The sequence below is a fragment of the Crocodylus siamensis genome, chromosome 1 (assembly GCF_052110815.1).
Source record: "Crocodylus siamensis isolate JL-2025a chromosome 1, ASM5211081v1, whole genome shotgun sequence".
In the NCBI taxonomy this organism is placed as follows: Eukaryota; Metazoa; Chordata; order Crocodylia; family Crocodylidae; genus Crocodylus; species Crocodylus siamensis.
Genome location: NC_143395.1, coordinates 148,115,345 through 148,187,433, shown reverse-complemented (window position 1 = coordinate 148,187,433; position 72,089 = coordinate 148,115,345).

Sequence of the window (72,089 nt, the reverse complement as noted above, 5' to 3'; positions counted from 1 at the left end):
GTGCCTTTCTGTGATTTGGATTCTGCAAAAACTTAACACCAGTTCTTCAGTACATACCCAAAGATTTCTGAGTCTCCCATCCACAGATGGGAGCTACCCTGTGACACTGCTTTTTTTTTTTTTTTTTTTTTTAGGATCCACCTTCTGGTGACAAATTCACAAAAGTCTGGAACAAAAGTGAGCCAGATGAAGAAGGGAAGAAATCAAAACATATATGATTCCTGAAGCTGTCTTGATTTATCCTTAACAGATGAGTTAAAAGAGGAAACACTTGTATAACACTGAGATTACGAATGGTCCCTGTGCACAGTCTGAGGGACAAGCAAGATGCTATCCCATATTCCATTGTCTGGCTGTGTAGAGGCACTCACCATAGTACTTCCACTACCCTCTACCCTGTGACAAAGAGTACATAGGGATGTCTGCTTCAACTTAGCACTCCAAGAATTAGTGAATAGGGGCAAGAAGGAGGCAAGATCTCTTAGTCCCCTTTCTGAATGTCAATTGTGCAGAGCAAGCTACTATAACCTACTAAACAGAAAGGATTGTTCTCCCCACTATTGACAAGTACCAATATTTCCCAGCCTCATGGGGCAGCTCTACATTGTCCCCTACACAGACAGGACAGCAAGAAAGAAAAAGCCATTTTAGGGCCTTGTTATATGTTGTACTTTGAGCCGCACAAATTTTAACCAACTTAGTGCTAGCTTGCAGTTTGGAGCAGTCACACCTTTGGTCTAGAAACCTTCTCTGACTTTCCCCTACCTGCACAACTGTGACTTCTCACTAGGGGCCCAGTGAGTAGGGATGACTTTTCCAGCTCTACTCCTCTGATTTTTTTTAAGAGTCTAAGACTGCAGCTCACTCCTTACCTCTACTGCTAGGCAAAGAGCTCCAACCCCATGGCTCAAGCAGTGCCCTGCTCCACATACCCAATCCACACACAACGTGACTGCTAGGGGGTGGGGGACAGCCTGGTGCCAGGGAAATTGCTGCTCTGAGCCAGGGCAGCTGTGGGTGAATCTGGGCTGTGGGTCTGAGGTAGGACCAGGAGCTGTAGATGGAAAGTGTCAAGGCTGTCCTGCTTCCATCAGCTAGCATGAATCTGGATTTCTCTCTCTCTCTCTCACACACACACACACACCAGGGATGGGGCAGGGCATGGGTTTCCTTCTCTTAGCAAATTGCAGTCTAGTGTTCTTGAGGGGCTTTCCTGAGCCCAGTTCGCTCCATAATAAATCCACAGTGTTGCTTGCCTGCTTCAACGAGGCACCTCAGCCTCCTGGCCAGGCTGGACATTCCTGATGCTCACCAAAGCTACCAGCCAAAAAGGGAAACTTGAGCAACAACAGTTGTCCCTGATCAGGGAATGAGGGGAGTTGGTGGTATGAGGGGGTTAGCTGGGCTCAGAAAAGGTTTGGGAAAGGTTGGATTGGCAGTTACCAAGTGTGTGTGTGTGTTTGTGTGTGTGTGTGTGGCTCAGATTTGCTCTCAGTAAAACCTCTGGTCTGCATGGCTTGGAGTCTCTGGCTAGGAGGAGGCTGGGTCAGCACTGAGAGAGGGAGGGAGAGAAACGGCTGTGGAGCACACTGAACAGATAGGAACTTTTATGGGAGCAGGGCATGCTGGGGGCCATGGGAAGTCTGGCAGGCCAAATGAAAAGCACTGAAGTCTCCTTTTGGCTGCTGCTAAGAGGGACCTTTAGGGAAGAAGATGATGGTAGGAGAAGAGAGTGGGAGACAGAGGGATCAACCCTACTACACAGCACCTGTGCAGCAGTGGGCTGAATGGGATGGCCCAATGCCCACACAGAACAGGAGGTGGAGGAGGGATCACTGAATCCTGGGATACTGAAGGACTTCACCTGCATGGCCATGTCACCACTTTCCATACAACATGGGGAGTGGCCACATGTTAATGGAACAGGGATGGAGTTGTATGGATCAGAAATAATCTTGTCCTACAATGCTGTAATTTTGAGCCATGTAACAAGAACTTTAAGTCATTAAGCATGTTATCATGTGGATATTCCATAGTTTCATAGTTTCTAGGGACCTGAGCAGATCATCAAGTCCGACTCCCTGCCATGGCAGGAAAGGGTACTGGGTCAAATGACCCCGGCCAGGTGTTCATCCAGCCTTCCTTTAAAGACCCCCAGGGTAGGAGCCAGCACCACTTCTCTGGGAAGTTTGTTCCAGATCCTAGCCGCCCTGACAGTGAAGTAGTGCCTCCTAATGTCTACCCTCCGCTAGCTTGTGTCCATTGTTTCTAGTCACTCCTAGTAGTGCTTGTGGGAACAGGGACTCCCCCAATGCCTGCTGGTCCCTGCTGATTAGTTTGTAAACTGCCACCAGATCCCCCCTCAGCCTTCTCTTGTGGAGGCTGAGCAGGTTCAGGTTCCATAGCATCTCCTCATAGGGCCTGCCCTGCTGACCCTGGATCATGCGGGTGGCCCTCCTCTGGACCCTCTCCATGTTGTCCACATCCCCCCTGAAGTGCAATGCCCAGAACTGGACACAGTACTCCAACTGTGGCCTGACCAGTGTCGCACAGAGGGGGAGAATCACCTCCTTGGACCTGCTTGAAATGCATATGTAGGTGCACAACAAGGTATGGTTGGCCTTCCTGACCTCATCCCCACATTGTCGGCCCATGTTCATTGTGGCGTCAATGATGACTCCTAGGTCCTTTTCTGCCTCAGCACTGATGAGACCGGAGTTCCCCATCCTGTAGGTATGCTGCTGGTTCTTCCTCCCCAGGTGCATTACCCTGCACTTGTCAGTGTTGAACGCCATCCTGTTCCCATTGGCCCATCCCTGTAACCCGTCTAGATCCGATTGCAGCCTATTCCTTCCTTCTAGAGTGCCCACTTCTCCCCACATCTTGGTGTCATCTGCGAATTTGAACAGGGTGCTTTTTACCCCCTCGTCCAAGTCGCTGATGAAGATGTTGAACAGTGCAGGCCTGAGGACCAAGCCCTGTGGAACCCCACTGCCCACATCCCTCCAGGTCAAATAACACCCGTTTACCACCACTCTCTGGGTGCAGCCCACCAGCCTGTTAGTGACCCATCTGACTGTGTAGGCATCAACACCACAATCTCCAAGTTTTTTTATGAGAATGGGGTGAGAGACCGTGTTGAAGGCCTTCCTGAAGTCCAGAAAGACAATATCCACTGTCACACCTGCATCTAAGGATTTTGTGACCTGGTCACCTGGTCATAAAAGGTCACCAGGTTGGTCTGACCCCATGTTGGTTGCCCCTCAGCATAGTCTCTCTTGCTGGCCCCTCGTGGACATGCGCCAGGATAATTCTCTCAAAAAGCTTCCCCAGGACTGAGGTAAGACTGATGGGCCTATAGTTACCTGGGTCCTCTTTCCTCCCTGTTTTGAAGATGGGGATGACATTGGCCCTTTTCCAGTCATCTGGCACATTGCCCGAGCACCACAAGTGCTCATAAAGCCGTGCCAGAGGTCCCACAATAACCTCCGCTAGTTTCCTCAGCACTCTGGGGTGAAGATCATCAGGACCTGCTGATTTAAATATGTCTAGTCCTTCCAGAAGTTCCCTGACTAGGTCCTCACTGACCCTAGGCTTGGGTGTGCTGCCTACAGGGCCTGAGGGGGTCCCAGTGAGGGAGATGATCAGGTCCCTCCTCAGAAATATGGGGGCAAAGAAATTGTTAAATAAGTCAGCTTTGCTATCCGGTGCGACAACCAGATTTCGTAGCATGTCCTGCAGCGGCCCCATGTTACCTGGTACTTTCTTTTTAGCCCCTATGTATTTAAAAAAGGACTTCTTGTTGCCCTTAATTCAGATTTCTAGTCCCAGTTCCATCTCTGCCTTGGCCTTCCTGACTGCCCCCCTACAATCCTGAGCAGCAGAGGTCTACTCCTCTCTGGTGATGGCCCCTCCCTTCCAATGGGTGTACACCTCCTTTTTAGCTTGGAGATGTTCCCGGATGCTTTTGGTGAGCCTTTGCACCCCCTTGCCCCTTTGATCTATGTAGGGATTACCTCCCTTTGGGCTTCGAGGATCGTCTCCTTAAGGAACGACCATTCTTCCTGGACACTCAACTCCCCCCTGCTTGGGGACCTCAGTGCCTTCCCCACTAATCTCCTCACCTTGTTGAAGTCTGCCCTCCTGAAGTGCAGGGCTGCTGTCTTGCTGCAGGCCTTTGCCACCTTGAGCTGGATGGTGAACTCCAGCAGGCAATGATCACTGTCGCCCAGGTGGTCGAGCACCCACAGTCCCCCCACCAGGTCATCGCCCATGGCCAAGACCAGATCCAACAAGGCATCTCCCTTGCGTGGCTGTGTACCTCCTGGGTTATACAGAGGTCCTGTATGTCAGCTAAGAACCTGCATGAGCGGTTAGACCTGGCTGTCTGCTCCTCCCAGCAGATGTCTGGGAAGTTTAGGTCACCCATGATGACCACATCCTTGGACCTAACTATCTCCATGAGCTGACCTAAGAATTCCTTGTCTAATTCTTCTCCTTGGTTGGGTGGTCTGTAGTAGACCCCCACCGTTAAGTCCCTTTCTCCCTGACCACCTTGTATTCTAACCCAGAGTACTTCAGTATGCCCCTCCTCTGATCCAGTGCTACTCACTGAGGAAGTTTTACTCACTAAGGATGTGTGTTGCTCCTTGACATACAGTGACACACTCCCACCTTTTCTCCCTGTCCTATCTCTCCTGTACAGCCTATAGCCCTTGATGTTCACTGCCCAGTCACGCGCTGGGTCCCACCACATTTGAGTGAGCCCCACTATGTCTGGGTTGGTGCTAGCTAGCAGGAGGACAAGTTCCTCCTGCTTGTTCCCCCTACTGTGAGCATTATTGTAGAGGCTTTTGAGGCCTCCTGAGGATGAATGCACTGCCCCCTTAATCCAAGTAGTACACAGACCCCTTTTACTTACTTGGTTTTCTGCTCCGTTCTTCATCGGTTTAGGATGGGCTGCTGCTGCAGGTGACACTTTGTTCGCTGGTCCATGGCTTCCTCTACCCTCATCTTCCCCTTCCCCCAAAAAGCCCAGTTTAAAGCCCACTGGAGAAGATCCGCCAACCTAGAAGAGAACACATGCTTACCTTCAGGGGAAAGGTGAAGCCCATCCCATCTGAGCATGTCCCTTGTTGTAATGTGCGGATCATTGTCCAGGAAGCCAAAGCCTGCCTCAAGACACCATTTCTGAAGTCAGAAGTTGACCTCACTGATGCAGGTCTCTTGTCACCTTCCATGTCCGCTCACTGGAAGGAAGGAGGAAAACACTACTTGCACCCCTATCTCCTTCAGCAGGCCCCCCATAGCCTGTTAGTCCGCCATCAGGTGATCAGGGCTTCTCCTGGCCGTATCATTAGTACCCACATGGATAAGGACCATGGGGTAGTAGGGGTTAAGAGGTCCAGGAGCTGCCTAATAGTAACGTATAACAACTCCCTTACAAAAATGCCATTCACATCCTAGGGTACTTAAACATGTGCTCTGGAAGGCACGGGGGTCACTTTAATTAGTGCAGCTTCAAGAGCCACACTAATTAAAAGTGCCCGGAGCATCACCTGTATCAGGATCCCTGCACTGAAAAATGTTGGCAATTTTCTTTCAACTGAAACTCATTGAATGAGCTTTAGTTTAAAGCATCCTGCTGCCATTTTTCAGTGCACAGATGCTGATACACGTGACACTGGAGGCTTCCATGTTTATTTCCATGCTCCAGCAAACTCAGTTAATTGAGTCTGTTCCAACACACTCGAATTACAGTGCATTGGAGCAGACTCCTTGCATGTGTATAGGAGACCCTAACTTCCAAATAAGTAATAGTATCAAATTCTACACAAAATGAAGAAGAACACTGTATTTTCCAAGATGAACCAAGTAATTCAAATGTGAATAGCTAACTCTCAGAACTTCAGTTCTTGATGTGGGTATGCATAAAAAAATTAAAATAAACAATAATACATTTTCCCCACATTCATTGTCTGCCACATTTCTTTGGATGATAGTATCTTTGGGGCAGGGAATGTGTGTTGTGATGTGTTTGTAGAGGGGTGTTGATCTTGACTGAAGCCTGTGGGCTCTAGCATAATCCAAGTTAACAACACTTGAAAGAACACTGAAAACAATTAACAATAATTAACAACAATAGAAAGAAATTCCTTTTCTCAAAGGACTGTAAATCCTCATTCCCACTCACATGATCCCTTGCAAAGAAGGCAAGTCTATGAAAGGTGCTACAGAATGACACATTTTTAGAAGCCACCAAAATGTGTCTAATTTTATATGTATAAATCCAGAATACTTTGTGTACAAATAGAACAGGTAAGGTCTGGCTACGTAATAGATATGGGTGAATGCAGTCTGAACACATTAAAGAAGTTGTCTCTGTCTGTTTAATCTGTACAGGGACAGATTAAAAAGTGGATTTAAGGCTGCTTTCAAAAGCTTTCCCATAGTCAATTACTGAATGAGGCTATTAAGGAGCTGATCGAGAGCCCATTGAATTAAATGGAACAGACTCTTATGACTTCAACAGACTTCAGATCAGGCTCTAGATGGGCAGGTAGCTAGTCAACTATATCTGTGTGATAAAGATCATCAGGGCAGAATGAGAAAATGAATGCATTTTTGTGGAAATACAATGTATAAAAATCCAAAAGATTGTGCCAGTTAATAAAATGGCCCATGCTCTAAATGCATCACATTCCTTTTGTTATCTTTGGCAGCACAGTTCTGTGATATATCAGACAACCACTCAACAGTGATGACTCAACTACGTATTTTGGCTTCTGTACCAATTTATATATCATTGTGTGGTACAATCCAGTTCTGTAAAAATGTGTTGACCTATTTCAGGTGCTCAGTACCCAGATTTCCATTTACTTAAATAACTGGTGAAGGCAATTTGGATTTTGCAGAAATAGCTTCTGGGTTTTAGTCCCTTTACTTAAAAATGTAAATGATGCAAAAATAAAACAGAATTTTATTTTATTATTAATAATAATCCACTGGATTTTGCATGTTATGTGCAATCTGAAATCAAGATTAATGTGGAAATAATCACATCTTCTAAATGAAAAAGGCTGTCTGTCTGTCTTTCTCTGCTTGCTTTCAAATATATAGTTGCAATGGGCTATAGTTTTGCATCACTTCTGTCCTCAAGAGCATACTTACTGCATGCAACTAAGAGATCATATTAAAGCATTTCTGTTTAGTATTCCTAGGATTAATGCCCATCAGTATTTACTATTTCAGGGACCACATTTCTTCTTTCGATAAGACGTGAGCATAAGGCATGAGCCAGCTGGAATTCCATACATGTAGCAGAAAGAAGAATCTGACTCAGTTTTTTGTGGTAATTCTAAATTCTCTATCATATAATGGTCCATAACCATCAATATTCAGAGTTAATGCCCTTTTGCCTGTCAACTTGACAGTGGTAAGCACTCATATTCTGCAAAACACAGGGATTTCACTTCACTTCATTGCACTAGGTATATAAAACTGTAAATCATGATTTTCTGCAAAATTCTTATTCTCCAGTTAAGTTAGTAAGGGCAGAGATTTCCTTAAAGCACAACCAGGAGTTAATCACTCAATTTCCACTTACTTTTAGAAGAAGTGGATTAGCTAACTGCTTTTTGTTCCTTTTAACAATTCTCTGAGGTTTCTAACACTTTTTAACTATATCAGCCGTAATAATAACAATAACATTAAGAACAGGGGCCAAATCACAGAAAAATAGGCTGGGAAGGAACCTCAGGGGTCATCTAATTTAGGACTGTCCACCTTCTAAGTGTCCAGGGGCCACACCCCATGGGCTGCATGAGCAGGGACAGCACCAGTAAAAGCCACAGGCCCTGCTGTGCACCCTGCAAGAAGGTACCCCCAGGTTGCACTTGACATGCAGGCACCTCAGCCTCATCCACAGTTCCCTGGTCCTGGGCTTCCCAAGCTCTACGGCCTGTGCCGTTATGTGCTACACTCTACCACCTCACCCCCTGGGCCAGGGCAAAAATAGAGGAGGGAACGGGAATCCAGAGACCCAGGCTACTGTTGCAGCTGGAGTGAGGTGGGGGATGGCAGTCAAGAAGTAGCCCAGGGACTGCAAATTAACCCCTTTCAGGCCACATGTGGCCCCCAAACTGCCAGTTGGAAAGCCCTGATATAGTTCAACCCTGTGCTCAAGGCAAGATTCCAATTTAAAACCTCCCAGTCAAGTGTTCACCTAACCTGATCTTAAAAGCTTCCAAGGATGGAGACTCTACAACCTGTCTAGGTATCTATTCCAAAGCTTAACTTCCCTCATAGTTAGCAAGTTCTTCCCAATATCTAATCTAAATTTCCCATGTTGCAATTTACAACCGTTACTTCTTCACCTGCCTCTGTAGCCATAGAGAATAGTTTTTCACCATCACCCACATAACCAAGCTTCACATATTTGTTACCAAAGTCCTTCAATTTTCTCTCCTCCAGACCTTTGCACATAAACATAAGGGGAGGAAGACCGGGGCTAACAGGGTTCCCACCACCAGGCAGGTGGTACAGCCAGCATGCAGGAGGCACGTGGCATCATGCCACTCCTGGGGCACCAGCAGCAGGGTGCAAATCCAGCCTGTAGCGGCAGCTGCCTGCACCCCGTACGCAGAGCAAGGGGTAATATCCCAGGGTGCGCACCCCAGGGCCATGCGCAGTGGCTTGAGTTCCCCTGCACCCCTGGACAAGCCGCCTGAGCTCCAACCTGCCCCGGCCCTGGGGCCCCATTCACCCTAGCCCCTGTCTACCCCACTCCCTCCCTCACTGTGTGGGCTTTGATCTGGCTCCCCCATGCCCCTTCCCCATGATAGACTTATTTGTTGGGTGGGGTGGTGCATGTGTGCATGCTTGCACACTCAGCCCACCCAAATCATATTTTTTCTTTTGCCTGTATTCATAAGCCATGTTTGATAGATCTCTAGGTGTTTTTGTTAATCTCTGTTGGAATCCTTCCAGTTTGTCTACATCTTTCTTGAAGTATGGTACCTGAAATTGGACACGATACTCTAGATGAGGCCTCACCAGTATCGAACAGAGAGGAAGAATGACTTACTTTGAAATATTGATGTGCAGGTGACATTCCTTGTAATACAACCCAATATGGCATTGGCTTTTGGCAACAAGATTACATTGTTAACTCGTATTCAATTTATTCCATCTCCTTTTCTGCTGTAGCATAATCAGTCATGACCTAGTCTGTATTCGTGCAGAACTTTGCATCTGTCTTTACTGAGTTTAATTTGATTAATCCTGGATAATTTCTGAGTCTTAAACCTAATCTCCAAAATGTCTGAAACTCTACCCCAGTTTAGTGTCATCTGCAAATTTGCTAGTCCTACATTTAGCCCTCTCCTCCAAGCCATTAATAAAGATTTAAACAGTACTGGACCAAGAACAGTTCCCTAGGGAACTCCATTTGAAACTTCCTCCCAATTAAACAATGAGCCATGCATGACTACTCTTTGACTACTAATAATAACATTAATAACAACATTTCTTATAATAGTTATGGAGTTCAATTTATTCTTCTTTCCATCATTAACATTTTGTTACATAACAATAAAAGTTTCAACATTAGTCAACTATATAACTAAGACCCCTGCCACATGTTATACTCAAGATGTGATTAACCACTTCATTACACATTAAGTTGTAGCACAATCACACATTAAAGCAGTTAACGGCATCATAAGACAAGGAAGAAGCCAGAAAGTTATTCCATAAAAAATGTGTAATAACATTATGGCTGGTTTCCTATTGTGTTTTAAATTGTATGTGCAGTGAGGTGTGCCCCCATGGCTAGGAGCCTGGGTCAGCTGATGAGAGTTATGAAAAGGCTATGACTTTGAAACGTGACCAGTGATTTGGGGCAAGTCATTTTTTTTTTCCATGTCTAACATGAGCTACTTTAAAAAGACAGTTTTAAAAATTTCTGAGTACCCACTTTCTGGAAAACAGATCTCTTGAGGATGTCACAACTTGACCACTCAACATTGAGGAACCCAACATGAATAAATCACTTTGGAACAGTTTTTCCAAAAACAGTTGATGTGAAAAAGAAACAAGAAACACGTGTTCATAAATAAGAATGAGCCTGTGAAAGCAGGAGTTAAGATTGAAAAATATATATCCAAACCTGTTTCCAGTGAAAAATGGCATTTTTACTAAATGACAATTTTCATGGAAAATTAACTTTCATTTCATACAAAATGTTCCATTTGTGCAAAATTCCGTATAAAAACTGAAAAAATAAGAGCTGAAAAATTTAGGGTTGCCTTTCAAATGATCTTTGGCAGGCAGCAGAGTGGGAATGTTGGTTCTGGGGATTCTCTCTTTTTGTAGAATATCATTTTGGTGGAAAATTTCCAAAGATTTATTTTTGAGAACTTTCCAAAGAAAATCAGTGTTATATTTTGACTATCTCTAGCTGAGAAAAGTGTGTTTTTAGGCCACATGACAGGAATTAATGAGATAAATACTAAAATATTGTAGAATGAACATGATTCTCCCATTGAATTCAGTGGATGTGATGGGGACTGCAGGGATTCAGCACGTTTCAAGGGAAGAGGTTTTTTCCAAGTCAGACTGTCAGGGATCTTTTTTTTTGGAGGGGGTGAAGGGGGGGGTTGGGTTTCCTTGTTTTTCTCTTGTCTTGTTTTTGCTGTCTTCTGCAACATGAGGTGTGGCTTGTTTCATTGAATCACCTGGGATTATTTTTCCTAACACGTTCCCTGCCTTTGGATGGGCCCTAGGCACTAGTAGAACACTTTGTCTCTTTTATTTTCTTTCCGAGGCATGGTTATTGAGGCTTCCATAGACTTTCCTAATGATAACACTGGTACATATTGTTACAGGATGTTTCAGGGTGCATTCTGCCTTTTGATTTGCAGTGTAGGGTGGGGCAAAATGGAGTTAAAATTCATTACATAGTTATCAGCAATTGTAGAGGACCAGACTTGATGACCCAGATGGCTCCTATGTTCTTAAGTTCCTACGAATCATCATCATACAGATTGTAGCTGAACTTGTGTTTGTATATGGGTCAACGTAGAGCTAGAGAGTGGATGGAAGAAAGAAAGTGGCCAAGGTGACTTGTAGCCCCCCACCCCCGATCATAAGCTGTCCTCTAAATGACACCCTAGCCTAAAGGGACAGCTAGAGAGACAGGATGAGAATCAGAAGAGTAAAAAAAGTCAGACACCGAGGAGGACAATGTTCTGCAAAAAAAGAAAGTGTGAGCAACTGACTGTATTATAGATGGTATAATAGTCAAGGATGAGAATGTTGTACTGGTTCTGATATTTGGCTGAAAGAGATTTGGTTGAGAGCAGGTTCGGTTCAATATAAGCTGCAGAAACAAAACTGGAGAGGGGCTAGGTTGAAACCAAAGGAAAAAAACTCCAAACAATGTTTGTAAGCAGCATGTTAAATCAACTTAAAGATAAGAAAGAGAAAGATGCTGTTGGGGAGCCAAATTAAGTCAAAAGCATTTTTTTAAGATGGGAGAAACCAAAGCATACTTGCACTGTGAAGGGAAAGACCTATGGTCTCTGAGACTGGCTAGATACTTTCCTCCTGGGAAGAAATGAAGTGTTGCAAGATCAGCCATTCCTATTGAGGAAAATGCCCATGTCTGGCGTAGTACAAGAAATGTTTACGGCATAAAAGAAAGCTGGGAGGGTGGAGCTCATGTCTAGTACATTGCTGTTTCAGCATGAAAACCTGGCTTGAGTGCATCTCAGTGATTTAAAATTGCATAGTGAAGAAGAGAGAAAGCTGTTCTTCAGGACACCGGGGTGAAGTGGAAGGGTTTCTGCTTAATATGTAATTTCATGGGGTCAGGAACTCAGATATTGCCTCAGGGCACAAGTGGATTAGCCAATTCTCTCAGAAAGTTCAACATAGGATTGCCTGATAGAATTGTCTGTAGTAGCTCTAACACAAAAAAACCCCACTTTTGGCAAACCGTTGACTATAGTAGGGAAACAATTTTTTGTTTTGTCACTTCTCTTTCTTCCGATTGACTATTATTATTGTAAATATTCACAGCACTTTACAGACAGACAACAACAGAGAGATAGAGAACTGCTTCAGGGATCTTATTATCCTAATCTGAGACAAGACATCAAGGAAAGAAAACTGAGTGAAGGGGGGGAAAAATGGGGGAAATAGTAAAACATTGTGAAGAGCCTTTTTCTGTTAAATATAAATGGCGTTGTTTCCTGGTTTTGGTACTTTGTGTTTGTTTTCATATGTGTGTGTTGACTATATCAATACATACATTAATAACATCTGTAATAACATCATTTTATCCAATAGACCTACTGGAAACTCAGCTGGCATGATTCCATTGAAAGCAGTAGAACTTTATTTAAGCACATTCAGAATTATACTCATTATACCCATTATATCCATGGGCCTGCCTCACTGAATCCAAAGGAAGCTGGTTGATTAAGGTTGTAGGAAGAGCTAGGCCTAAACCAGGAAAACTGTTTTGTTTTGTTTTTTACTTTTACTCCAGTTAGCACTGGAGAGCCAACACAGATTAGAAAAGTGAAATGAATTCTTTGCTTGCTACTTCGTAATACATTTTTTTTTAAGTTATACTCATCTTCATTGTGGGTAAGCCAAAGCCAGAATGCACCCAGTTTAATTTTAGGAATCCAAGTTTGCTGTTCTTGCATTTAGGAAAAAACATCATTTTTGCTCCCAAATTAAGTAGTTTGTTATTAAACCAATTAAACAGTGAATATGGGACCTTGAAATGGAATTTTGACAAGGTACTTTTCAGACCTGATGCTCATGGTCAGGTCCTAGGAGAGGGGCAGTCAAACCCTGGCCTGTGGGCCAGATCCAGCCCACTGCATTGTGTCATCCATCCCATTGGTCTCCTCATGGGTTCATGGGGAATCCCGCAGTCCATGCCTCTGCACTCTAGATGTGGCACATGGAGCCCAATCCCAGCACATAGGGCCAGGCAGGGGTAGCATAGGGCCCCAGAGTCTGATCCTAGCATGCGGGGCCACGCAGAGGTGGAGCAGGACTCCAGGGCCTGATGCCAGCATGCCGGAGTGGCACATGGCTCAATTCCAGATCATGGGGGCCTACTGAGGCTATACAAGCCCAATCCAGATGTGTAGACCTGATCTTGGCATGCAGGGTCCAATCCAGCCCTGAACCAGCCACATCCCATTTATCTAGCCTGCAGAGCTCAAACATTGAGCACCACTGTCCTAGAAGAATTTGAAATCCATACCTAACCTGGAAACCTATTAAAATGATAACATGTGGAACCTGCGCTGAGTTTTCCTTTCTTACTACTTGCAAAACGGTTTAGTCTGAACCTTTCTTCAACATCACTAACATTTAACTTTCTTTTACTTACTACACAACTTTCTGTTAACTCTGACATATCCACAATCTTATCTCTAGATGCTACTATTTCTGTTAACTTTCCTTGCTAAATTATCTATTTCATTACTATTCTGCTCTTCATTCTCCCCTCAATATGCCCTTGATTATTCTTCATCCAGTTGGGCTGTCTGCCTCTGGAATGGGTATTTGCATCCTGCCAGGACAAAAGTCCCTTCTTCAGTGATTAATTAGTCTGTCAATTTTTTCATCTAGTTCCTTCAAGGTATGTGAAATGGAAAATAGAACCTCTGACTATCAGTCTGTCCCAGGTAAATTTTAGAATGACAGTTCAAAAAGTGTCTCCAGCACTCGTACCTAGGATGTGCAACTCTTCCAATTCACACTTCTATCCTTCTATACCTCCAAGTCCATTTGCCCTATGGGATGCATGGTGTCTTTGTTCAAAAAGATGTATAGGTGAACCACATTAACCTGAAGCCAAAAAGAAGGCAAGGTAAATTTGTACCTTATATATTAACAAATTACAGAAATAAATAGCACGAGCTTCATAGCATGAGCTTTCAATAGCTGAAGCTCACTTCATCAGATGCTATGAAAGGATGTGCCTGGTACAATCTATAAAATGGAGAAAGTGATGTGAATACAAAAGTCAGGGTGAGTGGGGGACAGGAAGGAGGGTCAGGGAAAAGAAGCAGTGCTGGAAGAGGTAAACAGGCAAAGAACCCGTAGAAACAAAGGAGTCACAAAAGCTAATCCAGGTAACAGGATAAGAATCTGTAAAACACCTAACACAGTCCATCTGTGGATGATTTCAGGAAGCCTTTGAACAGGAAATTGAACAAAAACAAGTCATTCACAGACTGGATTACTAAGTATGGTTTAAAAAGGGACTATGAATTCTTATTCCATTACCATTGAGTACACTCCATTGAGGGTACTCAAATCACTCTCTCCACTCTATATACTGCTCTGTGCATGTCCTTTCACACCATATGGTAAAGAAGCTACAACTCACAAAAGTTCATTAGATTTATAGATAGACAGGCAGACACATTATGTTTTTTGTGTGTATATGTATAGAATTTCATTAGTCTACAACAGGGGTTGTCAACCTGGGGTATGCATACCCCTGGGGGTACTTGGGAAGGCCCCAGGAGGTATGCAGCGGCGGCATGGAGAAGCAGGGGTATTTGGGAAGCACCACCGCCACACACCTGCCTGCTGCACTGCCACTGCCACTGCTTCACCATCTCTTTGACACCACCGCCACACAACCCCTGTCCACTCAGTGACTGGCCGCCAGGGGCCTCACCCTCTGCTCCACATCCAGAAGACGGTACACATCAGGAGGAGTACCCACCAGAAGGTGTACTCTCTTTAAAAAAGGTTGAAAACCCCTAATCTACAAGATGCAGATCTACTTGCCTTCTGGTTTCTTTGCTGTTTTACAACATTCTAATATAATGAAAGCCTTACCACTTCCGTCTGTCTGTCCGTAATGCTCCAAGCCAACTGTGCATGCATTAGGACAGATAGACTGACAGGTGGAGGCAGAGGTGGGGGCCGAGGCTAGTGGAGCCAGGCTGTGCTCCCCTCTGTGGAGACCAGACATGTGGGGGCATGGCTTATGACCATGGAAGAATGTGGCTTGCGACCATGCAGGGGCTTGCTGTGCAGTCATGGGGGGTGGGGGGTGTTGCACATAGCTGCAGCGTGCCGCAAGGGGAGTGGGCAGGGGGCCATGGGCAGCACCCACTAAATGCAGCACATGGTCATGGGGCGGGGCATGTCCCCCATGCAGGCTCCCTGTACAGCACCCTGCAGCCACGTACCATGCCCCTCCCTGTGCCAGGAGCACCAAAACATGGGAGGGGCATGGTATATGGCTGCATGGTTCTGCATGGGGGACTGGTCCTGCCTTGCAACCGTGTGCTGCAACCGGCAGGCACTGCCCACATCCCCCTGTCCACTCCTGTTAGGGCAGCCTCTGGCCACTCATCCCTGCCCCCCCACAGCTTGCAGCCAATGGGCACGGGGGGGCACAGGGTGCATGGCCACAGAGTCCTGGGGGCCCAGGCATGGGGGGCATGCCCCACCCTGTGTGCTACAAGTGGCAGGTGCTGCCCACGCCTCGCATACCCCTTCCCCGCACGGCACTTTGCGGATGCACTCCCCATTCCCCCACTACATGCCCTGCTGCCCACAACCAACCAACCAACCAACAGGTACTCCCGGTGTGGGGGAGGGGGGTGTGGGGGGGTGTGACGCATGGCTGCAGGGTACTGCAAAGGGAACGGGCAGGGGGAGCACAGGCAGTGCTCGCCGGCTGCAGCACAAGGCCATGGGGTGGGTGCACCCACCTGCCAGTTCCTTGCGTGGCACCCTGCAACCATGCCCTCCCCATGCAGTGAGTGCGCCCTGTGGGAGGGGCATGACTGTGGGGTGCCACAAGGGCACCAGGCAGGGGGGCATGGGCAGTACCCATTGAATGCAGCATGTGGCCATGGGGCAGGATGCAGCACCCTGCAGCCAAGCACCACACCCCACCATGCCTGGAGCGCCTGCCAGCTGCATCAGCAAGGCACATGGGGGGTGGAGCATGTAAGTGGGTGGGCAGGTGTATTTGTGGCGTGTAGCATGTGGCTAGGTGCGTGTGTGGCATGTGCCTGGGTGAGCGTGTGCATGTGGCTGGGTGAGTGTGGCATGTGGCCAGGTGTGTGTGATGTGTGACTGGGTGGGTGTGTGTATGTGGTATGTTGTTGGGTGTGTGTGTGGCATGTGGGTGGGTGTGTGTGTGTCTGAAGTGGGGGGGGCTCATGGGGCCTGACACAGAGTGGGGGGAGGGTTGCGTGCAGCTGGATGCAGAGCAGCGGCAACTCTGGGCAGTGGGTGATGGTGCTCCATCCCTGCTGCCCCTCCCTCCCCCGTCATTCTTGACAGGCATTTTGCTAGTTCACTGTTAAAATCCCCTTAGAAAACATTGCACTTCCTCATTCTCATGGAGTCCACAACGCTTTTACCTATTGAAATATATGAGAATTATGAGGGCAAAAGATTTCACAATAGTCATGCATCAATTTGGATTTGCTTCAAAGATAACTGCTTGTAAAGTTTCCTGTTTCTCTCTCATCAAGGCAATCACTGGAGTCATTTATGCAACCTTGGGAACTTAAGGCCAAAACTCCTAAAAGTGAACTTTAGGGTCATGTTGACCCCCAGAGAGGTTCTGCAGACCAAGAAAGGTTCAAGAGGCCTGCTCCAGTAAAATTCACACTCAGGCCACATCTACATGAGATGCTCACTCCGCAGTCTTTGCTGTGTAGACGGTAGCCAGCATTACCATGCAGCAGTGTCACCGAATGGCTTTTTTGTGATGCCGACTGCACAGTAAATTGAGACTACTGCACAGTAGCATTGCATCGTGCTTTCTACCATGCAATGCTACTGTACAGTAGTTATAGGCTACTGCAGAGTCAGCATCTCATGTAGACGCAGCCTCAGAAAAATAGAATCAATTGAATTTGAACAGCAGTTCTGAAACTGAAGTCCAAACAGCAGATAAATGATAAGACCATAAAAATAAAGCATATTAAGCTAATGATTACAAAGAGGGAACCCAAAGGAATAACAGAATCATTTGTACAGAAAGAAATCAATCTTAAAGCCACTGAGTCTTAAGCTCTTAAGAACCTGTAGCAGGTGGTCAGCCTGTCAAAGAAAACAATTTCTTACCTAGTTCCCAGGGACTAAGTTTCAAAGAAGCATTGATCTGGCAAGTGACGAACTGAGGAAGAACCAAGGTTCCTGGCTGGGGAGTGAATTTCTGAGACAAAGCTGGCAAGGATCTTTGGGTAGATGTGATATCTTTTATTAGATCAACGAAATAGCTGGAAAAAATTGTTCTTTGCAAGCTTTCAAGCACAAATGCCTTTCTTCGGGCATAGGGTGCATCAGGGCATTTAGTGCACTGTATAAGGAATATTACATTTCTGGAGGTACAAGTGTAAGGAATGGTGATGGTTCTGTTGTGGGGTGTAGTTACTGTGGGAGTGGTGATGTGTTGGCCAATTGGTGGAAATTGTTTGTCCAAGCATAGTCTGGATCCATTTGGTGAGCTCTGGGCCATAGGAAGCAACCTCCTATGGCCCAAAGCACACCGAATGGATCCAGACCATGCCTGGACAAAAAGTGCAGCTTCCTATGACCCAAAGCACAACTTCCTACAGAAATACCAACAGACTCTTCCAATGCCTGAAGAAGGGCATTTGTGCTTGAAAACTTGCAAAGAACAGTTTTCCAACTGTTCGGTTGGTCTGATAGAAGATACCACATCTACCCAAAGAACCTTGTCTGCCTATGTCCTTAGACCAACATGGCTACAACCAACATCCCTGAGACAAAGCTGGGGGGTTTTATCCCCAATTTTTAGCCACACTTAAAAAGCTTATTAAATAAAGATATTTCAAATAAGACTAGCAGATATAGAAATACAATTACTATGCCATTTAATCATTAATATCTTACAATACAATAATCAAATATATGTTATCTGTTACCCAGGGAAGAAATCTATTTCAGTCAGCATACAACTATTTCTGCTGCCAAACCAGATATAGCCAGTACCAAGCCAAAAGCCTAGTTCAATGTGTCCCCAGAACTGACCTACTTAATTTAACCTCTGTTTTAAAGCCTTCATTCTTAAGGGGTTCTTTAAGGCTAGGAACAGAAATTACACATAAACCTGTATAAGTGATTGGAAACCAGTTTAAATCTGTAACACAACAGAAGTTCAGTGCACATAAACTGCGTTCAAAATGGCCAAAACTGGTTTAAGATAAAGCTGGATGGATGTAGTATCAGACTTCTCTGAAGTAGGTTAAATCAGTTTATAGTACTTCAGGCCCAGATCCCCTTCAGATTCAAGTTAATTCACAGTCCCCCAGCATCCCAAGATGCTTTGTGCCTACCCCAAACAAATCCCTCCTCACAGTGTGGGTGGGCTAGCCTTGGCCCAAGCTGTGCACTCCAACCTAACAGGGAGGTGTGCTCTAATGCCCCATCAGTACTGTAGCAAGGACTTTTGGCACCCAGGGGAAGCCTGCAATGGCAGCCTGCCCTTGGCCCATGCACAGATCCAGAGGGCGCATACTCCCTATGCTGGGCCAAGGGTGCACGCAGTGGCAGAAACCACCCTCCCCCATCCCCGTGCCCCCCCAAATGAGGCACCCGCAGCTCCATCCCATGCCCCACCGAAGTTGGGCAGCTGTTCACTTGCTTACTGGTTCAAACTATGCAGCTTGGACTAACCTGCAAAGATTGAATCAATTTAGCCTCGGGCTTTATGACAGTCTGTACTTAGCCTCACTGATTAGCAGTTCTGTCACTTTTTCCTCTCATATATGGACTCCAAATAGATAACTGAAAATAAATATGATTAGATACTCCATTATTAAGCAACCCAAGGCTTCCTAAAGATACAGCAGATTTAAGTCCTGTACCACCTCCTAAGACCACTTGTTAATCTTGTAATAGAATACTACAGAGGTTCTTAAATTAGAAGGTTTAAAATAAAGTGCCCTCAGCCAAAATGATATTATTTTCTTTGAGACTTTACATAATAAAAAAGAGCTAACCCTACCATTCTCTGCTCAATGGACCCACATGGATTTACATCAGCTAAGAATTTAGTCCAGTATACCTCGTCCCTTCTTTCAACTGAAATGAGCTTTTTAAAGGGAACTGTTATGGAGGTTGGGGGGAAGGGAGAGAGAGAGAACCAGATTGTGATTCCCTTAAGTGGAATAATTAAAGAAAATAAGCTAAAATTCACAAAGAAAACTGAAGTTCAGGTTTAAATAAAGCAATAAAGCAAACAAGAAATATTAAGTCTCTCAAAAACAATGTAAAATTGCCTATGATTCTGTTAAACCAGAAACTTATTATCTGCCCTGAGCAGGAGATAGCACTGGAGCATCTCATGCTTCTTCATTTCCCCTGCTGCTCAGAGGAAAAAGCATTGGTTCTAACATTTGCAAGTATAATGATGACCATTTGAAACCAGACCTCTTTCATGGTCCTTGACTGGTTACTGACAACATGTTCTCATGTTTCCCACACTGAAAAGACCATGATCTACGGTATAGTGCTGACCTGAATTTCCTTGAAAGCTGAAGTAAACTGATGTGTTCAGCATATTTTGCTTGAAAATATCATAGCCACAACATAAGGAGTAGGCCTACGCAAAGCGGCTAGTATTCACTTCGGATTTGGATTCAGCTGATTCGGGAGACAGTGATTCGATTCAGTGATTCAGATCACTATCCTGAATCAATTCAGCTCAATTTGATTCAGAGATTTGGCCACAGCTGAATTGGCCAAATCTCCAAATCATCCCTATCCTTTGCCCACTCGCCCAGCCCCATCAATGGCTACCCTGCCTGGCCCCAGTGCCCAGCTCTTTGGAAAAAAAAGCCAACACTGACCGGCTGCTGCCAGGCAAGGTGGGGGTGGGGGGAAGAGATCTCTGCTGCACCCTGTTGCCCTGTGTTGCAAGGGGGCTCTGTCATGAGCCCCCATTGCCCGTCCACTCTCCCAGCCAAGCTCCCAGCTCTTTTTAAAAAAAAAGCCCCCCACTCACCGGCTGCTGCCAAGTGGAGGGGCTGCACCCTACTGCCCCACACTACGTGGGAGACTCTGCCATGTCTGGCCCCACCCACTCTCCCAGCCCACTGCCCATGGTTGCCCTGCCTGGCCCCAGCTCCTAGTTCTTAAAATAAATAAATTAGGCCCTGGCCTCACCAGCTCCTGCCAGCTGTGGGAGGCAATCTCCACTGCCCCTCACTGCCCCATGCTGCGAGAGTGGGCTCTGCCATGAGCCCCCAGAAGCTCCAATGGCTGCTGCAGCAGCTGGTGTGTGCAAGGTTTGGGGGTTTTTTAAGAAGCCAGGAACTGCGGCAGATGGGGCAGCAATGGTCGGGGCTGGGACAGTAGGTGGGGTCAGGGGCACTCAGGGGGGCTGGGGGAGCAAGAAGGGTATGGGGCCTGGTGGGAAACCCCCATGATCCCCCCCTCTTCCAGCCCCCCCCCCTTCCTTACTAGCACAGAGTCCAGCTCTAGCTCCCTGCAGCAGCAAGCTGGGACTGTCCAAATCTCCAAATCTCTCCAAATCTTTTCCACATTGATTCGGGGAGCTTTGAATCAATTCAGACCTTTTAATTTGTCTCCTGATTTAATTCAGATTTGGAGATTCAGCCACCAAATCAGGCCAAATCTCCTCTGAATCAAATCACCACCCAAAGCTCCGCACAGACCGAATAAGGAATTCCACTCTGCAATCATTACTCACAAGAAAGCTTCAATGAATTCAATGGATCTGTTTGCATTAGTAAATGCATCAGCCTACCTAAATCTGTACCTTTTCTACCATGAATTTCATGACATACTAAACACTTCCCTCAATATTTGTGCTTAGAACTGAACAGAGACTTTTCTCTAAAATAGTTGGTATGAAATTCCCAGGTAATAGGCTATGCATCAAGGGGCACACCTACACATTCACCAATACATCAATAACCAAGTACTAAGTCAATGAGCAATAATTTATGCTACTGCGCTACAGCACTGGCACACAAGTTTTTAGTGACACTTAACCACACAATAGCCAATACTAATGTGCAGTAGTGTATTAGCACATTTTTTGCCCAGCACAGTACTGCGCAGTGTTATTTGGCTACAGCACCATTAACATCTCATGTAAGCATGCCCAAGTATGCTTAATAAAGTCTCAGTCAAACCAGAGAAAAGCAGGTGGTAGAACTCTTAGAAGCTCTGATCACAAAGCAAACTCCACTCATCTGTGTAGTTGGTCACAGGTAGAGTGGTTGAAAATGTTCTGTCAGAACAATTTTCAACATAAATGTTTCTGCAATACTGGAATACTCCAAGACAGTTTTGAATTTGTCAAAAAAAAGAAGATTGCTTCAAACAGAAAACAAGAAACAAAATGTTTCTTTTATGGTCGTTTCCACCTGAATTGACATATAGCTAGTATTCTTGAACTCTACTGAAAAAAATCTTGCTTCAATTTATTTCAGTTTTAAATTATGATCAAAAAATAGCTTACCTTTCTAGGAAGAGCTTTCTTCTTCTTGATCTTCCTGGTCAGCCAATCAGTCAAAGAAAAATATTTACAAAGTTAGATGTCTTAATTTTCTTCCTATTCATAAATTAGGACCATTTAGAGGTTGGCAGCATAATAGGATTCATAACCTGTTTATGCAAGTTACATCTGCATTTCAACATACTAACATTTGATTAAGTGAACCATGTGGGGGAAAGTGTAATAATTTCTGTTTTCAATAACATAGTTATTGTCCTCTATCCTATCTGAAAGTCATCCCTCCTTCTCCACTTTGCCATTCAGCTCTGCAGATCAATTTTCTTGGGAGGGGGAAAAAAAACCAAAAAAGTTAATGTTCTTTGCCTTAAAACATCGAATTGGATGAGTGCTGATTTGTATGTCAGTTGTTGCTGGCTGAAGCGATAAGACTGAATCAACCTCCATCCATCTTTGAAGTGAGAGTACAGTATTATTCCAATTACAAATCAAACCATATTTTCAGTTTAATTTTAGGAAAATTATTTTTCCCTGAATATAAGTTAATAATTACAGGGAAAAAAAAACTAGAATTTGCTATTGCCCTTAAAAAATCCCTCAGGAGAATCAAATAACCAAGGAAGGGCCTAAAGGTTAAGTGCACTAAAGATGCTAAAATACTGCACTGAAAATAATTCTGACTCAATAGTTTTTATTATATGCAAGCAATAAAATACTGCAAGTACAGTTAAGACTAGAGGGAGCCTAATTATCAGTAGAGCCAGCCAGTAGTAGAGTGAGATTTTTTAAGGAGTTTTTTTGGAGGGAAAAAAAACATACTTTATATTAACTCAAGCAACCAATACATACATCCCTGGGTCACACATATGTAGGCTCTTCAGTAACAAGAAGCTGTCTGCAAGTGCCTGGCTTCAAATGGCCAGACACATTCCTCCTGGTTGCCCAAACATCTAGGCTAGGGACAGACATTCAAAAAGCTGGAGCCTGAAGTGATTCAATCTTTGCAGGTTAGTCTAACCTGCCTAGATTGAACCAGTTTGTAAATGAAAAAGCATTCCCTCTAGACTGAGGAAATGCAGGCACATGCCTGCAGTTACTCAGGCTAGGAGCCGGGGGATCTAGAGTGTGCCCTTGGCTATAGTGAAGCTGTGCTGGTGGGGTGTGGCCAGGGAAGGGGTTGAATTCCCCCCTCCCTGTCTCTCAGACCCGGGCTGTGGGTCTGCCTGGCACACCCCCACCCCACCCCACCCCCCGCTGCCACACCAGTGGGAACATGGACAGAGGCTGGCCACCTTAAGCCCCTGAGGCAGAGGGGGCAGGGAGGTGGAGCTATTCCCCCCTCCACCCTCTGTACCTCAGGGGGCCACAGCAGTGTCCAACTGCCACTGTCACCACTCACTTCCTGCATGAGGTGAACAGACACAGGAGAAAGTGGGGAAATAACCTACACTGCCCCTGCTGCTCACCACATACAGTCCATGGCAACTTTCCCTGCCCGTGCCCTTCCCCCCACAGCAGACCCCCCACCTCTGCTGGGAAGAAGCTTATGCTTGGGACACCATGACTGCAGCTGCTTCCCCCATCATGGTCACTTCCCCCTCGCCACTCTGGGGTTAGGGGTGCAGCCAAATGCTGGCCAGCATGGCCCCTTGTGGGGGGCAGAGGGGATGGTTATTCCCCGCTCTTCCCCTGGGGACCACAGTGGGGTCTGCCTACCCTGACCACCACCACTGTGGCTTGCTCCCTGCAGGGCGCAAGTGGTGGGATAAGCCCCATCCTGCCCCCTCCACCAGGTGCTGGAGGGAAGTGGGAATAACCCCCCTCCCTGCCCCCTTCAGCTAAGGGACCTTACTTGCTTGCCTCTGGCCCCACCCCAGCCTCTTCCCCAGGGGAAGCCATGCTGCAGGCAGTGTGGGGGGAAAGGGGGGACCATGCTGTAGGGAAGTCAGAGCTGCCAGCCTCCTGCTGACAAGACAGGGTGGGCAGCAGTGAAGGTGGAGGAGGTCAGCCCAGAACCAGTAAAGTCTGAAGGGTAATGCAATACCCCTGCATGCTACCCCAACTTTACTTCATAGGAATTTCAGGGCATAAATGCAGCACATGGGTGAGAGGCAGGGGAGGTTAACTTTGCATACCTTATTACCCAAGCTGGGGAGATGAAGTGATTTTAATTACCCGGACATCTGCTGGGAGGCACAGTCAGCCAGAACGGACCGTTCCAGGAGGTTCCTGGCTGAGATACAGGACCTCCACTTAATTCAGGAGGTGCACGGTCCCACCAGAGGAAATGCCCTGTTGGACCTGGTCCTGGCCACAGGCGATGACCTCGTAAGGGGCCTCCAGGTTCTTGACCACCTGGGCGATAGCAATCATCACTTGCTGGAACTCACCATCCAGCGCAGGTTGTCAGGGGCCTGCAGCAAGATGGTAGCCCTAGACTTTAGGAGGGCCAACTTCAACAAGTTGAGGAGACTAGTGGGAGAGGTGCTAGGGTCCTTGAGGCAAGGGAACTCACTGTCCAGGAGGCCCAAGGGGTGACCATCCAAACAAGAAGCAAGGGGGGCAAGAGTGCCCGAAAGCCCCCCTGGCTCACCAAGGGCATCCGGGAATGCCTGATTGACAAAAAGGCAGCGTACACTGGGTGGAAGGGAGGTGCTATCTCCAAAGAGGAGTATACCTCCTCTGCTCAGGCCTGTAGGGGGGCTGTCAGGAAAGCTAAGGTGGACATAGAGCTAGGACTAGCGTCCAAGATCAAGGATAATAAAAAGTCCTTTTTCAAATATATAGGGAGGATGAAGAAGGCTCCCCGGTGGTAATGTGGGGCCCCTGCAAAATACGCTGGGCAATCTGGTGGTTGCGCCAGAGGAGAAGGCGGACCTCTTTAACCAATTCTTCACCTCCGTTTTCTTGTGCAGGGACCGGGACTTCCCCGCTGTGATGCAAGATGGACTCGAGGGGAACACCTCCAGACCTCAGGTTGGGGAGGACCAGGTTAGAGAGCTTCTGGAGGGGCTGGACGTGTTCAAGTCAGCGGGTCCAGACGCTCTCCACCCCAGGGTGTTGAGGGAGCTAGCTCGAGTTATTGCAGGGCCCTTGGTATGGCTTTACGAGTGCTCGTGGTGCTTGGACCAGGTGCCAGATGATTGGAAGATAGCCAACGTGTTCCCCATCTTCAAAAAAGGGAAGAGAGAGGACCTGGGCAACTATAGCCCATCAGTCTTACCTCAATCCTAGGGAAACTCTTTGAGAAGATCCTCAAGGAGCACATCTTTGATGGGCCAGCTTCAGGGATGATGCTTAAGGGCAACCAGCACGGATTCATTAGGGGCAGGTCATGTCAGACCAACCTGATTGCCTTTTATGATCAGGTCACAAAGGCAATGGATGCAGCTGTTGCTGTGGACGTAGTCTTTCTAGACTTCAGCAAGGCCTTTGACACCGTCTCCCACCCCATCCTCATTAAAAACCTAGGTGACTGTGGCATTGATGCCTACACAGTCAGATGGATTGTAGATTGGCTCAAAGGTCATACTCAGAGGGGGGTGGTGGACGGGTCATATTCGACTTGGGGGGAAGTGGGCAGTGGAGTCCCCCAGGGCTCGGTCCTGGGGCCTGCGCTGTTCAATTTCTTCATCAGCAATTTGGACGACGGGGTGGAAAGCAACCTGTTTAAATTTGCTGATGATACCAAAATTTGGGGTGAGGTGAGCACACTAGTAGGGAGGGAAAGACTACAGCAAGACCTGGATAGGTTACAGGGGTGGGCTAACATAAACAGGATGCGTTTCAATACTGGCAAGTGCAGGGTGCTGCACTTGGGCAGTAGAAACCAGCAGCACACTTATAGAATGGAAAACTCCCTTCTTGAGAGCACGGAGGCAGAAAGGGATCTTGGAGTCATTATTGACTCCAAGATGAACATGGGCCGACAATGCGAGGTCACAGTTGACAGGGCTAACCGGGCCTTGTCGTGCATCCACAGGTGCATCTGAAGTAGAGCCAGGGAGGTGATCCTCCCCCTCTATGTGATGCTGGTCAGGCCACAGCTGGAGTACTGCATCCAATTCTGTGCGCCCCATTTCAGGAGGGATGTGGACAACACTGAAAGGGTCCAGAGGAGCACCACCCGTATGATCCGGGGACTACAGGGCAGACCCTACAATGAAAGACTGTGGGACCTAAATCTGTTCAGCCTTCATAAGAGAAGGCTGAGGGGGAACTTGGTGACTGTCTGTAAACTCACTAGGGGGGGACAAGAAGGGTTTGGGGGAGACACTGTTTCCCCTAGCGCCCCCTGGCGTGACGAGGAACAATGGACACAAATTATTGGAGAGTAGGTTTAGATTAGACATCTGCAAGAACTACTTCACAGTTAGGGCAGCTAGGATCTGGAACCAACTTCCAAGGGAAGTGGTGCTGGCTCCTACCCTTGGGGTCTTTAGGAAGAGGCTTGATGCCTGCCTGGCTGCACTCATTTGAGTCCAGTCTTTTCTCCCGTCCAGGCGGGGGGTCAGACTTGAACATCTACAAGGTCCCTTCCCACCCTACTTCTATGATTCTATGATTCTATGAAGTAGCAGCCTTGCAAAAGGTGGTCACTGGCACAGGGAACACACTTCCATAGATGTTCAAGGGCCTGCAGCCTGGTCTAACCCAGCAACAGACAGCGTCACATCCTTTTCTGAGATGCCAGCCTCATTCTGGTAACGTACTAAGGTTGTTCTAATTTGTGGCTCCAGCCTACCTGCAGTATGTGGAGGCATCCCCTCCAGGCCCCACCGTGGGCACTATGGGCTAAGGACACACAATAGAAACATTCTGGGGTTCGTAAGGCAATTGTACACCACCCAGAGATGAAAGCAGTTCCACAGAAAATGTCAGCTTTTCAGTGAAAAATCAAAACAAAAATATTTTGGCTGCAAATGCAATATTTTGATGCTGAAATATTGCTGCATTACTTCATGGGAGTTGTAGGTGAAGTGCTTCATTTTCTCATTCCTTTCTGTAGTCTGGGCTTCCTGGTGAACCAGCCTCTCTCAGTTACAGAGATGGAACATAATGGGAGCTGCATAACAGTGGTGCATCATGAGACATGAGGTCCAGCTGGGGAGTTTGGTTAATAGAGAAGAGTAGTAATACAAAGCAATTGCAGTGTAACTCCTCCCATAAGGTACCAAAGCAGATTCTCCAAAATTCTTAAGCTGAAAAACTAAAACACTTCAGTTTGTGTATTAAAAAAGAGTCACAGAAAAAAAGATGTCTTCATAAAAAATGGATTCATGCATTGATTTTCTATATAAACACTTTAATTGTTTTTAAAAAGCATCCCACAGATATTAAGCCATGTATGATTTGTGGAACAAGTGACTAACTAATGCTGCCTTGGACCTTTGCTTTGTTATATGGTAGGCTAGTACGGTGATATTGTGGGCTACAAGAACCACATCACCTGTTCAGTAAGCTGATATTTATTTTATTGCAACACATTCTTCATTATCATCTGCAGACATACATTTCTTCCATTAGAACAACTCAACCTAAACCAATGGCTAATACTGCATAGTTCTTAATATCTCTAATTTGTCAGGCATTTTGTCAAGATCGTAAATCAATAGTCACCGTTTCAGAGCCAAAAATAAAATAAAATGCATAATTCTGTTAGGAAAAGCTGTGCATTTGGACTGGCATTTAATTTCTTTCCGGGTTGCCTTAAGTGTCCGAAGTGCATTTGGTGACCACACTTACCCACATATGTATAACTGGGATTTTACAGGACCATTCGTGGCAGTTCAACTATTCAACACAGCTCTTGTTGCAGAAAGATCTGCATACTTTAAAGGCATTTGTACTTCTCCCAGAACAAAGGCCCTTAATGAACAGTCTCTTTCATATAATAACCATGACCAGGTGCACTTCTCTTAACTAAGCTTCTTGCTAGTAGAAAACTACAGCTAAAAGATTACATATCCAATTAAAGTTTAAAACAGTTAATATTGTATTAACATTGCAACTCTTTATTTCTTTGGATTTCAAATTATTTTTAACATTTCTAAATCAAACACTTAGATGTGTCTCTACTGAGCTTAACTTATGATGCACATAATAAATTTTCAGTACATCAATTTACAATAGATTTTCAACACAGGGCCAAGTAAAATAGAGGTAGCATAAGTGTTCAACCCTATAATATTCGTAGCACGTACAAAGGTAACAGTTGAACTATAGTACTTTGACAGCACATTGTTTTCAAGTAAAAAATCTAGGCTTTCCATAAAACAGTTTCTCATAGAACACGTAAAACACTTCCCCAAGAAAAGCTGGTTATTATATTTCTTTCACTAATATGCAACTCTTTATGACCCTCTTTACATATAAAGCTCATAAATCAGGCATTCTTCAACTTGCAAAAAATTCAGCAATGTTTTAAAAATATTTTATCAGACAATGTTAGTGATGAGGATTATGAGCAGAGTACCAAATTCCTAAAGATATATTTATATAAACTGGTTCTAGCAGAAGAAAAATGTTATTATATAATTTCTCTTCATAACTTCTTCAGTACTTGACTTGTTTAAAGGAAGCACTGCAGATAAAGCTGTGGTTTTATAGAGGCACTGTAAAAAGGATAAGATTTCACAGATCGACTTTGTGATGAATTGCAGAATCTACATGCAGCTTATGAATTCTGGTTGATGTTATAGAACTGTTGTATCATGAATGCCTCTGTGTATGCAGAATAAACTGTCTGCTGTCAGGGCACTGTCACAGTATCCACTCTCAGACCAGGAACTATTTAGGGTCATCACACTTTGACAGCTCCCATTCAAGTGAGAGAAGTTTGGATGAAGGGATGGTTGAAGTCTAGGGAGAACAGTCCAACCATGTTTATCTGAATGTAATGGCATTAGGAGAGTGGAAAGTCCCCCAAAAGGAGAAAAGAATAGGTCAAGTACCTTCAAAGCAACAGAACCTGAGGGGCTCAGAGGAAATTCAGGTGAATTCAAAGTGAAGAAAGCCTGGGCAAGGGAAAGAGTACTTAAAGGAAAGAGAGAAGAAGCAAGGAGGCATGCTTTCATAATACAAGGGGGGGGGACCAACTTTTTATGGGGGGAGGGAGAAAAAGAGGGAGATAGAGATATTATGACTTAGAGGAAAAATCATGAACTACAGGAGAAGGATCAGGAACAGCCCAAAAAATTCTGCCATAAATCCAGAGGACAATTCCAGACTGTTAGGACCAAAGCAGAGACATCTGTGTATTTTGTGGGAAGTGTCCCTGAGTGCCCATATTTTTGTGAATGTATACATCTTGTGTGCTATCTGAAGTGAAGAATCATTTGTTTCTGGAACTCTGAAGGTTCTGTGAGTTTGTCCCCTTTCATTATTGTGTTTGGAAGTCTGAAAACAGGTGGACTGGGAAACCTACTAGGGAATCTGAGAGATTAACACTAGTAACAGGGGCCTGCCTCCACTGGGCCACAGGGCTTCATTTCCACTAGGTGGCTACAAAAAGTCATCCTGTCCCCAGGAAGTATACTGGAGAGGTCAAGGTGAGAGACAGTATTACTCAAATCAAGGGAAACTAATCTGGATGCTGCTGATGACCACACAAGCACTTTGTGATTACCCAGTCATGGCCACTCTATCACAGCTGTGACATAGGTATTTAGTCCTACATATTATAGCTATTTCACTGATTTTCCTATATCCCTTTTTTTACATGGTATCTTTCATATCATAGGGAAATGCATGGAGTAATGTATATGAAAATGTTATAACTTTATTGCCAGCACTGCCTCATCTAGGTCCTTGAAGTTCAGTACCTGAGGACTATTGAACCACTGACCATTTCAAACATTGTGCAGCTTTGCTCTGGGCATCTGGAGCAAACATGGAAATCAAAGATTGCTGTGGTTATTCAGCATTTCTGAAAATGACACTATAGAGTCATATCTTTAGGTGCCCATGTTTGAAAATTTGGCCTCTGCTAGAGATGAATGAACTTCAGCCAGTCCCTCTGGTGGTCTCTGTTGTGCCAACTAATGTATTCACATCTTACATCTAGGCTTGGCAGGATTCAATTTTTATTGGTAAACGATAAACGGCAATTTCACCTCACACACACACATCAATGAAAAAATATTTCCATCATTAATAATCAACATTTATACAAAGGGGATGTAAGAAAAATGATGTCTGATGGACTGTGATGACAGGGAGCAGTCCAGTAGAGCTGTGCTGACTGTAGCTTGGACTGTAACTCCCAGAAAGCCCAGGGGACTGGGAACAAAAGAAGAGGAAGTGGCAAAGCGGATGAGGGAGCTATGGGTTCTGCCACTCAGCTGGCATCAGTCCTACAGTAGTTACATTTGTCACAGCAGGCAGTTAAACTGTACAATCCTGAAAATTTAAGTTGATAAAAATCAAAATAAATGCTTAAAAATAAACATCAATATTATCCATCAAAATTGTTAAAAACCTAAAAATAGAATTCTGCCAAACCTACTTATACCCCATGCTCTCAGGTGACTAGGTGAAAGTGTTCCAGAATGCACTGCATCCCCCTGACTTCAAAGCAAACTCAGAGTACATGCTTTGGAGATATATCAACCAGATTATCATAGAAACTAGTTAGGAGATTTCCCACTTACATGAAGCTAAAGAAAGGTTGCAGACAGCTGGCTTTTGGATTCTTCTTTGGGGGTTATCAATTTCCTATCAGCCAATAATTTTCTATGCCATGAGCGTAAACCTGACACGAAAGACAATCCAAATGTAGCTGTAGGTAGAAACAACTGAGCAGCCAATAGCTAAACCCCTAAAAACTGGAGTAAACATGCATACAGTAATTGAGTGCAACACTAACAGAAAAGAGATACAATGTTAAAAAGACCTACCTAACAGATGTTCTCTTAACATGCCAAATAAGTTCCTAGCCCTAGATTTACACTGTGTATTGGTGCTCATTCATATGCTATTAACAGCCAAATGTAATGCAAGGAAAATCCTTGCAATTTGATCCTAATCCTAGATGGAGTGAATGGCTGATCCTGTAGATTAGTCTATATGAGTTCTGACCTTTCAGTAGCTTGGCTTCCCATCTGAGGCTGAAAGTCTTATTTGCCACACACACACACACACACACACACACACACACACACACACACACACACACACACACACACACACAGCTATATGTGATCAGTTTCTTGGTTTCTTTCATTGGACAAGGTATTTGGCATGTTTTCTCCTTCCAGGCACTTCTACTAATCCACTTAATTCTAGGTCTAATTAGTCTCTTCTCACCATGAGACCTGCTTAAAGAAGCTTTCCTTTTTTCAAACCTAGACCCCATCCTTCCTTTTCCCTCCTGTGCTCAGCTTGTATAATCCAAGTACTCTTCTCTTCTCTGTCTCCGCTCTGCTTCTGCCTCTACAGTAAGCTGAGCAAGTAGAGTCCCTTCCTCCTCGATTTCTTCATGAGAGAGCTGATAGGAAAGAAAACCCCAGATTCACCTCTCTTGTCCTAGCCCATTAATACCAAGGTTCCCCCTTCTCCTCGGTGGAGAGCTCTGCACACCGTATCTGAGCTAATCTAGTCAAGAGTTCCCTAGTAAGTACTTATATATGTCTCGTTGCCAAGGGAACACCCTACTCTATGGGAATGTACCCTTTGCAGTAAAGGGAATATTGCTCCGAGATGGTACTAAAAGACCCTTTTTGCCAATAGCAGTGTCTGCACTATAGACTGCAAGCCCGTATATCACAAAATACCCTAGAAAGCAGTGCCTGCTCTCAAGTGGAATAGCAGGGTGACGAAGGTGAGAACTAAATTGCTGGGTGATGTGGCAAAATTTCAGAGCTTTGGCCTGTGCTGTTTGGCCTTGCTAATACCATGGGTACTTCAGCTTCACAGACGTTAAAATTTTCTCCCTTAAAAAAAAAAAATCAGTCATTTTCTTGGCAACTCCGCAGTTTTTAGAAGAACTTAACTTACCCTGCTTCACCCCCTTTTATTTTTTGTCACAGCTATCATAAAACCCAGAGAAGAAAAAACATGCAGACTTATGCATAATATGTTGGAAACTCTTAATCATAAGATTTCACCCTTATATAAATATAAGGGTTAATCTGTCCAGTTATATGGATATATAACATCCAGTTATATAAAGATTAATCCCAATCAAAGCCAGATCAGTGGTGTTCTTAGTACTACTTATGTTCCAGCTGTGTTATTTAAAGCCTTCATCTGTACCTTTAATATTTGCATTAGACTTTTGAAAACATTGAGGTTCTTCTTTCACGATTCAATGCTCACTGCTTATTCTTGTTTGAACTATCTTCCTTCCCCGAGTCACTACTTCTTATCAGCTTCCACCCTCCTCTTCTCTTTTATTAGAACTTAACACCATGTTGATGCATGTGGTTTTCCTGTACATTCACCGAGGGTTGGTGCAGTCATACACGAATGAACCCTTTATCAATTGGAATATACAACAGCTTAAAACATGATAATTTGTTGCAGCTGTGTAACCTCCCACCTCTGGGTTAAGCAGAGAGGCGTGGAGCCACTCCAAGCTTAGGGAAATGGGTTGAGCTACTGCTCTCAATGTATTTTAGGAGCTGGCAGGAAGTTGCCTCCAGAAAATAGGAGAAGGTGTGGGTGGAGCTATGAGAGGCCTATGAAAATGGAAAAGAGCAGACAATGGGTTGAACCCCAGGTGCTTTGAGAGCTAGCAGGAGGGGAAGCAGTAAAGAAGAGCTTCAACTTAGGGGGGCCAATTTGTGGTTGCAGCAAGGGACAGGTCTTATCCCCAGACATGCTCCAAGCACCACTGAAAGAGGCCCTGGGAGGAGCCTGCTTTGAGTGCAGCTGGGAGAATGATCAGCTTCCCAATAAAGGAGAGGAAGGTCCTTGGGAGACTGTCTGGAGTGGGGGGTTTAAAATTGCAGTGTTCAAAGGTATCATTATGTTATCAAGTTTTCATGCTGGGTTTCAGCTTGCAGTTCAGATACTTGTGTGAGTAAATAAACCACACGTATTTGTACCCTCCTGTTAAACTTGGCTACTGTTAGGGGAAATAAAGTCACCACTGACACTCACCCACACCCCCTCTTGAGAGGGGTTACCCAATAAAAAAAAGCATAATTGAAATATTTAAGAGTTTTCCAAACCCGTAATAAGGTATGTTGATAGGTGTAACAGCACCCAAAGTTGGCAATGCTGATTGTGCAGCCTTTACTCTAGGTTATTGGTCAAAAGTTTATATGCTTATTTAGTGAGAGTTTTGAATTACAGTTCCTTTCTTCACAGCCCTTGCAAATAGTCAGGCTTCACTGTTTGGTGCTGAGTATGAACATGTAATAAAGATAAGGATAAACAACAAGCCAACAGCAATCATAGTAAACCCAGTTCAAAGCTGGTGACTGGTGACATGTACTCTCTGATTTTAAAGAGCCCTGGATCAGGCTCTAACAGAGCAATGCTCTTTGTGCAGGGAAAAGAAGCAGTGTAAATAACAGTAGAAGTACAGTCAAGAAGTACATGGTACTACTGCATGAAGGAGGGAAGACATTCAGGGTTGAAAAGAAGATGAGTGACTGAGACCTGTAAATGTAGGCTGTGATAAATTAATTCTTGGCTCCCTATTCAGACATCATGTTGCCTAGGAAACTGTACGCAGTCAACTCTTGAGAGAGAACCCTGGACCTTGAATTCCATAAACAAAGACGTCTGCAACGTAAGTTAAGGAAGGGTTTCCATTAACTATAGCAATACTAGAACTTGTAGACTATGGAGGCCAACTAGTTGAAAGCACTCAAAGAAGCCAGCATTACTTTCTGCCTATCAGAGACAAAAGGTGTATGCAAATACCACCTACCACTGTGTGCACTCCTCCTGAATAGGCAAAGTTTGTTATCAAATGTCAGAGATTCTCACAGGGTCAGGTATAAAAATGAAGTAGATGCTTTTCTGTGAATAATATGAGGATGTACATATGACAACATGAGGGAAGTCAGTAAAACTGGACTAATACACAACTGCCAATGCACAATTGTGACTATCTGACAAGTTTACCTAAAAATATAACGTTTCTGTCATGTTTAGGTATATATAAGTTTTCCTCTGAAGACCTCAAATTGCTGTACACCCTTTAAATTACGTTACTCTGCAAGTGGCCTATGTGCAACTTTTCTCAAATTAAAAAATTTTAAAAATAGTGGAAATAAGAGTATCAGACTCTATCCCTCTGTGAGAAACACTGGTCCTATTTTCCATATGGAGAAACTGAGGCACTAGAGTTTAAGTGATTTGCTTGATAGGCCTCTGTCTGTCTCACGAGACAATAGACTTGTGCTGGCTGGGTAACACACCAGCTCTGAACAACTGTGTGTGTGGCTACAGAGGTCAATTCTTGAATGACGGTCCCTTCTGCACTTTTCACATACAAGGTTTGTAACAGTTGAATGTGGTGTGGGCTACTCCCTAAGGTTTCTCCTTTCCTCCACATGTTAGTCTCTTCTGTCCTCAAAAGCCTTCATTTCACAGTTTCCAAGCACTTCAATCCTCAGAAATCTTTTCCCAGTCTATTTCTCTTGCAAACATCTTTGAAATGGAGATAATGGTGCCTGTGTGGTCTTCTTCCTGCAAAGAGTTCATCATATAAGAGATCCTTGGGAAGGCAACACAAGGGAAAGCTGTTGAGGCACTTTTCTTGAATAGAGTGTGTGGTCCAGGATTCACTGCCATACGAGAGGGTATTGATGACCCAAGTATGATATACTTTCACCTTGGTCTTAACAGTTATTGCTTGTTCCACACTAGTTCACTCAGCATACTCATGATACCTGATGCTTTGTCAATATAAGTACTCAGTTCAAGTGATACAGTGTTGGTAACAGTGGAGCCAAGGTATGTAAATTTACTTACAACTTTGATTTTGCTGGAAGACAGAGGTATTCTGAACAAAACTAAGATGCGGAGCCCTGTCCAGGTCTAAGTCCTGTGCCTTAGCAACAAAATTACTCTGCAGACGTTGTAAGTGACAGAAGTAGTAATATTTTTACCATCTGTCAGCTAACTCCCAATGGCTTTCACACACATTTCAGTAGGTTTTACCTTTGAACCAATAAAATGTAGTAGAACAGTAGATGTTACATCACAAGATCCTGACAGGTAACACTCAGAGCCTGGCAGAAAGGATGAGCCTAGCCCATAGAGATCAAGACACTATTATGAGAGACAGAGACATTTGAAAGCAAAGAAATAGGATTCTGAACAAGGAAAATAAATTCACAGTAAACATATTGCCAAAATTTGGTCATGGAAAATCTGAGAAACCAAATAATATAGATGAATTTATTCTTAGGTTTGAGGGATGTATGTGGTAGCCGTGTTGGTCTGAGGCAAAAAGAAATGTAAAAATCTACAACTCTTTGTTCAAGAGACTCTTCTGGGTTCATGAGAACAGTTTTCCAGCTTCTGCTTCCTCTGTGCAAAAATGAAGTTTATTTCCTACATACAGGGACTTTTTAACATCTTGAACTTTCCCTGAGCCTGATGAAGGGTGCATGAGTCTGAAAGCTTGCAGAAAAAGAATTCTTGTTGCAATTTCTCAGTTGGTCTAATAAAAGGTATCATTTTGGAACCAAGAGTTCCAGATTTTTGCATTTCTTACATTTGACACTTACAAAATGGTCAGCAGCTTTTTAACAAGAAAAAAAAATTCTTGAGTTGATTTCCAGTTGATATAAACTGGCAGAGCTCTGTTAAATTCTGTGATGGAGCTCTGCCAAGTTATACCAGCTGAGGATCTGACCTGGTGTTTATTGAGCATTATAAAACTTAACATGAAAGCTTGGGCTTACTAGAAAGGTTTGCAAAGCAGCTAGGGTTCTAGATTATTTATTTTTACAGGTTTTACAGCAGGTGCTTTATATACACTAAAATAATATTGTTTCAAAAACCCCCCACTGCTCTCACCATGTATGTATTTCTTAGGTTTTCCAGTCATATAATATCTACCTTTTAAATGGATGGGGTTTTTTTACAAACCTTAGAAGTTACTTCTGTTCTTTTTATTTTTTAATTTACAATTGGTTATAGCTATGGACTTTACTAATATGTTCTTTGGTATCTGTCCTTGTAAGTATTTCAAATCCAAATTACTATAACTAATCTCCTATGTATTACCTGCTGTTAGAACGAACAATGTCTGTTTTTACTATCACTTCTTAAGACAGGAGGAAAAACAATATAAATTAGAGATATCTGTGAAATCCTTGCAAAGGCATAGAAGAGTTGGCAATTCACCTTAACTGTTCCGATACTCAACAACATTTTTTAAGTGCTCACAAAGAAAATGAGAGTCTCATAAGGCAGCTGAAGTCACCGGCAGGAAAAGACCTCCTATAAGTATAAGCCATATTCTGCACATAATTTGAATAGTGCTGTACTCCTTGAGCACTTTCACTGAAACAAATGGTAGAACTGGCCACATCAGTTACTAATCAAGATGAGTTAGAAATCAGAATATGGCTTAATAGTGGCATTTTTAACAATTTAGAAAGGATCATAAAGAACTCTGTTGCCTTCGTCTGCAATAATGTAGCCATATATTACAGCCCTGCACTGTAAGGAACAGAAAACTTGGGCCTCTTCTTCCCTAAATGTGTCCTAAGGTGTCAAGGTAAACAGTGAAAACTCAGGATCTTATTTGTTTTTCAAAGTTCACAAGATGTATAAGTTTAGCGCTATAGTATTGTAGGTCAGTCATGTCTTGTTTAGCTAAAATCTTCAGAGTACAATTATATGCACAAAAACAGATGCTGCATTTTGTGTGTTAGTTTTGTAATGTCATCTTGAATAATAGAATGCATGTACTGACTGGAGACTATGTTGATTAACATGTACCACCTAGTAGTCCAATTTTCCTCTTAAAAAGTTCCTGTCAGTATGTCATTGTATTACTCAGTGGTGTAAGAATGATGGTTCAGAAATTATGCATGCAAGCACTAGTTTATAAGATCTAGTATTCAAAAGCTTGTCTAACTTTATTTCAATGACATAGTTAGTCCAATAAAAGACATCACTCTAAGAACTCCTTGCTTCTCACATTGCCTTACTTAACAGTGTTACCAAGTTTCTGTTACATACAGGAAACACTTCATCTCTGGGATGCTAAATTAGGGTAAAATTGTCCCCTTGGTACCCAGTACAATATGCCAGGGAGAAATAAAGAGGAGGCCAAGGCTGTATAGAATCTCTTAGGACTCGAATCTGTTTAACTTCCAAGCATTGTGTCCATTAGATGACAAGGTACTAGCTCCAATTTTGTTTACCAGTAGTTCAAACTGATTGTCAACCAACTCAGTATTCTTCACTCTTTCATCCAACATATTTATCCTCATCCTCCCTCCTATTGCTGTACTAGCTTCCAGTGACATCAAAGTCAAGGAGGTATAGCCTGGAGAGATGCTTCTCCTTGAGACTCCTTGGGATCCATGAAATCCCACCATATACACTACTGCTCAGTGACAGTGCCCTGTGAAGAGTGAGGAAAAAAAGGTTTTCTGTGCTTTATATTTCCTTTTGTGTATCAGATACACTACAGGCCATGATTCCAACATTTATGAAAGAGCCTTAATAAAAGAAATTAAGATGGGAATTATGAAAGCACCATAATATAGTAAAATATACACTCATTCAAATGGAAGTGAATTGAAAGTGACAAATGATCATTGAGGTAAAGGGTGATAGGAAATACCATTATACTTCCTTGTAGTAGTATGAGGAGTGGGAGGAGAAATCATTAGAGAAATTACTAGCGGAAAGAACAGCTAATATGACACAGATACTTTGTGTGAAATTTGATTTCTCCCTGCATGCCTCAGGGACAGTTTTCTAGCCAAGGACCCAGCATTTTGGGTACTTACTCCTGTGCTGTGGATGCATAAGCATTTATACATAGACTGAGTATTCACAGTAGGCTATGCAGTGGTTAGACATGCAAGCATAACTGAACATGAGTCCAGGAAGAAGCAGGGTGAGGGGGGCCTGCCTGTGGCCTCAGTAGCAGAACAGCTAGGTCCACAGGCAGATCCAGGGGCAGTAAGGGGGATGCAGTTGCAGCCCCTTTTGGCTGGGTGATCTATGTGCAGTGAGCTCTTTGAGCTTGCCAGCTTGTTAGCACAGGCTTTTGCCAGAGCCATGGGTTTTGCAGGGCTCCATGACCCAGGGTTCAAAGCTGCTCATCTTCATTTTAACCCTGTCATTGAATTCAGAAGGTGGTAGGGGAAAAACAGAAGCGGGGGGGAGAAAAAAAAAAGAGTGTGTATGGTGGCAGCTTTCACACCCTGGTTTCCAGACCCACATGAAAGCAATGGTCTAAGGACAAGCTGGTGAGCTCATGCGTTTCACAGCAAAAGGGGCCTGTGGCTACTCTACACCTCCCTCTTGGATCTGCCCATGGCTGGGACACTTATCCAAGACGCTGAAGACTCAGACTCCTGTATTACATCTGTGTTTCACACTCCCCAACAGTGTTCTAACAGCTGTGCCCAGGTTAGGCATGACACAATCCCTTCACCAGTGACCCTTTTGGAGCTTCATAGATTCAAAGAAGCAGGGTTGGAAGCAACCTTGTAGATCATCAGGTCTGATGCCCTGGGCAGGAGAGGAAAACCAGGCTCAAATGACCCCAGCCAGGTAGATGTCTAGCCTCCTCTTGAAGACCCCCAAGGTAGAAGCCAGCACCACTTCCCTTGGAAGTTGTTTCCAGGTCCTAGCTGCCCTGACTGTGAAGTAGTTCCTTTAGATGTCTAGTCTAAACCTACTCTCTAGCAATTTGTGGCCATTATTCCTTGTTACCCCGGGGGGAGGGACTAGGGGGAACAAGGTCTCTCCCAAACCCTGCTGGTCCCCCCTAGTGAGTTTATAGACAGCCACCAGGTCCCCCCTCATCCTTCTCTTGCTAAGGCTGAACAGGTTAAGGTCCAATAGCCTCCCTACATAGGGTCTGCCCTGCTGTCCCCGGATCATATGGGTGGCCCTCCTCTGGGCCCTCTCAATGCTGTCCACATCCCTCCTGAAGCGGACCCAGAACTGGATGCAGTACTCCAACTGCGGTCTGACCAGGGCTGCACAGAGAGGGGGGATCACCTCCCTGGACCTGCTTGAGAAGCATCTGTGGATGCACGACAAGGTATGTTTAGCCCTACTGACCGTAACCTTGCATTGTCAACTCACATTCATCTTGGAATCAATAATGACTCCAAGATCTCTTTCTTCCACTGTGCTCTTGAGAAGGGAGCCACCACTTAAGCAGCTAAAAAACTGCCATTTACGTGCAAAGTGAACCAGAATTCTGTTTTTCTTATTTTCTAGTTCAGACCCAGTGCAAAGTACAAGTGCTGAATGAAAGTTACTGTCATCTATGATGTAACACCTGTGAAGTAAATTGGTGAATCTCAATCCAGTTTCTCAGTCTGTCATAAGAGAGACATCAACATGTTTGATCTATTGGTAGAAGGTTAATGAAGAAGGCACAAAGAATGAACTTGCCTGACCCAGTATGCTAATGTCACCAGAGTGAGGCTGAAAAAAATAGTCAGGTTGGAGTGAAGGAGTTTGCACTGCTATAGTTGATGATATACCTGCCCTATTAATAAACATAGTACATTAGTGTCTAGGGCTGTCAGTCCAACATGTTGTACCAAAAGTAAACTCAATGACATATAATACTGCAGATAGCAAAGCAATCAAAAAGAGCATTATGTACCAACACTGCATCTGTTCTATTGTTACAACTTCTGTTTAAACCTGATTTCCCAAAGAGCTCTGAAATGCATGTGGACAGTTAAATAGGCCTTAAAAAAAAAAAAAAAATTAAAAAAAAAAACAATCACTGCGCTAGTAGAAGCCCAGGGTGGAGTTTGTGATTCAAATCCAAGATAATTGGATCAAGAAGTTCCCAAGATACAGCCTGTCCACAAACAATCTGCTTCTAAATATTTCATTTTCTTATAACACGTTTCCATGTAGTAGTAGTGTTAAATTCCTGGATTTATTTATATCAGTCACAGGAATATGAAAAATATTGCTTTTGTCCCTCCAAGGACCACTGGTATTTCTTGGAATTCTAACAGAGTCAGTCCTTTCTCAAACCAATAATTAACAACAGAGGAGAAGTACAGGCATTCAAGAAGCCTGCAGTGGAAACGCTCTTTCAAGCTTTACTCTAAGTGGCCCTGTTTAGGTTGGGAAGAAGCAGAACATGTTAGCCCTTGTGAGGGCAGGGGTTCAGAGTCTGCCTGCACAGCCCAAGCACAGCAGGTAGGGTACGCTCTCACATGCCTCCAGCATGCCAGCAGGCTCCCTAGGCTGCTGAAGACTCCCAGAGCTGAACAGCTGAGCCCCCCCGACTGGCTGGTGGGGGACCTCACAGCTGCCCACCTGAAGCTGATGCAGCAATGGCTTGTCATGGCCATGTGCCATCAGCTGGCCATCCCACACATGCCCCACCCAGTGCATTCACCGACCAGCTGTGTTTGTGTGTGTCCCTGTTGCCTGGGTTCTGTGTGTGCATGTGTGTATATACACGTGTGTGCCCCACACAGAATCCAAGCATCCTGGATACTCACACACACAAACAGAACCCAGGTGTCTGGGGCATGACTGGGCCACCAACTTTCACATGGCTAATCAGTGAGGAGGAGGATGCCCACCACTTGCACAATTCCCAAATTCCTGGGGTGATAGACAGTGGGCACTACACTGCCAGGGTTCTTGATTTCATCATCAGTGATGTCATCACCCCCAGTCCTCATTGAGGGCCTGGCTTACTCACTCTTGCTCTGGATCATGGGGCGCTTATAGGGGCAACTGGACCACTGGAAGGAGCACTTCAACTATAGATAGGGCCTGGCACTGCAGGCACATGAAGCACAGGGATGAGGGAGAGGGTGAGCCCCTGCTGATGTGTGTGACCCCATCCCCACACCAAGGCAGGCTGTTCAGATCCCCAAAGGCCTGGCCAACTGCTTCCTCACCTGCATGAATCAGGAGCCTTTCCTGGATGAGTAGGGCTGGAGGGCTCTAAATTTCCATTCCCTGGCACTGAACTGCGGGTCTCCTGCCATAGGCACTTTTGACCCCGTGTCATGGACACTAGTGCCTGCAACTCAGGCTACCTAGACATTGGGGCACATATCAGGGGATGGGGGAAATGCAGCACAAGGAAGAGACATGCCTCAGTTTAAAATGTTGCAGTTGCCAAACTTTTTCTGTGTTTAATAAAGAAAATCTATTCAACATTGCCTGTGTCCCAGCCTGGTCCCTCCTCCCAATTAATGCAAAACAGCAAACCTTTGGTGGTGGGGGGGGGGAGGGTATGAGAAAAAAAAATGGGTGACAGAACATGAAAGGAGGGTTGGGGATAAGGGAAATTCCACAGAACCTGAATTCGAACACAAAACCTTGGAGGAGAGGTATGGAGTAGCAGGCTTTTGACCCGTCACCCAACTTTCAGGGGTCCAGAGTTAAGACTTGGAACTTCTCCATGTGGGAGCTAGATAGCTGCATGATCCTGGACCCAATGTCTATTTCAGAGAGCTGCAGGCTGGGAGACATCACAGAGGGTGCTGAAGACTGATGGCTTTCACACATGGGACCCTGACCCCTTGGCTCCTTGGCCCCTTTGCTATGGACCATGGACCTGCAGCCCTCGCTGATGCCTGGGGCTCATGTCAGGCAGCCACCCAGAGCTGAGGGACTGCTTATTCTTGCCAAGGACATGCTGCTGCCCTGCAGCAGGACCCAGGCCAAGAGTGGGGACACAGGGAGTGGAAGAGCTCCTCCTGGGCCTACCAGCAGGAGTTGAGGCTGCCAGACTCTGCTGCAAGAAGCTGCCCCAGTGACCACCTGGCCCAGAGGGCTTGGTGGGCTATGCTTTCCTATGCATTATGAATGCTCCTGCTCCGCTTTGGGACAGGCCTGGCCCCACTTGGTGGGCCTGTGCCTGAGACAACTGGCAGTAGTCCAGGACTGTCAGCATTAACACCCTATCCTGGTGCTTCAACTCTCCCTGCTCTGGTGTGCCATGGAGTGTCTTCTACAAACAGCAAAAGCCCTTGATCATGAGACTTAGCAGCCTGGGTGTAAACACCCTCTGGTCTGTCCATTTCCCCCATACATAGACCAATTCATTCCCCCTGCCAGTCTTACAGCCCCTAGTGACAGATGTCCGTGGTGTGCAGCCTGAGGTCAAAGGCTGCAATCAGAGCTTGTAACACCTCTTCTTTATTTCACCAGTACCTCATACACACATCTTTAATTCACTCAGCAAGTTTTCAGCTGCCCACCCTGGACCCACCATGCCAGCTTCCATGAGCTGGCCTTCTGTGCACAGATGTGGAGCATGCAGAAAAGGGGGAGGGTTTGCTTAGCTTGCAAGAGTGGGGGTATGGAGTTTGGGGGGGCAGGTCAGGGACCATAATGAGCCTATGATTGTGGGAGGGATTGGGGATTACCCTGAGGGGTCGATAAAGCAAATGCCTCTGCCAAGAGAATCAGAATCAGATGATAGGATTAAAGGGGAAGGGGAAATATGCCGTTGGGCCACTTGCCAGCCTGCCCATGTGTGGAACCTGGGAGTCACTCTTGCAGCACGAGTGTAGCTGCCGAGAAAACAGTTCCCACATGGGATTCATTCCATCACATGTTATCCTTTCCAAGACTTGGAGGGAGTGGGGAAAGTCTGAGGGGTTTTTGGAAAGAATTTTTCTCTTGTTCATGCTGCATCACAACTGCAGTGGTTGTCAGCCATAGCTGCATTGTATCCCCTGTCCCCGACCCAGAGGTGGTCTCTGCAAAAACTGTTGTTTACCATTTTTCCTGCCAAGCTCAATAAATGCTGTCCAGAAGAGCCACGGCCCCTTTGTGGGGTACAGTGTGATGGAGCCTCCCTCTACCTCTGCTCAGATCCCAGTGGATGACTCCTGTCGAAGCCCCTTGGTCCCATGAGCATGTGGGATGGGGGCATCTGCCCTGTTCTTAGTGAGGAAATGGGACAGATCTTTGTAGAACAGCATGCTCTGTCCCTGGCCCACAGGGCCCTAGTTAGCATCAAGCATGCAATAATATTGCCTGCTCATCAACATGGTCTTGGTGAAACATTGCTCCCAGTCTCTGTTGTGACCCCTCACCTGCATCTCCTGTGTGATGCACTTGAAGACATTTCTAATTTGATGCCCTATCTGGAGCTAGATGTCCTCCTAGATGGTGATAAAAATCATAGGAAATTAGGGCTGGAAGGGACTTCAGGTCTAAGCCCCTACTCAAAGCAGGACCATCCCCAACTAAGTCATTACAGCCACGACTTCATCAAGCCGGGCCTTAAAAACCTCTAAGGATGGAGTTTCCACCACCTCTAGGTAAGATCCTTTATTCCCCCAAACTGTCACTTGCCTTCCCAGGCTTGGCTGGTGCCAGTGACAGTGGATGGGTTGGGATCATCCATGGTCCACAGCACTGCCTGTAGGGTCTCGGTGTCAATGGGTGAGCGATGGTCTGGCTGCAAGGGGATGGATGAATGGAAGAAAGAAGCATAAATGTATGAGTGTTCAGTTCCTGGTTTGTGGATCTCACTCTCACTGCAGAGGCTTGGGACCCCCGCCTCTGGCCTCCACTGCTCAGGTCACCTCCAGTCTTGAAATGCCCAGGAGCTTTCAGCTGATGTCTTGTGATTCTGGCAAAGCCACATGCCCCACCCAGGCTGTAAAGTTCAGGGGGCTGTGGCCCATGTGGTTCCTTAAGTTCCAGGAGTTGTGTGTGCTCACTCCTGCCTGAAGCAACAAGGGGCAGCAAGTTTCATAGATTTCATAGACATTAGGGCTGGAAGGGACCTCGGGAGATCATCGAGTCCAGCCCCCTGCCCAAAGGGCAGGAAGTCAGCTGGGGTCATAGGATCCCAGCAAGATAAGCATCCAATTTACTCTTGAAGGTGTTCAATGTAGGTGCTTGAACCACCTCCGCTGGCAGACTGTTCCAGACCTTGGGGGCTCGGACAGTAAAGAAATTCTTCCTTATGTCCAGCCTGAAATGGTCTTGAAAGAGTTTGTGACTGTTCAACCTCATCATCCCATGGGGTGCTCTGGTGAACAGATGTTCCCCCAGATCCTGGTGGTCACCCCTAATAAACGTGTAGGTGGCCATCAGATCACCCCTGAGCCTGCGCTTTTCCAGGCTAAAGAGTCCCATGGCTCTCAGCCTGTCATCGTAAGATCTGTTTTCCTGACCTCTGATCATGCGCGTGGCTCTCCTCTGGACTCTCTCAAGCTTCTCCACATCCCTTCTGAATTGTGGAGCCCAAAACTGGACGCAGTACTCCAGCTGCGGCCTCACCAAGGCCGAGTACAAGGGGAGAATGACGTCCCGGGATTTGCTCGAGAAGCATCTATGGATGCACGCCAGCATTTTGGTCGCTTTACTAGCCGCAGCATCTCATTGCAGGCTCATGTTCATCTTGTGGTCAATGATGACCCCCAAGTCTTTTTCTTCTGTAGTGCTAACCAACGTAGCACTGCCGAGCCTATAAGGGTGCTGCAGGTTTTTCCTCCCAAGGTGGAGAACCTTGCATTTTTCGGTGTTAAACACCATGAGGTTCTCGTCTGCCCATTTGCTGAGCTTGTCCAGGTCAGTCTGGATCACCCGCCTATCTTCTGGCGTGGATGCTTTGCCCCAAAGTTTGGTGTCATCGGCGAACTTGGCCAGTCCACTCCTAACTCCAATGTCCACATCGTTAATGAAGATGTTGAACAGGATGGGTCCCAGGACAGAGCCTTGAGGGACCCCACTGGTCACAGGGCACCACGATGAGTGACTGCCATCAATTACAACCCTCTGGGTCCGACCACGAAGCCAATTTCCCAGCCAGCGGATTGTGGTGGAGCCAAAGCCACAACTGGGAAGTTTGGCCAAGAGGTGATCATGGGATACCAGATCAAAAGCTTTTTTGAAGTCAAGATATATGACATCAATCTCTTCTCCCTTGTCCAGGTGATAGGTCACCTGGTCATAGAAGGAAATGAGATTGGTCAAACAAGACCTACCCGCAACAAACCCATGCTGGCTGTCCCTTAGAATGTTAGCCTGGGCCAGTCCCTCAAGGATGGCCTCCTTAATAAACTTTTCTAGAATCTTCCCCAGGATAGAAGTCAGGCTAATGGGCCTGTAGTTAGCCGGATCCACTCTCTTCGCTTTCTTGAAGATCGGCACCACATTGGCCTTCTTCCAGTCTTCGGGCACTACACCAGAGCGCCAGGAGTTCTCAAAGATCCGTGCCAGGGGCTGGGCTATGACGCTCGCCAGCTCCTTGAGTACCCTGGGGTGCAGGTTGTCAGGGCCAGCTGACTTGAAGGTATCCAGCTTCTCAAGGTGTTCCTTCACGAGGTCAGCATTGATGGAGGGTAGGGGATCCCCCTCACCCAGATTTCCCTGTCCCATAGCAGGCATGGGCATCCCGTGTGACTGATGAAAGACTGACGCAAAGTACCTATTTAATAGGTTGGCTTTTTCCTGGGCGTCAGTTGTCAGTTGCCCCATCTGGTTTAGCAGGGGTCCAACGTTGCCCTTGCTTTTCCTCCGGCTCCCCCCATATCTGAAAAAGGACTTTTTGTTGTCCTTGATGCCTGAAGCTAGTTGGAGTTCAGTTGCAGCCTTGGCTTTCCTGGTTTGGTCCCTGCAGGACTGGACCAGCGCGGAGTAATCCTCCTTGGAGGTGAATCCCGTCCTCCATCCTTTGTAGGCTTTCCTTTTTAGCCACAGTAGGTCCGCTAGGTCTCTGGAGAGCCAGGGGGGCTGCTGTGCCTTCTTGCTGCCTTTCCTCCGTGTTGGAATAGATTTAGCTTGTGCACTGAGGATCGCTTCCTTGAGAAGCAACCACTCCTCTTGAACTCCCAACTCCCTGGGGTCATGGTCCCTGAGGGCCTGACTGACTAGCCTCTTGAGCTTGTCAAAGTCGGCTTTTACCATACAGATTATAGGCTTAGGCACTCGTGAAAATTTTACCCTATATATTCAAATATTTTAGTGATGGTGAATTTTTATGTGACTGCAAATTTATCCACCTATCATTGTCTGTTGCTGTGCTGCCACAGAAGGCAGATTTTTGAAAAATAAACAGAGCAAGAAGTCCTCTACTTTAAATCTTCAGTGACTCAATGCATACTTGGCATTTGTGGTGACATCAGTAGGAAATGAGTTGTCAAAAAGCTTTAAAAGGGACGGCTGAGAAGTTTAACTTATATATATATAAACAAAAGCATAACTCCTTCTAAATTGTTCAATTACATGAGTTTGATTCATTATAAAAGTGTTTACATTGGTTTTAGTCATTTGAGAGAATATCTGATATGTAGACGTAAAATGTTTTATATATATGGGTGTAGCTGTCTGTACAGTATTGCCCTGATGAGATCCCTGGTCTGGCTCATCGCTCAGCTCCAACCTTTTCTCCATGCTTATTTTGCCTGCCATGATTTGATGTTATAGCTTCCTAGAAAGGCTGCCCCACAGAAGGCAGATGCAGGTTTGAGGGTGTGTTCTTGTCAGAATCAAGGTCCTTCGTGGCCTTGGCACACATTTAATTTGGCTGGGTCCTGCAGACCAGGATCCACTGCACCAGAACCCGAGGTTTTCAGGTCTCAGCACCAGTTCAGCCCTCTGCAGGCACTGGACCACCTGATCCCTAGGTACATCCCCTTGCAATCATAGGATCCACACTTCTACAGTCTTTGCTACCAAATACCCAGTCTTCAGACACACCACAAACTTCTTTTTGAATGTATTTGGTCTCCTGCCCACACACAACACTCCAGGGCTCCAAGGCCTAGGAGCACTCTAAACTGGACACCTCTGCTGCACCCCAGTAGTCTCTGAACTGCCCCTTACAAGCCTCCCGGTCCTCTGGTTCAGATGTGGTATGAACATCCACTCCCCAAAACATAAGACTTGCAAAATACAAGCTCCCCTATCAAAGTTAATCTCATCCAGCAGTAATACCAATGTGAAAGGTTCAAGTTACTTATCTCATGTTGCTCATGGTACAGGGTCTCTTCTACCCTTCTGTAGCACAGACTTTTTTCCCAGTCAGTCCAGACTGACTCCTCCCTGGAGCTCTACCTTCTTCAACTCCTGTGGCCAGATTGCCCCTTCTGGGCCAGGCCTTGAGTTTTTGAACTTCTCCATTGGTCACTTGACCCTTTATTTCTACCCCAGGTCTGCCAATCACAGCCTACACATGGGGTGGGTGGCCATTTTATTTAAGGCCCATTTTTGCCATTAAGTCTGTTCATGGGGCTGGGCTAGTCAATGGGTTCTGGGTTCCCCCTGGTAATAATGGGGTAGGGACCCTGTTAGAGTAGGGACATCAGGGAAACAACACTTTTAACTTGTTTAGGGTTAATGTTTAGGAGAGTTGCACAAGGTATTTATCAGCTGTGAAAGGGTATAAGAGACAAGGAAGAAAAATCCATAATCCCTTTTTTATGCTGCCCTCCCCCCATTCATTTATTTCTCATCTGCTCCGTCTTTCCCCAGGCTGTAGCCTTCTATCCATTCTGTAACTCTCAAGTTCTACTATATTGTTGCTACATGTGTTTTTGTTTTTGGCCTTTTGTTTGGTTTCCCTTGGATTTTCTGACTTAGATCTCTTCCTGATAGATCTAAAAATTTAAATGCAATAATCTCCTTTTAATCATTTTCTCAGAGCAATTGAGCAAGAGTGACAAGATTTTACATTTACAGATGCATGAGTTATAATTTTCGCAAGTGAGGAAAAAAGGGCTCTTATACCAGATCTTATGCATGAGGAACTGAAAGACTGCCCTATATAGAGGGCTGTTTCTTCAATGTATTTATTTTCTCCATCATCAGCAGTTAATTGATGTCCTGGGTGGTTCACTTTGTGAGGGTGATGTTTGTGCTGGAATTGTGGGAGAGTAACATTTTATTTAGTTCACACAATGTCATCATAAGGCCTACATAACTCTTGAATCCTATTTAAAACTTCTTTGTCACTATGTCTGCAAGAAATTAGTCATATGATAATGCATATGGTACTAAGAAAAACTGACTACTAGTTAATTATATTAAATAATATGTTGACCTTCTGTTGAAGAGGAGTAAATGTCAACCTCTTGCAATTCTAGCAAGAGTGACAGTCACAAAACTTCATAGTGTTCAAGTAGAACTTAAGGGATGTATAGATCTTGTGGTGTGAATTGCACCACAGAGAGAAAACTGAAACTCATAGTATTACAGAAATTGATGCCTCTTAAATCTACAGAAGGAAATATGTTTTGTACCTTTTTGAGTACATAAATTATGTACCAAAGAAAACAAATTACTAAAAACAACAACCATCATCATAAAACTCACTGAACTGAATAAAGCTGGGATTTATCTCATTTTTTATCACACAGAAAAGATACAGGACAAATAAGTGAAGTCACATCACCCTGTTTTAGGAGGGGGCAGGGAACAGAAGCTATTAATTCATTTTCTCTGTAGGGGGTGAAAGTAGTAATTTTGAGCTCCTGCATTCTGAGCCTGTTGACAGTTGAAGTCTCAGTGCAGCTACTACTTCTGAAAAACTAACTGGTTTGGAAATTAAAGCATGAAACCATTAAAAGAGCAGATACATTAAACTTTAAACCAATTCTTTAAAAATCTTGTGTTCCACACACTGAAGGTAGTCATTTTGTGCCCACAGCTTTAGTTCCTAAATTTATCTATGACCATTTTATCTTATCTTACTCTGCCCCTGCTGTGTTGCATAGGAAGCATACATGAAAATGGATGCTTGCAACAAAATGTAAACTCAGTGAATGCAAAGTTGTTATGTACAACACAGAGAGAACTTCATCCTTTCCAAGCTACTTTTAATTTTTTGAATATTTGAGTGGTCAGGTTGGATGAAGTCTACTTTTATACTAGCAACTAGGGCTGTGTGAAATTTCAGAGTGTTTCATTTCAAAGCTGTTTCAGTGCATTTCTAGCTCAAAACAGGGAAATCAAAATGAAACAAAAAGCATTGAAACAGCTTCAAAATGAAATGAGGGCTCTCAAAACGTTTCAAAACTTTTAGGATGTTTCAAGTTTCAAAGCAGCCCAGCGATGGGTGCAGGGCTACACTCTGAGTGGCTCCACAGCCCCATGGAGCTCAGCCTGGCGGGGAGTGCGGCCCCGGCTCTACCCGCCTCCCACCTCCAAGCGGCGCTTCACGGGGCTGTGGAGTCCCTTGGAGCTCAGCCCGGCGGGGGGAGGTGGAGCGCAGCCCTGGCTCTCCCCGCCTCCTGCTGCTGGGCTGTGCTCCAAGTATCTCCACAGCCCCATGGAGGTCAGCCCACCAGCAGGAGGTGGAGCACAGCCCCTGCTCTCCCTGCCTCCTGCTCCTGAGCCGCTCCATGGGGCTGGCAAAGCCGACTGGAGTGCAGCCCTGGCTCTGCCTGCCTCCCACCACGGGGCTGCACTCCAAGTGGCTCTGCAGCCCCATGGAGCTCAGCCCAGTGGTGGGAGGTGAAGTGCGGTCCCAGCTTTCCCCACCTCCCGCCACCAGGCTGGCAGAGCCAATCGGAGCACAGCCACAGCCCTGCCCACCTTCCACCTCCGGACTAAGCTCCATGGGGCTGATGGAGCAGATCAAAGCACAGCCCAGTGACAGGAGGCGGGCAGAGCTGGGGCTGTGCTCTGCCTCCTGCCACTAGGCTGAGCTTCATGGAGCCCAGGACTGGGCTGCACCCAGCACTGGCCCCAGGAGGCAGCAGCAGCCTCCTGTCATCTGGCACTTATCTGGGGACCTGCACCCCTGGGAAGAGTCTGGGACAGCCCTGCAGCCCTCCTTGGGGGTGGACCCCTAGATCTGTGCCCAGATGACAGGAGGCTGCCACTGCTGCCTGGCCCCAGGCAACAGTGGCAGCCTCGGTCTTCCCTGGCCCTAGGTGCACGCTACGCCCAGCAGCTTCCTGTCATCTGGCACAGATCCAGAGGCCCGCACCCTTGGGAGGAGTCTGGTGCAGCCACACAGCCCTCCTAGTGTCACGAATTCTGCTTTCAAGACTTTGAGGTGCAGTTTCTGAGAAACCACTGCACCTATAACCTTGAAATTTGTCGGGTTTCATGCCCTCAGAAGGAGCTACCATCCCTGCAATTTGCAACTGAATCAGGCAACAAATGACAATGTTTTAGGCATTTTCATGATTCCCCATTATAGCCTATAGGCAAAACATCAAAATGAGTCAAAACAGCAAAATAGTTTTGATGAAATGAACTGGGACAGTGCTTTGAAACAAAATGAAACACTGTCCCTTTAAAATGGTGAAATGGGGGTCAAAACAAAACAATGGTGTTTTGTCCAGCCTGACTGGCAACGTATACAAGGCCTACACATCATTACATTCTATGGGTTTGCCTAGTATTAAATAGTATTAAAACACCCCCCCCCCACCGTGTTTCACTGAAGCACACTGAAGTTTCATTGAATCGTATTTTAATCCTATTTTGAAGGCTTATATGGGACTTGTTGAACATGCTTAATGCAGCTTTTCTGTACAGAGATGAATTTAACAGTTATTAATGGCAAAAATGTATCTACTTCAAGTGCTGAAAAAAAAACAACCAGGAGATAAACAATGTGATAGCTATACTTCAGTTAATCTTGTGATTACAGTGTATTATCAACATGTCTTTACCAGCTTGAAAGTAACTAGCTTGGGTACCTGTAGCAACTTAGCCATGAGAAGATAGAGCTCAAGATGGCTACAAAACTTGTCTGAGAAACAGGACAGGTTAGCACACTGAGGGCACACCTACACATGCTATTGATGTGATTGAATAAACTCTGACCAGAATAAACTCTGACTCACACCAGAGTTTATTTCTCCTGGGTGCCATGTGTACACGTCTGCCTGAGACCGCAACACAATGAGCCAGGTCAGAGGAGCCCTGGCTGGCAGGAGGTCTGGGGGTCAGCCTGCCAGCTCAGGGCTGCTCTGACCCAGCTCAGCATGATCCAGAAGGGCTGCCTGGGGCATCAGCGTGGGGCTAGCTGGCTGGCAGTCACCCCTCCTCACTGAAGCACACTGCCCAATCATCCCTGTCAGCCTCTACTCATGTATGGTGGCACACTAAATAATGCCACCACAAGATAGTACTTGGGCTTACACGTACTAACCTATGGCGCATTTATTAGTTTCCTGTGGTCTGGTAGGGCTGCATGTGCAGATGCATACAGCCCAGCTAGACCCTGCTAAGACTTTCCCATGGAGCTAATTAGGCAATTCCACAGTAAAACACTCATGTAGACATGCACTGTGAGCTCTGTATTGCTGCAACTGCCTGTGGCAATGTAGGCATGTCAGAAAAGACATCAAACAGAGCCATAGTTCAAGAAAAAATAGCAAATAGAGCAAAGCAGCAAAAAGAATTATTTGATTTTCTTCTGTCAGTGACATGCACTACCAATGGACTTCCTAAGCTAGGAAATGGAAAAATGCTCATTCCAGGTGGAACTAAGTTACATTTTTCTACCTGCATTTTTTGGCAAAAAGTGCAAATTCTGGAAAAAATAAATATATAGTAAATTCATTTCAATATGACCAAACAAAAAAGATTGAGAAAACATAAATGATTTTTTAATACTTCCTCAAGAAAATATTTCTAGGTTCTGTTTGAAACATTTTGTTTTACATTTGCTAAAAATCATTGTTTCAGGGATTTCCACTTACACTTTGAAGTATCGTTACATTTTAGTTTAGCAAAAAAAGGAAAGTATTGAATTGCCCAACATTTGAAATTATACTTTTTATTCAGGTCAAACACAATGTGTTATTCATCTCCAATTGATTTTTTTTTAAGTTTTCCATTTACCAAACAGCTAGTAAAAGAATTAATTTTGGTTTGATCAACAATAGGGTTTTCTTCCCCTTTCAGAATTGCTACCAATCCACAAAGCCATTATTTTCCCAGTGTAACACCAGTGTCAACTTCGTACTTCACACAGATCACATCTTTCATTTCATCTTAGCCCATCTGTGGGGGTCACATAAGTCCCAATTAAACTTCATTTCAAGGGCCTAATGTGACTGAAGAGGTGAATAAACTCGGTGATGTCATCTTGCAAAAACAGAAGAAGAAAAATGACTTTTCAATGCAGAAGCCAAGACAAGACTTTATACAAAACACAATCCCTTGAAAAATGACAAATCTTCACACACACCAACCCCATTAAATGGGATTGGTAGAGTGATCGCTGCCCAAAGGAGACAGAATCCTCAACTCCACAAAAGGATGGAGTATCTCTGGCTCCCTAGTTGCTGGAGTTCACCCCCATGGGTGAGGAAAACAGAAAATGGCGACCCTGAATCCCTGTAGCCAGAGATTCACCTTGCTCCAAAACTACCATATTTACTCAAATTCAAGACAAGCTTTTTTCCCCAATCAACATAAAGAAAAAAAGTCTTCTTTTAGGTTTGAGAACTGGCCTGGGGCAGGCCTGGGGCTAAAGCCAGAACTGTTCCAATGCCTTCCCTGGGCCAGGGGGGCTCATGAAGCAGGGGAGGGGGCTCACAGTGGGAAGAGTGAGGGAGGACTGTGCGTAAGGGGAAGGCATGTTGGGGAGACCTTTAGTGTGCAGCTTGGGGGCATGCAGGAGAGACTTGCCTATCTTACCTACCCCCAGCTACATGCCTTCCACCCCCCCCCGTCACTTACCTTCACCTCCAGCTCTGGCCTCTCCAGCTCTGATCCAGCCAGGTCTGGATCTGTTGCCACTGCTTCTGCCTGGCCATACTGGGCTGGGGCTGGAGCCAGGGCCAGGGCCACTGCTGATGAGTACCCTAAAGCTGGAGCCAGAACCACCACTGAATTTAAGGGGTTGGGCGAGTGTAGGCAGCATGGGACAAGGGGCAGAAGTCTGGCCCCTCACCTCCTGCTTCTGCATTCCCCACCACAGCAGCACTGGGGGATGAATTTAAGATGACCATCCAATACTTAGATTCTATACATGGAATATTGTAACAAATTTATATTTTTCCACTTATAGAATCTATTTATTGGAGGGTCGCCTTAAATTATAAAAATACTCTACACCACTCTGAATATTTCTCAAAACAAGAAAATATCTAAGCAATGCAATTGTTCCCCCCCCCACACACACACACACACACACACTTTTTTAGTGACAGTTTTCCCATTTTTAATAACATTTTGAAAATAATTAAATTCTATACTTGGAAAATTATAAAAAATATATAATGTTCTATGTATGGAATCTAATTATTGGGTGGTCAAGTTAAATTCAAAGTAATCTTGGATTCAGGTGAAATGCAACACTTGTTGAAGCGTAGTGAAGCCCCTGTTTGGCTTACAGGGTATAAACTCCCTTAAAAAATCTCAAAATCCTGTCCGCATCTGCAGTGAAATAGCACTGTTTCTCCTCTGGCTTAGTTCCTTTGAACTAATGATGAAAAGGAAAGGATTTTCCCATAGCTGCTTACATGGGGTTTAAGAAGTATATATGGCCATTGATTAGCCCTCTGTACAGGAGTAAGTGCCATTCAGTGATGTAGGACCCAATTCTACAGTCTTTATTCACCCAAAACTTTAGGTAATTTTCATGGAAATTTCCTGAATTTGTATAATTTTTAACTCTATGGGCAAGGTTCTTTGGGTAGATGTGAGAATTAGAAATGAGATATTGGAAAGGGTCAAAGGGAACTTACAAAACACCTTGCATAGACAAGCCTATGAACTTCACTTCATAAATCTACTGGATACAAAAAAACATGGACTTACTATAGACATTAGATTTATGACACATTACAACCTGCCTGACACCTGACACACAAGATAACTTTCCTCTTGCATTCCTTCACACATTTCCCTCCCTACCCCACCTCCCCTCCTATCTCTATCTATTGTCCTCCAAACTTTCACTCGTTTGCATTTTCAGACTACCTGTTACACTTCAACTTCTTTTCTACCCTGGAGAACTCATAACAGCAGCAGAGTCTCCCAATATCTGAAGAAGGGAGTTTGTGCCCAAAAGCTTGCAAACAACTTTTTCCAACTATTTAGGTATCACATCTACCTGAAGAACCTCGCCTGCCTATGTCCTTAAATCAAGACAGCTACAACCAACCACCCTTTTAACTCGACAGGCATTTAATGATAAATGTGAGTATTTTAATACATTTTGCCAGCAATTGGTATCCTAAGGGCTTATTTTTAAATGAAAAAATGGAGAAGATAAGAAGAAATGGAAGAATAATATTCAGCTCTATCCAGCTTTTAAAAATTTAAACACAGAAAAGTTATGACACAAAGAAGTCACATTTCTCACAGCTATTTTGAAATCCCCATGCAGCCAAGGTGATGGGATTTTTCATTATTATTAAAGCCATTAAATGTTTACCTTCTTTGATGTTATTATGTGCACTGTGGCTGTTAACATTATTCTTAGGACCTTAACTTTTTTTATTTTCTGTTTTTGTAGGAGTTTAATTTCCAACTTTATTTCACATTTCCATAATCATTTGCATATCATATGTTAATATCATTCCAGTGCTAGCAAGTTTTCTGTTAGTGAAAGCCTATACCCTTGAATTTGATTTGTACCTCTAAGTAGAACGAAAAAAAGTACTCTATAGCCCTCTGAAGAATACTTCTAAAAACAAGAATCTCTAAGAGGACCAGTGTCTCCCTGCACTTTTTAGTGATAGTTTTCCCACTTTTAATAACATTTTGAAAATAACAGATGTCCATTTTCCAGGCTATAACTCCTGCCACACAATTGTCAATTGTTTCTAGAGAGGCATATTATAGCCTGTCAAAAAACCTGAAACTGAGCCATTGATAGCCTGAAAGATATTATATGTCCCGAAAACATATTGCAATACCTATGCATTTCTTCCTGCAACTTGTCATTGTATTCAGCCATAATAAAGGTTTGACACTGGCCAGACAAATGATAAAAAGGACAGGATCCTTAAAGTATGCAATTTAGTGAAGAATTAATTACATTTCTTCAGGCCTAATTATTTGTAAAGAATGATTTCTATTGAATAAGCAAATGAATATGAAAGAGCATGACAAATGTGACTAAAACTCATCCCAGTGAAAGGCATAAAAAAGGGTTAATTAGATTTTTCTTCCCTAAAAGATAATGTTGTCAACATCTATATCATCTATGTGAAAAGGAAGAAGTTCAGTAATTTTATTTTAAAAGGACCTTGGTTAAAAAGCAGTAGGCAAATTCATCCCTCATTGTAATTCTGTTGAAGTCAATAAAATGATTTTAAGGCAGGGGCAGGCAATTATTTTGGGCAGAGGGCCACTTACTGAGCTTTGGGAAGCCATTGAGGGCTGCATGACAGGCATCCAGGGGCAGATAAATATTAATTTTCTAAACTTTTTAGGGGCCCCACGAGCTGGATAGAATGGCCTGGCGGGCCACATCCAGCCCCCGGGCTGCATTTTGCCCACTCCTGTTTTAAGAGCTAAATGCATCCTTTCAATTTTAAAACAAGAAATTTGCACAACTGTTACAATAAAAAATTCAAAATAATAACAAATATTAAGCGTTGCTATGTCTGTATTACTTCTCTGGCTTCCCCAGAGAACCCAAGGACAACCCTCTTGAACATGCTCATCTACCCACTCTTACTCTGCATGCACCAGGCTGAGAAATGAGATTGTGAAGCTGCAGTGAGGGAACCCTTTCTCCTCATTCTCAGGACCTCTAGTCCTAAACTAGTGGTTTCCAAACCTCTAACACTACCCCAATCTGGCTGTCTCTTTCCACAAGCAGATCTTCTTGCCACAAGCAGATCTTCTTGCCTATAGGAAAAATGTCTAGTTCACTGAAGTGCAGCAGAAGTCCTTTGGTTTTAAAATACTGTGCCTTCATGATAACTTACTCTTTTATAAGCCCTTACAAACTCCCTCCCAGAGCAAGACAGCCAATATTCCAAACAAGGCTGATCCCTAAAAATCTGTGACTGCCTCAGTCTCCTCTACAGTGAGTTGGGCAGATGCTGTTCCATGAAACTCTTAACAGTTGGTGCTGATTTCCTACATTACTGAGATTGTGAGACAAGAAGTGAACCCACTACAGTAGGTTAAGGGTGTAGGGAATTTTATTTTTAGATGAATCCACTGGGGATTTTTCAAGTTAATTTAAATATCTTGCAAAAAGCCCATTCCAGTTTTAGTTATGACAAATGCTCAGATTATTATAAGAGCAGATGGACTTTGTCCTGTAAGTAATTATCTATTCTCTGGAGTGGACATGGGGCCCGTTGTACCATCTGTTTTGTAGTTGCTCTAGACAGTGTCTTATTATTGACTGTGGCTGCTGTTTTACTAGTTGATTCCCCCAGGCCTACTTTAAATCAGCTTGAGCAGACATAAGCTGCCTTCTTGTTTTATGCTGAGAAAGAAAATTGTGCATGCCTCCACACCTGACATGTTTCTACCTATGCAATCTGCCACACTTCTTTGATTGTTCAACCCCTGAAAATACTTGTAAAAGGACAACAGATTACGAGCTATCTTTGTGTTCTAGTGGCATTGTTTTGCAGTCAGGAGTTCAATTTATAATAATAATGGGCACATCTACACATGACGCTACAGTGCTGTAGCAACACACTATGGTACTGTAGTGTCTGTTGGCAAAAATCGTGACACCGCCACTATGTTGCCATAGCAGTGTGCTCCCTTGTTGTAGTGCATTGCTATAGCAATGTAATGGCCAAAAATAACTGTGTGAAGCCAGCATGGTGCAGTACAGGCTGTTACTGTACCATCTTTTAGTACTTCCAAAGGGAAGTACTAAATGACGGTGCAGTAACAAAGGCACTATACAGCCACATGTAGACATGTCCAATAATACATAGGTCTTGTATAGCACTTTTCAGTAGTAGAACACAAAGGGAAGAATTCATTTCCCTTTGTACACCTAAATTTAAGTATTCTAGTTGGGTACATGGGCATTTTTGGCACTTGTCCCTGCAGGGTGAGCATATGAACATGCATCTGTAGAATGGGCATGAATATGCTACACATTGGCCAAGCATATACACAGCTGTATATACATATACCTGAGCACAAGCCCTGGGAAAAAAAGTGGGGAGAGCTTTTTCATGTTCTGGCAAAATAGCAGAATGGTTAGAGCACACTTAGGAAACAAGAAATCTAGCCTCTCTCAGATGGGTTTGAACATGCCTCTTTCTGACTTCTCAGTACAGTGCTCTAAACACCATACTACAGGCTAGGCATTATGTGGAACATCCTCCAATGCAATTTTGAATGGTGCCACCATCTCATCAGCTAGATCCTTCACCGTCTTAGGATATAGTTTATTAGGCTATATGCACTTGAATTCATTTAAAACAATTAAATATTCTTTGATGTGCTCCTTTCCTACCTTGGTTTAAATCCTTTCTTCCTCTTTGTTTACACAGACTTCGCTAATCATTTGTTCACAATTCACCATTTTTTATACAGATAGAAACAAAGTCAGCATTGAGTACATCACCCTTCTTTGTTTCTTGTTAATAACTCACCTTCCCAGGTAAGCAGAGGAGCTAGAAATTATTTTAACTTTCTTTACTTCTGACTGACTATATCAGCTTGAACAGACATAAGATGCCTTCAGACACCCATACAATCATAGAAATGTAAGTCTGGAGGTGATCTGAGGAGGTCATCTAGTCCAACCCCTTGCTCAATGCAGGACTATCCCTGTCTAAACCATCCCAGAAAAGTGTTTGTCTGACCTGTTCTTAAAAACTTTGGGAACTAACAAACTTCATGGTGTTTCTAAAATCCCTTGCCAGCTGTTATTCATGAGAATTCACTAGATAAAACATAGAAGTAGTGCTGGGAGCAGGGATTCAAATCTAGGTGAGGAATTAATCTTCAACAGGATGGTAGAAAGCACTCATCCCTGAACAGCCTCTAGCTTGTAGTTAGGGCACACTTTGGATTTTGGAACTTTTCAGGCACAATAAGGAGCTGAACCCACATCTACCACCTGGGCAAGAGCTCTAATCAATAAGTTATTATAGAAGAGGAATGCTATATCCCCACCATTTATTTAAGATGCCTAATTCTTTTAGCCAACATGTGTTTGCCATGTTCCGAGAAAGTCCCCACAGGGGACTTAGGCAGCTTACTTAATCAGACTTACTTAATCAGACTTAATGCCTACTTACTTAATAGACATAGCTGTGGCTGACTGTTGGGCTGATCTGTCCTGTCAAGCCGGAACAGCCCTGGGCATGCATTGTGTGCTCCAGGTGCCTGTGAAAATTTGGAGTAAAAAATTAAGTTGTTTTATGTATTTAGGTGTCTCTGGGTAAAGTGGCAGTTGAGAGGTTTTGAACATAGCCCATTATTAAATCTGGTTCCAATTCATTATTAGTAATAGTTATGGCATCCCACAAGATGGTGTCCATCTTTATCATGAGATTCATGGCACCTAATGAAGTAGGTTGTCACCTACAAAAGCTCATGCCTCTCTGAACTAGGTAGTTTCTGAGGTAGTCCCTGCCCTACTCTCTGCCTTTATTATTCATGTGAGGCGCTGCGGTAGATCCTACTCAACTGTACATCTGCTTCACCAGCACAAGTTCCACTTCCCTTATCAAGCTCTCCTGAAGCCTGGACATCTAACAGCCATTGGTTCAAACTCAGTCCAGAATTGACAGAAATGCCTTTAAAAAAAAAAGAAGAAGAAGAAAGAAAGTAATCCAAGGGCCTTATTACACACTGCATTTTGAGCTGCTCAAATATTGATCAGTGTTAGGGCTAGCTCAAGTTTAAAGCAGTCACACCTAAAAGCTAAAACCCTTCTCTGACTGCCCCCAACCTGTATAGCTCTGACTTGCCACGCTTGCTGGCGAGCAGGGGCCTGACTAGAAGCTACACCTGTGAGTTGCTACTAGAGGGCTGGTGAGCCAAGATATGCTTCTACCCCTGCTCTAAATGAGGGTGTTTGAGAGATGTCTTGGGAGCCAGGGATCATAAAGCTGGGAGGATGAGAGTTAATGGGATGGGGTGAGGTAATGAAATGGGAGGTGGAAATGGGGTTAGGGGAAGGGTGGTGAAATGAAGGAAGCAAACCACTAAAGGATAAAATAAAAAAGTAAAAAAGAAATAAGATAAAGCAAATTAAAGAAGGTTTCATATTTTAATAAATTGGGATTTGGTTTTAGAGTGTGGGGTGTGCTGGTTGTGCTTCCTGGGGTGGCTGGAAGGTGGGAACTATAGTCCCTGTCCCATGAAAAAAGCCCCAGCTCATGGGCTCCTACCTTGTTCCTTCCCTATGCCCCAAACCTCCTAGATCCCATTCCTGGACCCATCCATGCCCTGCAACCTGGCTAGCTGGCATATGCTCTTCAAGCTGTTTGCATGGGGTTGCACCCCTGGGGATAGGACAGTCATACCTCTGGGGACAGAAGGAGGAGTTGGCTTGGTGCCAGAACTGCCTCCTGCACAGTAGAGTTCATAGGGTGGAAAGTTTGTCCACACAGAGCAGAAACATGGGGAAGGGGACACTATATCCTGACGTAGTGGTGTATTACAACTTGGGGGATTCAACTTGGAGTTGTAACACATTAATGGAACAAGAGCTGGGTATTTCTTATCAGAGCTACATCTTCCCTGGAGTGAAGTAACTTTAAGCCACCTAAAGTGTGTTAAAACTAGTTTCACATGTTAATGTGTGAACAATCCAGATGTTAAGAGCTCCCAGAGCCTCCTAAAATTAACCTGTAACATTAAACTTTAAACCAAGCCTGCTGGGGGGCGGGGGGACTACCGCCACTGCTGGCCCACTGAGCAATCCTTGCAAAGCCAGCAGGTCAAGGCACTTAAGGGAGCCCACCCCTGCCCCAGCCCACCCCTGCCCCAGCCCTCGTACAATCTGTGGGCAAGGCAAGAGCCCCCAAGGGGACACTTGCCTGCCTGTACACAGATGCCAGGAGCTTGTGGAATAAGCAGGAGGAACTCGTCCTCCTGCTTAACACAAATAATTACAACATCATAGGGATAACAGAGACCTGGTTATCAGGGACTCTACCCATGACTGGACCACAGGTATAGATAGCTATACCTTCTAAAGGAGAGATTGAGTAGATAAAAGGGACAGGGGTGTAGTTCTCAATGTTAAGGAAAGCCATGCATCCCTGCAAACTGATGTTGGTGACCAGGGTGGACAACTGGAGACCTTTTGGGTTAAAATCCATGGGGAACATGGCACAGGGGACACAACGTTGGGAGTCTGCTATAGACCTCCCACCCAAAGTCAAGAACTTGACCAGGAGTTCACCCGGGAACTGGCTGAGGCCACATGCTTCAGGACCATGGTTGTCATGGATGACTTCATTTATCTGGACATCTCATGGGAGGATCACTCAGCAAAATCCGAGCAGTCGCAAAGCTTCCTATCACGCATGGATGACCTCCACCTGACTCAAGAAGTCTACGGGCCAACAAGAGGTAAAGCGCTGCTCAACCTGGTACTGGCTACTGGGGATGACCTAATCAGCAACCTAGTGACTGATGGGAAGCTGGATGACAGCGACCATGAGCTGATCACCTTCACCATCCACCATAAAGCTAGCAATTCAGTCAGCAGCACTGAAGCCCTTGACTTCAGGAAAGCCGACTTTGACAAGTTCAGGAGGCTTGTCAGTGAGGCCCTAAGGGACCACGACCCCAGGGGAGGGGAGTTCAGGAAGAGTGGTTGCTCCTCAATGGAGCGATCCTCAACGCACAAGCTAATTCTATTCCATCTCAGAGGAAAGGCAGCAAGAAGGCACAGCAGCCCCCCTGGCTTTTCAAGGATCTAGCATACCTTCTGAGGCTAAAAAGAAAGGCCTACAAAGGATGGAGGATGGGATTCACCTCCAAGGAGGAATATTCTGCACTGGTCCAGTCTTGCAGGGAGCAAACCAGGAAAGCCAAGTCTGCAACTGAACTCTTACTAGCTTCAAGCATCAAGGGCAATAAAAAGTCCTTTTTCAGATATGTGGGGAGCCGGAGGAAAAGCAAGAGCAACATTGGACCCCTGCTGAACCAGATGGAACAACTGATGCCCAGGAAAAAGCCAACCTATTAAATGGGTACTATGCATTGGTCTTTCATCAGTCCCATGGGACAACCATGCCCACTGCAGGACAGGGAGGTCCGGGTGAAGGAGGTCCCCTGCCCTCCATCAATGCTAACCGCATGAAGGAACGCCTTGAGAGGCTGGATACCTTCAAGTCAACCAGCTGTGACAATCTACACCCCAGGGTACTCAAGGAGCTGGCAAGCATCATAGCTCAGCCCCTGACACAAGTCTTTGAGAAGTCCTGGTGCTCTAGTGTAGTGCCCAAAGACTGGGAGAAGGCCAATGTGGTGCCTATCTTCAAGAAAGGGAGGAAAGTGGATCTGGCAAACTATAGGACCATCAGCCTGACTTCTATCCCAGGGAAGGTCTTAGAAAAGTTTATTAAAGAGGCCATCCTTAATGGACTGGCTGACCCTAACATCCTGAGAGATAGCCAGCATGAGTTTGTTGTGGGTAGGTCTTGCTTGACCAATATCATTTCCTTTTATGACCACATGACGTATCACCTGGGCAAGGGAGAAGAGATTGATGTCATATATTTTGACTTCAAAAAAGCCTTCGATCTGGTATCCCATGATTACCTCTTGGTGAAATTGGCCAACTGTGGCCTTGGGTCCACCACGATCTGCTGGCTGGGGAATTGGCTCTCAGGTCAGACCCAGAGGGTGGTAATTGAAGAAAGTCAATCATCATGGTGCCCTGTGACCAGTGGGGTCCCCAAGGCTCTGTCCTTGGATGCATATTGTTCAACATCTTCATTAATGATGTGGACATTGGAGTCAGAAGCGGACTGGCCAGGTTCACCGATGACACCAAACTTTGGGGCAAAGCACCCACACCTGAAGACAGGAGAGCGATCCAGGCCAACCTGGACAGGCTCAGCAAATGGGTGGATGAGAACCTGATGGTATTTAACACCAAAAAATGCAAGGTTCTCCACCTTGGGAGGAAACACCTGCAGTATCCTTATGTGTTTGGCAGTGCTACGCTGGCTAGCACTACAGAAGAAAGAGACTTGGGGGTCATCATTGACCACAATATGAACATGAACCTGCAATGCGATGCTGTGGCTCGTAAAGTGACCAAAATGCTACCTTGAAGCCATAGATGCTTCTCAAGCAAATCCCGGGATATTATTCTCCCCTTGTACTCAGCCTTGGTGACACCGCAGCTGGAGTATTGCACCCAGTTTTGGGTTCCACTATTTAAAAAGGATGTGGAGAAGCTAGAAAGAGTCCAGAGAAGAGCCACACGCATGATCAGAGGTCAGGAAAACAGACCTTACAACAACAGGCTGAGATCTATGAGGCTCTTTAGCCTGGAAAAGCGCAGGCTCAGGGGTGATCTGTTGGCCACCTATAAGTTTATCAGGGGTGACCACCAGGATCTGGGGGAACGTTTGTTCACCAGAGCGCCCCAAGGGATAACGAGGTTGGTTATAAACTACTACAAGACTGTTTCAGGCTGGACATAAAGAAGAATTTCTTTAATGTCTGAGCCCCCAAGGTCTGGAACAGTCTGCCACCGGAGGTGGTTCAAGCACCTACATTGAACACCTTCAAGAGTAAATTGGATGCTTATCCCTACACCAGTGGGTGTAATTACTTGGTTTATATACTTGATTTGAGGATAAAAATATCAAAGCAATACATAGCCCCTTTGTTGTGGCCAAATGATCAGTGTTTGAAGGCTGAAGCTTGGACTTACACTTTTATTCATTAGGTCTATGCTAATGGGTCTTCCATTAGAAATTCTTAAACCCAAAGAAATTTCGGAGCCAAAGCAGGAATACATTTTAAAAGTTCAATAACTTTAAGTCATGAGGTCTGTCTCTCAAGTCCACTACTACCAAAGCCATCAAGAATGATCCAGTGTGGTTCCTCACTGCACTGGACTTTCTGGAGCTGTCAAGAAATTCAAGACAATTTATCTCCTCATGTTCTTTAAAGGAATAAAAGTAGGACATAATTAGCATTCGGCTATCTTTTTGTGGAAGAGAATTATTGTATGCTGCTTCTGGGTCCTGTATCAGTCTAGGATTTTTTTTAAAAATGCAGAAATATTTAAATAAAAAATCAAGTATTTTCTGACTCCAGCAAGGTATTCCTTTTGGATGAAAGTACCAGTCAATATGATCTATTGGAACCAGTGTTATCTTTTACAAATGTTGTTATCTTTGAACACATGTACAATACTTCCCTAGAGTTAATTGCTCTTCCACCTTTTGGACCTTTTCAGCTAATCAGAGATTAAATGCCTTTTCATTATCAAGCCTGTGTCACCCTTCACTACTCTCATCTTGGCTGAAGATTCACTGACTCAGAATCTCCACATTATTATGAACAAGTAACATATTCCTGAAAGAATTACAAATGTGGAGTCAATTTTTCTTTATTAAAACCTGTGAAATTAACTAATTTAAATTCCATATGGTCCAGTGATTCAGATAACACAAATAGCTCTTTTTATTAATATTGCTTTGTTGAACATCAGGTCAATTAATAACAAGACCCACATTAAAGTGATTTTATGAAGGATACAAGTCTCAAATTTTCATTTCACTCTGAAACTAACTGAGAGTTTTTGCTGTCTTTTATAGTCCTCAGTTTCTAATACCTATGATGGAAAACATGGAGGAGAAGTATTTTTAATTCTGTTTCATCTCTGTCTTGTAGATTGGTGGCATGAAATCATTAGATAAGTAGACATTCTCTTTCTTCAGTTATACTCATTTAACATTAATTTATTGTCCTAATAAAAGATAAACTGCAGTGGATACTTAGCTGGTGTTAATCTCTACAGTGCCACCCAGATCAATGAAGATACATTGAAAATGCAAACATTAAGGTCAGTGGAGATCCATATGCCCAAATGGGTTATGACTGGACAAATATCAAAGTGTTGTCCCACTGTATTCATCAAAAGACATACGCTTAGAGTACTGACCTTTATGTTCTCTTGGATTTAATGTATAGTCTTTAGCATTTAATTTATACTCTGTTCATTGTCCCATCTCAATATATGAACCTATGTTTTTCACTAGCATATATCCCTGAAGGGCCAAATTACAAATGTAATCTTGTCATCTTTCACAGAAATGGCTTTTAATTTTGCCACTGCAAACCTCAGGCAGTGATTTTATATTTTTTGTTGTCCTCTGGGAGCTTCACTCACTCACTAGTTGTAACCCACCTACTTGCTGGAATTTAGTAACTTCAGTGGTACATCATTAAATCTGCAATTGCTGTAAAGTGATCTGGTCATTCTGATAGCCTTATGAGCACCTACATCTCTTCTCTTTCTTACACTTTTCACTCACTGATTCTCCTGAATTATTTATTTCCAGGAGAACTATGACATTCTGTTTCGGGTCTTGTAGAGACATACTGGGTCTGGTTCACTAGTATGTTACTCCAATAAAATGGTGGCATAACTCCATTGAAGCTACTACCTCGTGTGGAGTCCCCTGAGGCTCAGTGGCAGAAACCTAGAATCTGCCACACAGGCAAGAATTTGATTCACAGATGTTTATGCAACCACAGCCATGGAGACAGCAAATGCCCAGACACAGTCTGGCCTTTGGATTCTGTCTCAGTGGTATAAAGAGGGGATGGAAGGTCTGGGCAGCCTCCAGTCCTCCAAGCTCTTGCCTAGGCATATGTGTCAAAAGTCTGGGTGACCTCTCATGCATACACCATGGTCTGGAAACCTCACTGGTTGCCCAAAAAAACCCTCAGCGTAAAGCTGAAAGTGATTTGAAAATAAATTTGATCCTTCATTGTTACTGCAAAGATAAAACTGATTCCTTGGTTATACATGTGTGGTATGATAATATTCAAGGAGGCGGTTAAGAACAGAAAGTGGTATTAATGCATTTTGTACCATCTATATATATATGGATCTCTCAGTATAAAATTATGTACCAGTTACCATGGAAGAGAATCCTTCCTTTACTTCAGTACAGATTTGCAAGTGTGGAATTGCCAATATGAAATATTTCCAGATTCATACTGATGAAATATTCATGTTTAAAACTAGAACCACACTAAGAATGTTTTATTATATCAAGGTATCTTCTCCATTTACCAAATAATGAATCAATATGATACTGAAAACGGAATGTTTCCACAGAAAGAACAAACATATATTTTCTGTATGAATTATTTTTATTTAGGATAAAAGGGGAAGAGATGACTATTTGTGTGCACATGTGTGTATAGAAATAGATAGACAGATAGTATATATGATAAAGCAAATAGATACCATACTGAAAGACAGGCAGTTGTGGAATGTGCATTGATTTATCAAAGTCCTAAGTGATTTCCTGACTGTATTGCTGCATTAAGAGATCTGGCTTTAGAACTATAAACTTCATCCTCCAAATCATAGTACCAAATAATAGACTATGCCCCTGTGGGTCCCTTCATCGCAGCTTCCATTGTCCATTATTTTGGGGCCTAATCCCTGAAATCAATGGAAATCATGGCTCTATCTTAGGCCACCAAACTACTGTTGTAAGTTGTACTTAACTTGTACTTATGACTGCTTCTTTTCAAGACCTGATGCAGGGTGCTTGAAATACAAAAGCTTATGTTCTGTCTCTACCAACTATACCAGCTGGTCCAATGAAAGATATTAGCACACTTCTTCAAATGTCATTCTTCTCATACCCTTAGACAAGCACAACTACAACACCAAAAAACACTTTTCTAATGGGGATTTTAAAATTAACCTGAATGGTACAACAGCTATATGATCTAATATAGACATATGGAAAATACAGACGAATAGGAATACAGTGATTCAGAAGAAGGTTCTGAGTTTATTTCAAAAATTCTGTTTCATTTAATAGCATAATATCTTGACTTGAAGAACCAGAAACAAAACACATTTCTTGGCAAATTTTAATTTTCTGCTCTTGGAAAAAAATATCATGATCTCCTCTGAATGTAGGAGTTAGTTTCATGGGACACCATGACATTAAATTCTGGCTGTGCCCTCATGTATATGATAACTACCATTTTTTTTGTTCTATACTAACTTGTTTCTGGTTTTTAAAGGTTTTTTTTTCTTCTGCCTTTCTTCATTACAACCCCAAACAACAAAGGAAATTGATTGTACAGAAAAAAATTGAAGATCCACAAAATTATGGCAGAGATGAAAAGTAAACCTTTTTAAGTCAGAGAGTTATAATGTGTCCCCTCCCCCAATCGCTGTCAGTCTCAGTAGTTTTAGCATTACCCCTGGTAAATGTAGACGTTCTGATTTTATTTATGGTAAAAGTAAGTTTTATCCCTGAATGTTCCACATGTGCACAGAGTTTAGGGAAAGGAGACCTACCTTCATGTGGAAACATACTGGGTACTAAAGACCTGTTACATTTATCAGAGAAAGGCATAACAAAACCAAATGAACAGTTGACAGCTCAAAGCAGATAAATTCAAATTAGAAATGAAGTACACATTTATGACAGTGATGGTGATTGACCATTGGAGCTAACTACCAAGAGGAATGGTAAACTTTCCATCTCATTATTTTTTCAGGTCGAAGCTAGTTGCCTCTTTTGAAGATAGCATGTAGGCAGAAATAAGTTACTGTGCTCAGTGTAGAATGACTACCTGAAATTCCATGGGCCATAGTATGCAGGAGGTTAGAACAGAAGATCTAATAGTCCCTTCTGGCATTAAACTCTGTTGGTAAAATCCTATTTCCCTTTGTGAGCCTAAACAGCAGCTTTCCAGTTACCTAATGTGCTATTACCTTTGCAGCGTGGATGCATTAGTGTGTGTGTATAGACTAAAGGCTCAAGCACTAAACTAAACTCTGACTAAATGTTCATTTGAACTTGAGGGACCTCTTCTGGCACAGGTTAGAGACTATATCTCTCATAGTGTTGGCCTGAATTTTATGTGGGCAGGTGCAACTACATAATGACTAGCTAATACATATCCCTTTGATAGCAGGAGGCTTCTGTAGATACACAATGGGCACATCCAGACAAGCGCACACATGCCTGTTGCAGTATCTCAAAGCAATTTGAGATGCCACAAGAAGCACACTGGGAACTGAAAAATGTGGACTCTAAAACTGATACCAGGAAATCCTGGTATTAAAATAAACCTGCTGAAAAAGCAGTGCAAGGCAAAGTCATAGAATCACAGAAGTAGGGTGGGAAGGGACCTTGTAGATCTTCAAGTCCAACCCCCGGCCTGGGCGGGAGAAAAAAACTGGACTCAAATGATTCCAGCCAGACAGGCATCAAGCCTTTTCTTAAAGATCCCCAGGGTAAGAGCCAGCACCACTTCTCTAGGAAGCTGGTTCCAGCTCCTAGCCGCCCTAACTGTGAAGTAGTTCTTGCGGATGTCTAATCTAAATCTACTCTCCAATAATTTGTGTCCATTATTCCTTGTCATGCCAGGAGGCGCTACGGGAAACAGTGAGGAGTGAGGAGCAATGACATGGGCAAGGCACTGGCATATCAAGGTTGCTCAGTGCCACAAAGCAGTGGTGGGGGGACAGCCACAGCTGGCCCTGTGTCCTGGTGAGTGAAGGGAGCAGGGAGAACTCTGATTTTCCATAAAAAAAAACCCAAAATCAAGCACCAAGGTTTATATGCATTTAGAATTTATTTTATTATAGTGACTGGGGCACTGGTAGGCTTCCAAATTGCTTTAAAATTGTAAATATATCAGTAAAACACTGTGTTTAACTGTTACCTATATATATAGTGACATTTCATTTTAATCATGGCAAGACATAGATTTGGGAGGTTTTAATCAGAAAATTTGCTCATTTTAAACAGAGAAAACCAGGGTCCTTGCTGATCAGTACTGAATACGCTTTTAATAAAGTAATAGCACCTCTTATTCAGTTAGCTGATAAGGTGTAACCCGACCAGATTTTATGCCTGACTTCAGACTAACACAACTGACTGCTGACTGCCTCTCTCTGCAGTATTTAATAACACAAGGAACATAGAAATAGAATATTGGAAGGCTTCAAGTCTAGTTCCCTGTATTTGAAGAAACCATTTGTTCAAGGATCTGCAGTACTGTCTAGTCCAAACCCTTTGAAAATGCTCACAACTTAAAAAAACATTATAAAAACAACATATTACATATAAAATATTTTTTCTGCTATTCTTTGCCACAGTGTCTGAGCATTTCAAAGATTATTCATCCTTGGCATCATTAACTGTCACTTTGAACCCCCCACTTTTTTTTTTTACAATATATATGTATGCTTATCATTTGTCCAACTTGAATAACACATTTCAACCCTCGAAGGTGCAACATTTAGAGGTGACAAAATTTTTTGCTAATGTCAGTGGAAACATGTTAGCTATTGACTTGTGACAAATATTAAACTGAAACAAGTAAGTAAAATTTAATCATCATCTTCAACCATCTTCCAGTTTGAAAATATCCCTAGCAAGATCCTTAACTTTATGACTATAGTGTCATCTTCAGATCAAAAAAGGAATGGTAAGTAGCAGTAGAGAGGCTCAGGAAAAAAAGGATTTTGAAAAAGTGCACGATTTAAAAAAAAAAACACAAATATACTGCAGCATTCCTTTAGCATGGGCCCCAAGATACCTTTAAAAAAGGGTTCTTGACCTCAGGTGTTTCAGCTCTAGGACCATAATGGCCCCATACAGGTTTTCCAGTTATACTTTTAATTTTTCATTCCTGAAGCATGATGTCATCAACATCTTCAACAGCTTTTGCCAATGCATATACAGAATATGGCACATAAAGAGCATGGCAAGCTATGAAGGGTCTGTGAATATCCAAAACAGAGAGAGAACAAGTGACCCTCATCTTCCCCAGGAGTGAATTTTTTAGAAAGAGTAGGTTTATTCATTTTATTTCCAAAATTCTTAAGGCCTTTATGGCCAACTATGGTATCACCCCACTCATGTTCAGCACTATTGGCAGTGGTTAGGGACAGAAATTACACATAAACTGGTTTAAGTGATCAGAAATGGGTTCAAATCTGTAACACAACAGAATTTTCATTGCCACTGAGGCTGGCACATGGTTTACCCAGACGTAGGTGTAATGTAGACCATATTACATACCCAAAATAAGTCCATGTATCTAGTGCTCAACCTCTGCCCATGAGCCAAATGCAGCCTGCAGAACCATCACATCTGATCTGGAGGGCTCCTCACAGATCAAGAAATTTGGCAGCAGAGAAACAGCAGCCATTAATATATAACACCAAGACAGCTTTCCCTGCCCCATGCCTCCCTGATGTCTAGGCTGACCGGGAGCAATTTGCTCCCTGTCAGCATCTACAGGTGTGCTTCAGCACATTAGTTTAATGTGCTGATTGGTAGTATCTGCATCTACTGATACTAGAAAACAGTGCATTAGAATAATCTGCTGTACAGTAATTGCTGAACATGTGTACATGGTGATGCTTTACTGTGCATTTGATTAGTCCAATGTCTGGTGAAGCATCTCATATAGACACACCTTTTGTGTACCTAAATGACAGCTTCCCAACTTGAAAGCAGAATATATGTGAGGCAAGACACATATGCAAGACACAAACAAATTAGAATTCCAAACAGAATTGAAAGTTCAATGTAGGTAGTAGTAGAAGATAAAAGAAATCTTTCAATTTAGGTTTTATATTTCAAATAGTAAAGTGCTGAATAGGGGTAATTAGCAGTGGCTTTTCCAGATTTCAGGCAAAAAGAGCAAGTAATTCAGCATAGATATAGGGAAGAATAAAGTAATTTGATCTGACAGCAGCTCACAAAATTCTGTTCTTCTTCCAGCTCTTTACCATGCATACTACCCAATCTCTAAAGCCCATGCTTGGCTATTTAATAGAAAAAGGATATTAGTCGTTAATATACTGGCACAGTGGAATTGTCATCATCATTCATCATGATTCCTTACTGTAAAACTTTATTATGGATAAGTACATTATTTCTATTACAGTGTCATCTTTGGGATAATTTTTAACACCCTTTGAAATGGGGCTCTCAATATGATATGCTGGGGAATGCATTTTCTAATTCAGTTAAAATTAATGATAGTTTTGACAGATTCTTATTCAAAACATTAACCAAATCCCTCAGACAATTAATTACTGTAATATTACTTTGAAATGTTTTAAAATCTGCTTTCAACTTGTTAATTTCATTACATAAATCAGAGCAGACAGCTGGTATTTCTTTGTCACTTAACATATTACTGATACCTGTTCCCTTGTTTCTTCTCCCTTGCCTTACATTTCCAGAAATAGATATCATGGCACATTTTCCAATTACTTGATTTATTCCATTCCATTTATTTCCCCATCATTAGAAAATTGTTAAATCACATCAGTATTATATCTGTCTTTGGGTTTCAACCCCTTTACCTTCCCTCCTGGCCTCTACTCCTCTGGGGGGAAAAATCATTTTGTTATTTGAGTTTTAGCTCTAACTTTATTTCATAATTCTGTGTAGTGTTAAAATCTGGTTTGGGAAATAGTGTTATACTTCATAATATTCTGTGATGCACAGGTTGCATTATTTTAATTCTGTTAATATTATTTTATCCTCTCAAATATTATCAGAATGCTGTATGATCCTATATGTTATATGCATCTTAGCCCCCCCCCCCCGCATATTACATGTATTACACAATTAACTGGTTAACTGAGCAATTAATTTAGACTGGCTATATGTGCAAAGTAACTATCATGCCATAAAAAGGTCCATCCAGCTATAAAGTTAGAGCTGGAAAATAAGCAATAATTTTATATCTGGTTTCTACTCAGCTGTAATTTGCACATGTAACAGTCTCTCTGAGGAGGTGCACCAGGCGCAGTATAGGGTGGGAGTCCTGCAGCTGAGGGAACTCTCCATCCGAGCAACTGTGGGGTGTATCCATCCCAGCAACAGTGAGGGGTTGCCACAGCTGCAAGTCTGGTCAGCTATGAGACTTGCAGCTGCAGGAGCTTGCTACTTACTGGTGCAGGGCTTGCTGGTGCAGGGGCCCTTATATGTTATTACTTTCACAAAAATATTATATGATCAGCTGAGATAGGATTCAAGAGTTACAAATGTTACCACTAAAGGCCATCTTTGTGAGAGTGAAGAGATCCACAATAATGCCATTTTACTATTCATCTAAATAAATAACCAGGGTACAAAGAGTAGCTGTGAAATTTCCACATATTTCTCTGCAGAAAACAATGTTTCCTCATCCTCTGTGGTGTGGCTCTTATCATTTCAATTAAAAGATATTCATTGGAGGTAAGCAAAATAGCACAGAAGAAAAGAAAAACCAGCATAGCCCTATCAGAAAATTGCTGCAATGCACCTGAAGAGTGAGAGGACAGGAATGTCATGATCCTTTAATGGGCAGTCTCAGGAGATGCTCAGCATATTCTGTGATTAGAACTTCAAGGTATAGCAACTCCTGGCTGGAAGGAACTCCCACTTCTTCAGCTATAGGCACTTTGCTGCGAAAGTAGTTTTGTCAGTGTAGATCTGCCCTATCATAATTCCCAGTTTTAGCAGTGAAATTAGATGGATTGCTACATGCAGCTTACCTTTCACAGTTGGTACATTCATATAAAAATAACAAGCCTGTCATTATATGTAATTATACTGTGGGCTAGATCCCCAGAGCCTGATTAAGATACTTCTGAGTCTTTCTGCCAGGTCAAAGCTGGTGTCAGACAAAGTTATCTGGCTACTAGAGTATCTCACCATTGCAAGAATATTCGGTAGTAGAGCAGAAACTATGGAGAAGATGCTGCTCTATACCAACGCCCCACATGGCCAGTGGGAGTGGAGCGGTGGCATGGCCTTCAAGGAAAGAGGTGTGTCTGGCACTATTTTGCATAGCAATCTCTGGCTGTTAGTAGGACCCCTTTAAGACAGACGTCACAGCAACTCATACCCTGCATAACCGATGCAAGCCGACTGGACTGGTGCCAAATGGCCAGAGTGCACAGCTATCTTTGACCTACCTATTCACTTCCTTCACTCTGTTGAGTACTCTGTGGCTACAGCAGATGGCCTGGCTCAACGGAGGCCCTCAATTCTGTGGCTTCTACTAAGATGACCCGAGTAGAGTTCTGTGAGCATGGACCACAGCTGGGACAGTTCTCTATGACCACTGATCACATAGAAAAGGGAATGTCCCATTTTCTTTTTAGAGATGCACTAACATACAACTCTCATTATCCAGAGGAAAAATGAGCCATCATAAATGGATTGATTGCTCTCTAGCAATGGAGGTATTGACCTCTGGGGTCCTTTCCGTGACTACATAATTTTCTTCCTCAAAAGGGGCAAACAAAATGACGAAGCTGTAGATGTAACAGGTAATAATGGTTAAAAATAAGAAGTCAGTTTACAAGGTAGAAATGTTTTGGGAA